The following is a 72,089-nucleotide window of genomic DNA, read 5'->3' as shown; positions in this document are numbered from 1 at the left end:
CAACAACGGCAGCAGCAACATCGACACCAGAAGCAACAACAACAGCAGCAACGTACACGCGAAGACGTCACCGGAACCGAAAGTGGTAGCTCTCACCGGAACCAGAAATCTCCTCATCTGTATTGAGTCAACCGTGTGTACCATCTCATCTCAACGAAATAACGCAGAGCAAAGACGTCACCGGAACCGGAAGTGGTAGCCCTCACCAGAAACGGAAATTTCAACTGTGTGCACCGTCTCATTTTAAACCAGTCACGGTCCTTTAATTAGCGTCCCTAAATTACGGGTCAAGTTTTTCATTCTGACCTTGGGAGGGAGATCCTATTGACTATCTCTCCGAAGACACACCCTTCTTAGAATTCTCTCACTGTAATATCACAACAGAAACTACAACAACAGCAACAGAAATAGCAGCAGTAGCAGCAGCAGCCACAAAACAACAACAGCAGCAGCAACAGCAACTCCAGCAGCAGCAACAAGAAACAACAGCAAAAAAGATAACAGCAACGCACACGCAAAGAAGTCACCGGAACCGGAAGTGGTAGCTCTCACTGGAACCGGAGAAGTCACTCAGGTTAGAGACAGTTAAGTTAAGGTACAAGGTTAGAGGTGTTTAAGTTAGGGTATAGGTGCCACGTATGCTGCCCACTGCTCCTGGCTGTGCCCCCGGAGGAAGGACAAGCCAGGATGGGTCAAAAGCAGAGGAGCCATTTCACCGGCCACCATCAAGCATGTGCATGTGTGTGTGTGTGCAAGCATGTGTTGTGGAGTGTCGTGTGACAATTAAAGACTGTTTCTTTCTTTCTTCTTTCTGTTTCTAGGTCATCAGGAGATAGGGATATGTACAGTTGTGAATCATCTACATAATTATGGTAATTTATTTTGTGTTTCTTTACAATATGTGCCAGTGGAAGTATATAGAGGTTAAACAATAATGGTCCCAGAATCGAACCTTGGGGCACTCCACACACAATATCCACTTTGTTTGGCACAAAATCTCCAATGGACACAAAGAACTGCCTGTCCTGTAGGTAGGTTTTGAACCAATTTAGAATCAGGCCAGATAGGCCAACCCATTTTTGTAATTTCGCTAATAAAATCTGATGGTCAACAGTGTCGAAGGCAGCACTGAGATCCAGGAGCAGAAGAACAGATCGTTTTTTTGCATCAGTGTGTATGTGTAGATCGTTCAGAACATTAATAAGTGCTGTTTCTGTGGTGAGGTCGAAAGCCAAATTGATAGGTGTCTAAAAGGCTGTTTGAGGTTAGATAGTTGTTAAGCTAAAGGTAAACTGTTTTTTCAAGTATTTTGCTGAGGAACGGCAGGTTGGAAATGGCCCTGTAGTTGGCAATAACTGTTGCATTGAGATTGCTCTTCTTCAGGAGTGGTTCAATGACAGCTGTTTTAAATGCTGCAGGGAATATACCTGATTGAAGAGAGCCGTTTAAAATTTCTAATACGTCATGTGCTAGGTAGTTAAAAACAGTTTTAAAAAAAATGTGATAGGGGGGGGTCCAGGCAGTAGGTGGAGGACCTGAGCTGACCAACAATATCGTCCAGTCTTTTTATGTCTAAGGGGACGAAATGAGACATGGCAGCAGTCATATTACTGGGGAACTGAAGGGTAGGTTCATTTCTGGATGTTGAGGCACTAATATTCTGTCTGATGGCTATAATTTTGTTACTGAAGAATGTAGCAAACTACCCCATCTCTGACGGGGTTGTAGATGGTAGATTAATAAGTCGATCAACAGTGAAGAAGAGCACTTTACTATTGTTGAGGTTTTCATTAATGATTTTATAGATGAAAGACTGTCTGGCCTGTTTAATTTCTATATTGTATCGATTGAGTCTATCCTTGTAAATTTCATGATGAACCTGAAGATGGAAAGACCAAGAATCAGATAGATCATACCCTTGTCAATAAGCATTTCAGGAATTCGGTAGAAGATACAAGAGCATACAGGTCTGCAGACATTGGAAGTGACCACTACCTGGTATGCACTACAATTAGGCTAAGACTGAAGATAAAACCTAAAGAGAAGAAAAGCTGCAGAGTCAAGTATGACACAGCAAAGCTGAGGAAGGAAGACATCTTGAAGACATTTGTCATCAGTCTAAGGAACAGGTACGAAGTCCTGGAGGAGGAAGAGCAGGGAGGAGTGGAAGATGAAGAAGTGGAGCTCGACTTCCAAGTAATGGAGAAGGCTTACACGGAAGTGGCTGAGGCAGTCTTGGGCAGACCACGGAAAAGGAGGATTAGTGAAGAATCGTGGAGCCTCGTAGAACAAAGAGATGGCATAAACAAGAAGATGCTGGGCACACGTTCTGAAAGAATCAAAAAACAGCTAAAAGAGAAGTACGCGGATAAGAACAAAGAGGTGAAGAGAAGTATAAAAGCAGACAAAAGGAAATGGATGGAGAACATCGCAAGTGAAGCCGAAAGTGCTGCAAGAAAACAACATATGAAGACACTATACGGACTCACAAAGATACTGTGCAACGAAAGACCCAGACAGAGCACAGCAGTACTGGACAAAGATGGCAACCTCATCAGCGGAAGAGATGCAATAAAGTCGAGATGGACAGACCACTTCAGGGAAGTCTTGAATAGAGCAGAACCAGCAAACCCAATAACCCAAGAGGACGAATGTGAATTCAACGACAGAATTGAAGAAAACATGACAACCGAACCAACACTAGGTGAAGTCAAAGAAGCAATAAAAAGGCTACAGAATGGAAAAGCACCAAGAATCGACAATATCACAGCGGAATTATTAAAAGCGGATATAGAGTTCTCAGCAAAGAAAGTACATCAACTGTTGGGAAAAATATGGAAACATGAGAAGATCCAAACAAACTGGAAGAAAGGGCTTATCATCAAACTAGCAAAGAAAGGAAATCTTAAAGAATGCAAGAACATGAGAGGCATAACCCTACCCTCCGTAGTGGGAAAGGTACTCGGAAGGATCATTATGGATCGCATAAGAAAGGGAATCGACTGCAGGCTGAGAAAGGAGCAAGCAGGTTACAGGACAGGTAGGGGAACAACAGAGCAAGTCTTCATACTGCGAAACATCATTGAACAGGTTAATGAGTGGCAAGCAACACTATTCATGAACTTTGTAGACTTCGAAAGGGCTTTTGACTCTGTACATCACGAAAGCCTGTGGATGATAATGAAGAAATATGGAATCCCAGAGAAGATTGTGAGAATGGTTAAAACGTTTTATGAAGACTTCCAGTGTGCAGTAGAAGACCAAGGAGAAATATGCGGTATGTGGTTCGACATAAAAACCGACGTCAAACAAGGATGCAACATGTCCGGATTCTTGTTCTTGATTGTAATGGATTGGATAATGCGAAGAACAGTTAAAGAGGGAGAGAATGGAATTCGGTGGAAGCAGATGACGTAGCATTACTCTCCTCCACAAAACTGCATATACAGAGTAAAACAACACGAATGGACAAAGAAGCCAGGCGAGTAGGACTCAGGATCAATACACAAAAAACAAAAACAATGAAGATTAACGCAAGAAACCAGGAAAAATTCCAAATAAATGGACAAGATATCGAAGAGGTAGACCAGTTCACCTACTTGGGAGCCACAGTTTGTAAAGAAGGAGGCGGTATGAAGGACCTGAAGAATAGACTAGACTGTCAAAAGCGAGAGGTGCATTCATCAGACATCAGACTCCAGGAAAACCTGGAGCTCCAACAGCATCACAAGAAGAACAAAGCTAAAACTGTACAAGACACTAGTGGTACCAGTATTGCTATACGGATGTGAAACTTGGAAAATGAACAAGAAGATAACAAGGCTGTTGATGTATTCCATAATAGATGCCTATGAAGAATACTCCGAATACATTGCCAAGATCACATCAGTACTGAAAAATTGCTACAAAGAGCTGAAATGAAGCCGCTCAGTGACAAAGTGAAGCTGCAAAGATGGAAGATGATTGGACACATACTACGGCAGGACCACAACAACGACTGCAACATAGCAATGACCTCGGCACCAGAAGGGAAAAGAAGAAAAGGAAGACCAATGACCACCTGGAGGCGTACCGTTGAGAAGGAGAGAGGGGAAGGAGGATGGAGATCATGGGCAGAGGCGAGGACTGCAGCAGCCGATTATGAGAGGTGGAAGAGCTCTGTGAAGGCCTTATGTGCCACAAGGCACGAAGTGGATAGGTAACAGGTAACAGGCAAAAGAAGCATTTAAATACTAAAGTGCTATTTAAGTACAGTGTTTCTGTGCAGTTATGTAGGCAAAAGAGGTGAATTATGTGCAACAGTGTAAGGTTATCAATACAGGTTTGTCAGGAGTATTGGGGGATTATGTACAGAGAGTATAAATAGACATTTTATATAAATACTATATATATACATGTAGTATATCTATGTATATTGTGCAGGTTTTGGTCAGGTTATGGAAAATATAAAAAAAAGTTAAGTTAAAAAAAGTATTGTGCAGTTGTGCAGGTAAGCAGGTAACAACAGGTAAGCAGGTAACCATTTAAAAGTCCAGTGCTAGAGGGGGGGTGGGGGTTTATTCAACAGTGCTACAGCCTCTGGAAAGAAACTGTACTTGAGCCTGCTGGTGCGGGAGCGCAGGCTCCTGTATTGCTTGTCAGATGGGAAGCACAGGTTAAACAAAAATAAAAATAAAAAAATGAACTGATTGACTGTGCAAAACATCTCTCTGCCCTCCACCTATGCTGTAGCCATCTTCCAGAGCAGTGCACGCCCGATCATCACCTCAGGCTGGCAACTGGGTGCCCCTGAATGTATACAAAATAAAGTGGGATGAGCCCTGCGGACAGGCCCTCTTTCAGATAACTCTGCTTACCCCAACAGCTGTGAAAGCTCACAGAAAAAAAATAAGAAAAAACGTCTGTTTCTACGTTACCCAATGCAGGTCTGCTTCAGAACCCAACCTATCCATCGCCCCCATCCAACGAGAGAGACAGCGGAGGACATAACTCATAGAATCTACATCCGAAGTTGAGTAAACCCCCCCCCCCTTCACCAGTTCTGATACATCTGAATGACAACAGCAATCCGAGAACAAATCTGAATAAATTATACCATCCTGTCCATTAATTGGACTGGCAATTGCCCACGAGTTGCTATAGTACAGCGCACTTCAGTAATTCAGCAGATCTGGACACTCTCTTGACTATGCGTGCTGAACCACAGAACACCTGCCGTAAACGTACTGTCCAACGGTTCGAGGACGCCCCTGGTGTCTACATAGATGCCTTCAGAGTTCCAAGGGGGTCCCCACATTAATTTAAGGCGCAAAACCCAATTTCAGGTGGATTTGCATCTATACTTTGTCCCTGGTGAACAATTGACGAAAATATCTAATGGGTGAGCTAACTTAGTGGCAAAATCGTTTGGCCCTTGACATGATCCTCGCCGAACGGCAAGGAGTATGTGCTATATTTGGTGTGCAATGTTGTACGTTTATTGCTAACAATATGGCCCCAGATGAAAACTTCACTGTTGCATTGGCCAAACTTAAAAACCTTAGGAAAGAGCTAAAGGACAATGCCGGATGTGTATTTCATATTGTTATGCATTTCTGCATTTCATTTTTTTTTTTTTATTCTGCGTTTTTTTTTAAGCTTCTTTTTTATTCAGTACCTTATGTGAAGATGTTCAATCTCCAAAGGGGGAGTGTGATGGTGAGAATGGTTGAACATCTGGACTCACAAAGATAAAGATAAGGTCTTATCACAAGGGGCTCCTCTCGCTATGCAAATGTACCCACCCTTAAGAATAAACTACTGATCTTGATATTGTACAACTCTGTACTTTTTCACTCATTCTGTGTGCCGTCCTTCCAGTAGTTTTTCACTCGGAGGGGCTATGAAGTTAAGACAGAACCGCGTCTTTTGGCTCATACCTTGGTTTCAGACCAGGGTGCACCATTGCTGTACCTGTTGTAATAAATCTATGCAAGTACAAAACGAGCTTTACTGACTTTGTCTGTTCTTTCCTTACATTACATTACATTTAGTCATTTAGCAGACGCTTTTATCCAAAGCGACTTACAATTGTTCAAAGACCGACGGACGCAGCCATCAGGAGCAATTAGGGGTTAAGTGTCTTGCTCAAGGACACTACAGCATGCTAGCAGGAGGAGCCTGGGATCGAACCAGCAACCTTTGGATCACTAGACCACCAGCTCTACCTCCTGAGCTACCATCCCCCCAATCTCCTTAGTCGTATAGACAGTACATTACAGGCCGTCAAGGCCCTGTAGGTGTAACGGGTGTGGTTAGGACCCAATTGCAGCACAAAGACAGGCAGGGATATTTGGTAATGTCTTTTATTTGTAGAGCAGACGGAAGACGGGCAGGGGGCAGGCAGGATACGTCATCAGGTACTAGTACTCATCGGAGACCCCGTCCATCTCCTCGTCCTCCGCTAACTGGGCCACGTGATCCTTATCAGAGTATCGGAGGCCCCGTACTCCAGGGCCTGGGAGTGGCGACGGTTGGCGGCAGAGGCGTTGTGGCCAGCGGCTCGGAGGAGGGCATCTCGGGCCCGGGTCCAGGTCCTGCGGCAGCGGCGAATGAAGGCCTGGACGGACGGGCAGGAAGCCTCCCTCTCAAGGGCCGGGAACAGAGGCGGTTGGAAGCCGTAGGCGCACTGGAAGGGGAAAAGGCCTGTGGCCCTACTGGTCAGGGTGTTGTGGGCATATTCCACCCACAAAAGCTGCTCGGACCAGGACGACGGGTGTTGTGAAGTCATGCAGCGAAGGGCCGTCTCCATCTCCTGGTTCTTCCGCTCCGTTTGGCCGTTGGACTGGGGGTGGTACCCTGAGGACAGGCTGATAGTGGCCCCCAGGAGCGCACAGAACTCCCTCCAGAAGACAGAGGCGAACTGGGGACCCCGGTTGGATACAACATCTACCGGGATGCCATGGAGGCGGACGACATGGTACAATAATAGTTCGGCAGTGCCCTTGGCAGACGGGAGCTTCGGTAGAGGCATGAAGTGAGCCGTCTTGCTAAACCGGTCGACTACGGTCAGGATGGTAGTGTTGCCGCTAGACGGTGGCAGACCGGTGACGAAGTCCATGGAGATGTGAGACCAGGGGTGATGAGGAACCGGCAGTGGGTGTAGGAGACCGGCAGGAGCAAGAAGGGAGGGTTTGTGCTGGTTACAGGTGGGGCAGGCATTGACGAACCCTCGGACATCCTCACCCAGGCAGGGCCACCAGACGCTGGACTTCCTTCGTCCGCTGGATCCCCGGGTGGCAGGTGAGTCGGGAGTTGTAGGCCCACTGGAGAACCTCTGACCGGAGGTCAGGCAGGACGAACAGACAGTCGGGCGGACATGCGCTGGGTCCAGGTTGGTCCTGTGCGGCGGCTCTGACCTTCTCTTCCACCTCCCAGGTGAGCGTGGCAACTAGACAGGAGGACGGTAGAATGGTGTCAGGGTCAGCAGCATCTTCCTCCTCCTCCTGGAACTGCCGGGACAGGGCATCAGGTTTGACATTGCGTGACCCCGGCCGATAGGAGAGGGAGAAATTGAACCTGGTTAGGAAGAGCGCCCAACGAGCCTGATGGGAGTTCAGTCTCCTGGCGGACTGGATATACTCCAGGTTCTTGTGGTCAGTCCACACCAGGAATAGCAGCTGGGTTCCCTCTAGCCAGTGTCACCACTCCTCCAGGGCCAATTTGACGGCGAGAAGCTCCCTATTCCCGATGTTGTAGTTCCTCTCGGTCGGGGTCAAACGCCTGGAGAAGAAGGCGCAGGGATGAAGCTTCTGGTCGGAGGCGGTTCTCTGGGACAGAACAGCTCCGACTCCCACGTCGGAGGCGTCCACTTCAACCACTAACTGCCGTTCGGGATCAGGCAATACCAGAATGGGGGCTGAAGTGAACCGTGCCTTCAGGGCCAGGAAGGCGTCGTTGGTGGCGGCGGACCACAGAAATGACACCTTGGAGGAGGTTAGGGCTGTGAGGGGGGCAGCCACCGTGCTGTAGCCTCGGATGAACCTCCGATAGAAGTTGGCAAAGCCGAGGAAGCGCTGGAGTTGTTTGCGGGTGTCCGGGGCGGGCCACGTGGTGACGGCGGAGACCTTGGTGGAGTCCATCTGGATGGTCCCCCAAACTACGACGTACCCCAGGAAGGAGACGGACGGGACATGATACTCACACTTCTCCGCCTTCACAAAGAGTGAGTTCTCCAGAAGGCGCTGCAGGACCGTCTGGACGTGGTGGACGTGCTCAGCTTGGGATCGGGAGAAGATCAGGATGTCGTCGAGGTACACGAAGACGAACTTGTTGAGCATGTCCCTGAGCACGTCATTGACCAGGGCCTGGAAGATGGCGGGGGCGTTGATGAGACCAAAGGGCATCACCAGGTATTCGTAGTGACCGGAGGGAGTGTTGAACGCTGTCTTCCAGTCGTCCCCCTCTTGAACCCGGACCAGATGGTAGGTGTTGCGTAGGTCGAGCTTGGTAAACACCGTGGCCCCCTCCAGGAGTTCGAAGGCTGATGAGATGAGGGGCAGGAGATAGCAGTTCTTGACCGTAATGTCGTTGAGTGCGCGATAGTCAATAGGGGCGAAGCAACTTGTCCTTCTTCTCCACGAAGAAGAAGCCAGCCCCCGCCAGGGATGAGGAGGGACGGATGATGCCCGCCGCCAGGGCCTCGTTAATATAGGTGTCCATGGCCTCTCTCTCCGGGGCGGACAGGGAGTACAGGCGGCCTCTGGGGGGGGTGGAGCCGGGCTGGAGGTCGATGGCTATATCCTATGGCCTGTGCGGGGGAAGGGATGTCGCCTTGGCCTTGCTGAAGACCTCCCTGAAGTTGAGGTACTCGGCGGGGACCCCCAACATGTCGAGTGCGGAGCAGGGGCTGGTGGGTGGCTGAGGTGCGGCGGATTGGTTCAGGCAGACCTGATGGCACGCAGGACTCCATCCCAGAATAGAGCCTGTGGTCCAGTCGAGGTGTGGGTTGTGATGCCGGAGCCAGGGGAACCCCAGGAGGAGAGGGTGACGAGGTGAGTGCAGGATGCAGAACTGTATCGTCTTTGGTGGTTGCCGGACAGGAGTATACGGATGGGCACCGTCTGATGGGTGACTGTCCCCAGGAGGCGGCCATCCAGGCCAGTGGCAGGAACCAGAGAAGGCAGGAGAACTCGACCAACACCCAGCTGCCGTGCTAAGTTATCGTTGATGATGTTAACATCGGAACCAGAGTCAATAAGTATGGCGAGGGAATGTGAGCATTGGGGCAGCAGCAGCCGAGCCTGACACAGGGGACGTAGGTTGGAGGAGGGTTTGGAGGTGTGGCTCACCAGGACCTCTTCCCTCACTGGTGAGCCCAGCCTTTTACCGGACACCCGGAGATGTAGTGTCCAGCTAGACCGCAGTAGAGACAAAGGTTTGAGCTGCTGGACCTGGGCGGCTAGCGTGGCGAGCCCTTGCTCCCGGTTAGCCACTGCTAGCCGAGCGTCTGCTGAGGTGGAGGCTAGGACAGCCTCCTGGTGTTGGAGCTGTGACTCCACCCTTCCCAGGCGTGCCAGCAACTCTGGGTTGTGTGCTGGGTCCATTGTTGGCCAGATTATACTGTAACGGGTGTGGTTAGGACCCAATTGCAGCACAAAGACAGGCAGGGATATTTGGTAATGTCTTTTATTTGTAGAGCAGACCGAAGACAGCCAGGGGGCACGCAGGATACGTCGTCGGGGACAGGCAGGTTTGATAACGAGGAGTGCAGACAGAAGACAGGCGGGGGGGACAGGAGCGAGGCAGAGTCGGTAGCGGGGAATCAGTCGAGAGAATGCTGGAAAGTCTGGTGCAAGCATCGAAGACAATCTGGCAATGGGTGACTGGTGAGAGAGGCATATATAGTGGTTAGATTGCAGATCTGGAACAGCTGTGTGCGCAGGTGAATGGAGTTGGGCTAATGGGACAGGTAAGGAGAGGGAGGGGAATGTAGAAGAAGGCGGAGATCATGACAGGGCCAATACTCTGTTAAAGATTGTGGAGCTGTCAAAAAACCCTTGTGGCAGCCTCGTGTATGTGTAATGGGAGTCCTGATAGGTAAAGGCAAACACATACTGTGAATCAGAATGTACTGGCACACTGAAAAAAGCTGAGCATAAATCATGAATCAAATCACAGTGTACCATTTGGTGCCAGGTGGAATGTTAGAGAGTAGCATATGAGGGTCAGGGACAACTGCCGGTTCTGCATTAACAATGGAGTTAATGGCCCTGAGACCATGTTCCAAATGATCATCATGAGAGTGTGGTTTCTTAATCGGGAAGATTGGAGTGCTGCAGGGGCTCAAGGTTTTCCTCAGAACCCCCGCTGGCTCCAGTCCTGCAATTGTGGGACTGATCCCTTCAATGGCGAGTTGTTTGAGAGGATATTGTTTTAGGTGAGATAGCCTGGCTCCTTTTTTTTTTTTTATGTGTACAGGCTCTGCTGATTTTACATATCCTATACCTGTCTTATGTTTTGACTTCCTGTGGTACTTAGTTCAGTAAGATCTCATGCTCTGAGGCCATGAGCTGTTTGGCTGGAATGTACCTGTTCAGCAGAACGCTGTCTGCCTTTCCTTTGTCATAAACTTGCCCTGATATCCTGATGTATTGATTGTTGGGAGAGACATGGATTTACCTATTGCCATTTGGCTTCCAGTGGTACACCTGTAGTGCTATTTTGACCAGTGGGCCTAATTCATGAATCTCATGAATCACTGCAATCACTCATGTGATGTGGGTTGTAGGGTTCTGGACTTGAAACCACTCACAGCCCATGGACTGTATACATGATGTTAGCTTTGAGAGGGCACAGGATGTCTCTTCCCAGCAGATTGATAGTAGTAGTAGATTGGTAGTGTTGGCCGAGTATAGTAAGGGTGCAATTATAGTGCGTCCGGTGATCAGCATTCGGACCGGCTGTGTTAGGCGTATCACTTGTGTTTTCCCAGAGAAGCCTATTGTTCTGACTAACGAACTGGAGAGGGGGAGACTGGAGCCATTTTCCCCAATGCATGAGTATGTCGCACCTGTGTCTACCATAAAGGCGTGTCCCTTTTCTTGTATTTGAACTGGTATAGTGGGTTTGTCCTGTGGTTGTAATGAGATAACTGGTGACATCACTTCCCCCTCTGGCTTTTCTGGGTACCCCTAGTATTGCCAATGGGACACACCCCCAACACCCTCCTGGTTGTTGGGGGTGTGTCCCATCCCTCTTCTTTTCTCCCTCATTAACTGCCATACCATACCTAGGACAGGAAGCGGCCACGTGCATAATTGCTGTTCGACAGTGGCTGTTGCTGCTGTTTCTGTTGTTGCTGCGGTTGATGTTGCTGCTGTTTCTGTTGTTTCTGCTGCTGTTGTTGCAGCTGCTGCTGTTGCTGTTGTTGTTTCTGTCGTTGCTGCTGCTGTTGTTGTTTTTTCAGTTGTTGCTGCTGTTGTTGCTACTGCTGTTGTTGTTGTTGCTGTTGCTGTTGTTGATGCTGCTGCTGTTGTTTCTGCTATTTCTGTTGTTGCTGCTGCTGTTGTTGCTGTTGTTTCTGTTGTTGCTGCTGTTTCTGTTGTTGTTTCTGTTGTTGCTGCTATTGTTGCTGCTGGTGTTGTTGCTGGTGTTGTTGTTGTTTCTGTTGTTGCTGCTGAGTAGTAATTGATCTTGGTCCTGGAGAGATCCTCCTTGTAGGACAGAACATGGTCTTCAAAGGCCAGATGGTGGACAGTGAGGCCAGTTCGCTTGTAGAGCCGCTCCAACCGGCGACTGGTGGCCTTCATAATGCAGAGGTCGGTGGTGAACCAGGGGGCGGGGCGGGTATAGCATACAGTCCGGGATTTAAGGGGGGCCAGAGAGTTCAGGATACTGGATAGAGCAGTGTTATAGTGGGCGACTAGGCTGTCTGGCAAGGTGTCAGTGGGGGCCAGGGCCAGGAGGGTCGCAAGCATGTCAGATAGAGTTGGTGCACCCACTGACCTAATATTCCTGAAGGTGATAGAACGACCAGGGCGCTGCATGGGCAGGGATGGTGAAGAGGATGGCGTGATGGTCCAATACTGCCAGGTCCAGGCACTGCAGATGGGAGGGAGGGATACTGGTAGAGCAGACTAGGTCCAAAGTGTGATCTTACATTCAAAAAGATGTTAGCAACAACAGATATTTCTGTTGTTGTTGCTGCTGTTGTTGTTTCTGTTGTTGCCTCTGCTGTTGGTGCTGTTGTTGCTGCTGTTATAGTTGTTTTTGTTGTTGTTGCTGCTGCTTTTGTTGTTGATTCTGTTGTTTCATTTGTTGCTGCTGTTGTTTTCGCTGCTGTTTCTGTTGTTTCTGTTGTTGCTGCTGTAGTTGTTTCTCCAGTTTCTGCTGTTGCTGCTGTTTCTGTTGTTTCTGTTGTTTCTGTTGTTGTTGCTGTTTCTACTGTTGTTTCTGTTGTTGCTGCTCTTGCTGCTGTTTCTGTTGTTTCTGTTGAGTTAGGGTTAGGGGTGAAAATCTGAAATCTCTTGGGAATGTGATTGTAATTTTTGTGAAGTTAGTGCCATCTCATGGTGACACACTGCAATTGAATAAATGGGTGTGTTTACAGTCTAAATAAAACGCGCTCTGTCAGGACACATGAGAAGGAGGGGGAATTTTAGCCAATTGGCAGCCGGCCAGGAACCGCCTGGTGTTTGGTTGGAAGCTGGTAGCAATTTGGCTGTCAACCGACTGGAAGAGCCCTCTTCAAGTGGCTCCTAGATCCTCCTAGGTTTAGATCTGCATGCCTACTATTTATTGAATTGCCTGGAGGGAAACCTAATTGTGGTGCAAAGACAGCTGTCGAGATAGCTGCTGGGCCCTCCTCAGAATACAGGAAAAAGATAAGCCACCATTAAAATAGACCAATGGAGATAGCTGCCAGGGAAAAAGATAAGCCATACAGTCAGCCACCATTAAAATAGACTAATGACCTAAGAATGAAGAATAGGAGCTCTGTTGAAAATACTAGTGGTGGGAAATTAAGAAACAGGATCCCTCAGAGGCAGATCCTGAAAGGGGAGTCCCAAGAATAGGCGTGTACAAAGGTATAAAAGTGTGTGACATGGTTGAATAGATCAGTTTTTCTGCAGAATTACTCGGCCTCTTGTTATTCTGTAATAAATAGTACATTTGTATACTCCACACCACAACATAATTGGCATCATGAACAGGATTGGAAAGAAGGGTCCAAAGACCTGCAGAGCTAGGGGAGGGCACGTTCCGGAGCGCACAAAAGAGCGAGCGGCCGCTCCAAAAAAAGGTAAGCAATGTTATTACCGTTTAGCTAGAAGTATTGTGTAGTTCGTCCCAACCAACCTTGGGGCTGAGCAGTTAGTAGAACTGTCCAAAATAAAGAACAAATGATTAAATTATTGTCTTATAGCAGCAGAGATGGTTGAGTTGCTGAATATTAAAATGTGATCTGTTTTGTGAAAAAGCTTACGCATGTGTTCGAAAAGCCTGTGGATGACGCTTTATGGATACAAATTAGAGGAAACATACTGTAAAGGACTGAATAAGACAGGTCTCTAAGATACCTCCTCAGAGAAGTGTCTCTTGAGAGTCTGAATGGTGAGAGTAAGTTGTCCTTCTGAAAAAAACACTGATATGGAAAAGAACAAATAACCAGCTGATACTCAAGTCTGAATACAATAACTTTACAAAAATAGTTTGTGACACAGAGATGGAAGGAGAGGTACAAGAAATTAAGGTAGCAGAAAAATTACAAATGCAGAAGCAACAAGGAAAAAGGAAGAAGGAAGAAGCAGGAAATGTTGAGAGAAGAAATGGAGCAGGTAAGAACAGATATGGTCCAAGCATGACACAGATGTGGAATTGGTAAAGTTCGCGAATCCAGTTCATGTAAGGGTAAAGCCAAAGACAAAACCGCCCTGGAGACTACAATATTACATAAAGCCAGAAGCAGAGGCAGTTATAGAAACAACAATAGAAGGGTTGAAAATGGCAGGAGTACTAAAAGAGACACAGAGCTGTTGCAATACTCCTTTGCTCCCAGTTCTTACGGCAGACAAACAGAAGTGAAGGCTGGTACATGATCTTAGGGCAGTGAATGAGATTGTAGAAGACCAACAGGCGGAGGTCCCAAATCCACATATGCTGTTGACAAATATCCCATCTGATGCCAAATATTTCACAGTGATAGATCTTTGTGGAGCATTAGTTAGTGTGCTATTGGCACAAGAAAGCCAACTTTTGTTTGCATTCACATACAAAGGGAAGCAGTACACATACGCGAATGCCCCAAGTATTCAAACACTCACCTTGATTCAATATGTCAAGGATTTGCTTGTGTGTTCAGCAACATTAGAACAGTGTCATAAGGATTCCATGATGATTCTAAAGAAACTGGCCAAAGGAGGGCACAAAGTTTCCCAAAAGAAATTGCAGTACTGTCAACCAGAGGTAGAATAGCTATGGCACACAATAGCTCATTACACAAAAACAATAGCCCCAAGCCATTTGGAAGGAATTAGTAAAGCCCCGAAACCACAGATGGAGAAACAAATGATGACGTTTCTAGGAATGATAGGATTCAGTTCAGATTGGATTGAAGACTATGCGCTTAAAACAGCCCCACTGAGAGAGTTCATGAGGAAGGCAGGTCAGACAGAGATGAAAGCTCAGTTAATATGGAATAGTGATGCAAAGGCAGCCTTTGAAAACATTAAGCAGGAAATGCAAGGCACTAGTGCTTTAGCAAATCCCGATTACGCTAAAGATTTTTACCTTTATGTTGCAAACTGGGACAGAGGCTACGTTTCAGCTATACTGATGCAGTAGACACGCAGTGGATGTTGCAAACAGCCAATAGCCTACTATAGTGCAAAATAGGATGGAGTAGTCAGGGGCTACCCTCCATGTTACCACAGAACGGTGGCTACCCAATATGCTTGTGACAAATCTTCAACGATCATGATGGGATACCCTGTAACAATTTTCACCCATGACAAGGTGACAGAAATTATAGAATAAGGAAGGTTTGTGTTGACCAATTCCAGGCTACTGGAATACCTAGCGCAAATGACATATCGTGACATCACAATAAAAAGATGTTCCACTGTTCCCTCGTGGCTATGAAGGAACACCATTTGAGTGTGTGGTGATGTGAAGCTGTGGGATTCTGGAGTCTTTATCCTGGATGTGGGCACCCGGCTAGCAGAGGGTTTTAGCCCCAGGCAGGGTGATGTGTCAAACCATGGAGGAGCCGACAATGAGCATGTATGGAGGCAGTTCCAAGGCACAGCAGCAGCAGCCGAGCCAGGAGAGCATCGTCCTCCCGGAGGCGGCGCAGGCAGGCGGTCCAAGTCAGTGGCCATGGGGTGGCCCTGATGGACTCAGATCCTGCTGCGGGAGCCAAGGCGGCGCTCTGCAGTGTTGAAAACAGCAGGGTCTGCGGTAGCGGAGGAGCCACCAACTGACTCGGGAGAGGAGGCCCCGTCAGACGATGGATAGTCTTGACTCGGTGGCCGTCTTGGTGCCCTTGATGCCACGGTGGACTGTGAGCCCTCCCCCAAAGGGCCCCCAATTTTCGCATATCCCTGACATCAACTGTTGGCTCCAAGCCAACATCTGTTCTCCAACCGGAGAGTCTCCGGCATAGAGCGGTGCAAAGAGTGCACGAAACACTGGCCACAGCTCACCGCCAGGGTCCAAGGCTCTGGGGTGGAGAGGGTCCAGGACTTTGGCCATTGCTCCTCTATCACAGCCGGCAGGGCGTCAGATGGATCCAACTCACCCACAGTGAGAATGGATCTGGGCCATAGGAGAGTGGAATTTAAGTCTGGTCCGATCACAGCGGAGGACACGGAGCAGGAGATGTGCTTAGCCTGAGCACTAGTGACAGAGGTCAGACGCATAAACTGTTCATCCTCACACAGGCTGTGGATAAGACCGACTTCTCTTGAGCGCTGAGTGTGTCGATCAGCACAAACAGTTCCCACAATCCGTGGAGGTAGGCATGGATGCTGGCATAGTTAGTTGTATGCTAAGCTAATAAGCTAACTAGCGTTAAGCCAAGCGCTAGCACAGCACTAGCCGAGCACTAGCCAAGCCAAAGTCCACGTTCCAAAATCCGAAAACAGTTCGGGCAAGGGTCAAAGCCAGGAAATAGTGGGGATATCACAGTGCAACCAATCCGAAATCCGTAATTCAAAATCAGGTAATGTTGGGAAACGATTCAATGAAGTAAGGCACATGCAAAGACGTCACTGAAACCGGAAGTGGTATCTCACTGGGATCGGGCGGAGGGATTCTGATTCGCTGATTCGTCCTTAACCAGGAAGTAATATAGGGTTTGTTGTCCCCGCAGTGAAGGACGGTGGTGTGCTTACGGGACATTGTGCGGACCGGGCATGAGGAGCATGCTGCCCAATGCGTCGGACCCATCACAGCAGAGCGCATCTAAGCGCTGAACGAATGATTTAAGTTGGGCACCCCGGACCACAGGAAAAAGATAAGCCATGGGTAAAAGGACCATTGGGAAAGGGGAAATGGGCCATGGGGAAAGCTGCTGGGGAAAAAGAGCCATGCCTTGCCTTGGCAGGCAAGGGATGGCTTGGGGCGGAGGGTTCCCAAGGACTTGCCCCTTCGCCCCTCGATGTTCATGGTGCCTGATACGAATGCGAGTAGGACCCGAGTTGAGACCGAAACAGCAGGCCAAGGTAGGAGGAAGACATAAGGAAGGTACACACTAAACCTTTTTGTTTCATGTCTTGTTTTCATCTACAATTTCCACACATTTATCAGCCTCGGGTCCAGTGGACCTGGACACCACGTACGTAATATAAAATTTGTGTAGAGGGGTGCACAGTATGCACTCAATGAAAATGTGTTCTCTTACATGTTCTTCACACAAAATACGCCAGGCCAGTGAGTCTCAGGTTGAAAAAATAAATGATGAATTGTCTGTGCCTCAATCATATCTGCTGGGAATTCCTAATGGGTTAGGACAGCTCTTGTCCTCTGCTAAATATTGATGGAGATATGGGTAGTTTCCTAGATTAAAGGATAGGTTCACTATTTTTCAACTCAGGCCTTATGAAAATGTTGGTTCCCATCATTTATAACCTTGCTGAGTGTTTTGCTGTTGAGGAACATACCGCTCTGCTGCAGCTTTAAAAGCCAGTAGGAAGTGACGCAACTTCCTGCGGATACACAGGAAGGAGAAATGAGGGAGAAAACTCTGATACTCTACGGTTTGCAACCGTTTTTTTTGGTGTAACAGATGAAGACTGACTGTTGTGAGCTTCCAGTTTTTGAAAATAAGTTTTAACATGTATTCGTTAAGGCTTAAATGTTTGTCCCATTGACTGCATTTAAGCACGGTGCAAAACTACAGCAGAGTGGTAAGTTTGTCAATTGTAAATCATTCAGTGAGGTGTTCCTATGAACAGTTATAAAAGATCTGAACCAACATTGTAATAATTAATCCTGGTTAAAAATAGGTTCAAAGATGATTAAATGATTTTGCCCCTATATCTAATGGTTGGACCAGTATTTGGAAAGTGTATCCTACTCTGATACACTTCATATGGGCCTTGATGCATGGAAAAACACAGAAGCTTTTACATCACATACAAAACATTAATGAAGTACAATGCACATGAAGATACTTTTATTGAAATTCAACAGATCTCAACTATGGAAAACCATTTTGACTCTCAAAGAAATTCTCTCTCACAAATCTCTTAAAAAAATTAACAATTCATATTGCCTAAGATTGCAGGAATGGAAACTTTCCTCCACGAGATGCTGTGGTTCATGGCCAGGTGCAGCACTTGCAGCTGTCATCAAAGACTGAGCCAACTCCACAATTTCTCAGATAGGTGATGCCACCTGCGCACATGTAGAAGGTGCTCCTGTCCTCGGGGTTGGCATAAATTCCATCAGGCTTGCCTTTGCAGAAGCCACGGCCTGGGATGGGGATGGTGGGTTTCGTAGATGGAGCAGTCGTGGTTACACTAGGTTTGGAGGTTGTGCCGGTTGTCGGTTTTGGTTTGACCGTTGTGACAACTGGTTTGGAGGTGGTGGTAGTTGGACGTGGAGGCTGAACTAAATGATGGAAGAAAAAAGAAAAGTGACTTGTCTCAAGGTGGGAGCATTCATGTTTGAACTGCTGTGTATTGCAGGTCAAAAAGGAATATTATTAACCAGCTATACTTACCACCATTGATGAGTTTGCGGAGATGGTACAGCAGAGGGTGACTTCCCTGTCCACAGAACTCTCCCTTGAAGTCATCCAGATCCAGGGCCCACACAAAGGCACCGCCAAAATCATTTTCCTTCATGTATTGGACCTGTAAAAAGATAGAGATAGAGATAGAGATAGAGAGATTAAAATTCTAACTCACCTACAGACGGTCATATTACCAAAAGGGCAAACTATCATTGATTAAACTCCAAAGATATGTGGCGGGGTGATGTGATGCCCACCTTGATCTCATAACTCTCCCTGGTATCGAATCCCACCCACTCATTGTTCTTTGAGGCATAGGGAACCTTCTGGTCGTCGATCCACTGAATTGTGGTGCCCTTCAGGAAAGTGCAGATCTAACCAAATAAAGAAAGAAATCCAATGTCATAACATAACTCCAGTGTCAACATTCAAGCCATTTCATAATCTGGACTTTTCCATTGCAACATTTCCAATATATCTATTATCAAATGCATTTGATCAGTTAAAATTGACTCATAGCCTTTCACCTCATAGTAGGACCAGAAACCAGCTTCACGTGTGAAAGGACCGGCAGCAGCTGCACCACTGGCAGGAGCTCCAACACCGGTGTTTGATGATGTCAGACGGAAGGTACGGCCATAAGCAGCGAAACCCATCCTCAGCTTTTCCACTGGGGTGCCATTGTCCCTCCAGTACTTCATAGCATAGTCCTTGCATGAGATTCGTAAAGAGATAAAGGGAGGAAATATGGGTTAACTGGACATTTTGGTGAGGAAAGACTCGTAAGGGTCTTGATTCTGAAGTCCCATAATGCCACCTTACAGTGTTGAAGTAGATAAGGTCGCCCTTGTCCTGGGAGCCACGGAACAATGGGCTATTGTGTCCGGTGAAGCGCTCCCAAGTGCCATGGAAGTCATAGGTCATCACATTGATGAAGTCAAGATAGCTGGGAACAGGAGAGGTTAACTTTATGTAAACCACCCAGTTTTCCTCTTGTAAGAATCAAAACTCTGTCAAAATGTAAGCAATTGCATAGGGCATACTTGGCAATCTGAGAAATCTCATATCCGGCATCGATGGTTCCCTTTCCTGCAGACACGGCAGCAGTCAGCATGAGCTGGGTGTTTCCAGTGGCTGCAGCCTCAGCTGCATAGGCAGCCACAAGCTCCTGTAAATGAGACAGAAGGTTTTAGCCAGATAGCACTGTAGAGGAAGCCTTGCTGAAAATTTCACAAACCCACCTTGCAGAGCAGAGTGAACCTCTTCTTGTCCTCTGGGGGGCTTCCACGAGATCCAGGGTACTCCCAGTCAAGGTCCAGACCATCAAAGCCGTAAGTCCTCAAGAACTTGATGGACGACTGGATGAACTTCTTACGGTTGGCTTCATTGGACACCATAATGGAAAACCTGGGGAGAGAATTTGGCTTACCGAAGGGTTGCACTATGAATATTAAAACATATAAAATACAAAAATGACTCCTTTATCTGTTCTTACATATGAATTCATCTGCTCTTCACCATTTCACTTCTTCAAGGTATCACCAGTAGTACCAATTCTTTCAGAATAAGCCAAAGAAAATACTCACTGTGTCGAACCAAAATTCCACCCTCCAACAGCCAGCAGAGTCTTTAGTTCAGGGTTTCTTTAAAATGAAAGATAAAGAACTATAATAATCATGTACCTCAAAACATTTTAAGAGCCTATATTTGGTGGACAACAAAACTCTAGTTTATCAAAAGTGCTTACTTGGACTTCAGACCATTAAAAGACTTGTAGAGGACCTCATCGTTCCATTCGTAAGTTACCAGCTCATTCTTGTTGTTAATGATGGAAAAGGCGTAAATAAGATGGGTACAGAGGAAAGGGTCCACGTTTTGGGGCATGTACTTTCCGGTGCCTGGCCTGTATTGGGACCAGTTGGTAAAGTAGCACACCATCTGCGAGGCGGTTACTGTGGATGGATGAGAGCAGGTCTAGCATCAGTGGTGTCGATATGTTCATAGGTTTTATATGTTTGTTATTTGTTATGTGCTTTTATATATTTTCACCCAGACTTACCCAGTTGACACATTAACAGGCAGACGCCTAAGGAGACAAAATAGAGATTGAGCAGAAATAGAGATGAAACAGAAATAATTATGAAAGTATTTTCTTAAGACAGCATCGGTGGACAGCTGATGGGTATTTACCTGCTAGGACAGTAAATTTCGTCATGTTGATCTCAAGCTCAAACTCTGTTATCCTATTCCTAGACACAAAAAGGAAAACATGATTGGTCCAAAATGTAGTTAATGTTATCGAAAATTGAATTACGATAAGTTGTTTTTATTATCTAAGTGGTACTGTTCTGGTCCTGCTCCTGTTTATCAAAGTTAGAGTGATCCTGTTGCAACATTACTATGGCAAAGTTTTTCAGTAACCATTAGAAAGTCAAAGTTGTACCAGTAATATATAGGATAAATCTATCCCTTAAATAAGATAAATACTGTATATTCTCATAGATTGATGTATCTTAACTTTATCAACTAGTACCTCCAAAACATCGAGAGTGCAGTTCCAAAAGGCTTTCATTTCAAAAATGTAAAATGTCTTACTTATGGGAGAATTTTGATTACTCCAGCTTAGTCAAAAGCTACATTTGTCAAAGGGAAGCAGTTGTTTTAGCCAAGAACCACCATTATTATAATGCAATAGGTGATTTTATCCATATTTTTGCCATTTTTAGGACATTACTCTTAGCTAATCCAGCTAGAAATCAACATCCATGAACAAAACAGTGACAAAAGCTTAACTTGTGAAGGCTTAGAGTATCCATGTTCCCATGCTTACCGTGAGGCCTCTAGCTGCAGATGGGTGCTGCAATGCGGTAGAACAGTGATGCTCCCTGCTTTTTAAATACCATGTATCAAGGTCTAACATGGGTGTGGGGAGTAGGATATCAGTCCACACATACCATCAAAGGGACGTGGTCTGTAATGAGACATATAGGACAAGAGCTGATTAGATTAGAAGTGGTTTGACCCTTAAAAAATAAAATGATGCAATATAAACATACTGTATAAAGTAAAGCAGGATGTCTGACATAGAACGCTACAGTGCTGCAAAAATGGCAGAACCACGTTTGAGATGCGGTCCATGGATGGAAGCCTAACAAAAAAAATGACAATTAAAATTCTTAATGTGAATGAATACCATAGTCAACAGAAATACGGAAGCTATTTCAAGATCCTTAAAAAATACTTTAAGGCATTGAAATATATTTGTACCATAAAGGTTAAAACTGACCGCACTTTCGATAATTATTCAGGGTTTTTTTTTTCGATTAAAGTAAGATAACACTTTATTGATCCCTGGGGTAAATTCAGGTGTTACAGCAACAGAAATTGACAGAACAGTGCACATAAAAAAGGTTAAGTATGAAATTAAAATCAAAGTACTCATATAAAGAGATTAACAGGTAGCAGCATTTGTACATTGTTATATAGGTAGGTGGTGGGTACCTTTGTTAAATAAGTATATAGCACATAGTGCATAGTAATTATATACAACTTGACTTTTTTTAAATTCTGATTATTATTTGGCAAATACATGCGTACAGTAGAATTAAGTAATAATGTAGTTGTATGTGTTAGCAGGGCTAATTTCAACTGTTTCATCTTGTATAGTTCAATGAAATCTTAAAGCAACATTTACTAGAAAATTAACAATCCTCACATTCAATGAATCTATTGATCTCTAATCTCTATGATGCAAAGACAATAATAAAGCAGACTGAAATATGTGTTATTATATAACATGGTTATTATAACCATGTTATATAATAACACATATTTATACAAATGGTCTCACCTTCATACATTGACCATTGGCCAGTGAAAGCATCTTATCTTTCAATTGATAACTAATAGTTACGCAACAGCATTGCCTGTATGTTCAGCCTTTGCATTAATTTAAGTCTGAAAGAGGTTTATCGCTCTAAATAGCTTTAAATTAATATATAAGAACTATTTTCTAAGTCATTGTTAAAATATCCCTGTTCTGATTATGCAAGCAAAATTACAATTACAATTACAGCAGGGCCATTGATTACAAGTTTATGAAAGATGAGGATCATAAGAAAACCAAAATTGAATTTATTACAGAGACAGGTGATTCAAATATTATCTAAAGATAATGCATAATCAAAGATTTTTCTAAACTAATGCCCTTTGACTTTACACAATCTGGTCCTTGCCTTTTTTCTTTTGATAATTAATGGAAGACTGCTTAAATCACTCAAAACACCTTTTGTGAATGTTGAATTGAATGTTGATATAAAAGTATTATAATATCATTTTTATAAATATATAAAAATATGTTTTTCATAAATACTGGTTTTATGGCTTAAAATGGTAATATTTATTTAGGTTTGTGTGACCTTTGAGACCTCTATTAATACTAAATATTCACCATGGTATTTTTCTCATTTATACACATAATAGGGCTATAATTTTGCTCTTGAAAGATTTGCTGAGACACAAATGCCTCCAAATATAATCATGAAAGATAGATGTTTTTTTTTATATGAAGAAGGGGCTTGTTCCAGCCTGCCTATCTACATTGTGTTGTAATGTAAATTTCAATTCAGTCAAACGATGAAGTTAAGAACACCGTGAGCAATCTCAGCTCTGAATAGTGTAATAATCTGTGAGTACCATAATAGGAACTTATTAATCAAAAATCAAGAATCAAGAATCATTTTACATGCAAGCAGGGAGTGGTGACAGGAGAAATTTAGCCTCTGCATTTCTACCATCCCAGCTGTCCGTCCTCCAGGGGCAGCCAGTAGCAGTGGGCAGCCTTCACTACGTCAGTGCCTGGGAACCAATTCCAGGTGCTGGATCCATATTCCAGGTGCTGGATCCATGTTGTGGTCAGGGACAAGACAGATAAGCGTTCTGCGTGTTTTTAATTGGGGTCCTTTTTTTGTTGGAGGAGACTCATGTGAGCACAGGGAGAACATACAACTACCCACAGAAGTTTTAAAATTCCAATGTGATAGACCCTGTGATAAACATCTTTAAAAGTGTAAGTTTTACGATTTGAATCATGATTTTGGGAGAACAACTGTTGGGTGTGATCCCACAGAAATTATCGTTCTGTTTATTGACATTTTTTTTTACTCAAATATATACTAGAATTCTATGGATCAACACTGAAATATTAGAAAAACAAAATGAATCATTTAAACATGGAAGAGATATTAGATTTGTAAAAATAGAAATAAAAAATAGAAAAATTGAATATATTAGCAGATGGAGATATATACGATATATATATACGATATATATTCCATTCCTAAGGAATAGAAAGAGGAGAAAAGGAGTGAGAGGTGAAGACTTGGGCAGTGGTTGGTTTCAAAAGACAACCGAATGATGGGTAGATGTGACGGGTATATGTATGTAAAGTTGGTTGGTAGTAGGTGTGGTTGGGGCATGGTCTCTGCTCCAGAACCTCGGTTAATTCTAACTAAATGTAATATTAGCAGATAGAGACATTCGCAAACAAGTCAAATCGCCCAGGCCACTATTAGAGGACGTGATCACCAGGCACCAACCATGATCTGTAGCCTTTCTTTATTTATAAGTGCATGTGAATTCTAGTTCTGTGTATATATTGAAAAGTATATTTTATATTTTGAAAATAAGAATGAATTCTCATGACGTCCCAGAAAAATACATGTGATAAGCCTAATAATAGAGCACTTTGGACAAAGACTTGCAAAAGGCACCAATACAAATTAGGTGATCATTGGAAATTGTGCAACAAGAATACTGCAACCCTTGGACAGTTTTCTGCGTAAATGGAGTTGTCAGTGATAGGGATGAAGAATATCACACCGCTATTTATTCCAGTTTTAAGATAAATACTTTTTCGTAATAAATATTTAGCATACATAGTAGTTTCAAATTTTAGTTTTGTTATCAAATATAACACAATGAAGTCAAAAATACAATCACCATTACAAATAATACAATTACATTTGTCTTTTTATTTCTATTTTCACAGCATAAGCAGATCGTAAATGTGACTGAGGGGATTTTTTTCATGTCAGTGAGCTGATGCTGTCCTGTTGTGACTCAGGGAAGGGGCACGCTGGACTGGACTGAAGGCCAAAGTTCCCAGGTTGCAGGTCTATGCAGGCTCTTTCAGGGCCAGTCGCAGCACTTGCAGGAGTCCATGTAGATGAGTCCAGGCTGGCACTTGTGCAGGTAGGTGTTCCCTAAGAAGCACTGGAAGTAGGTGGTCTTGTCGGCGACGTTCTCATACAGGCCATCAGGACGCCCGGCGCAGAAAGAGGTCACAGGGTCCCTGGTGGTGGTGGGGCTCGGCGTGGTGGTGGGCTTAGGGGCGAAGCCTACGAGAGTTGGGATGAAACAGATATTACAACAGAATATACGAGCGGCGTTGCAAGGAAGAGGAGCCATCACATTTGGCAATTTCAGTGTCGTTTCTATGGCTTCCTTTAGGGGGCGCTATTGGCCGGGAATTTGTTCAACGTTACTGTTTGTTCCTTTAATTATCAGTTGTCTGTTATCTGAATGAAATAACATAACGGCATCATCCATGAACAGTTTTGTGAGTTAATTTACCCATTGCATTTCTGAGGTGGTTGACAAGGGGGTACGGTCCATTCGAGCAAAATGAGCCACTGAAGTCGTCCATGTCCAGGGTCCACACGTGAGCGCCACCCAGGGAAAATCTGTTCATCCACTCCACCTGCAACGCAACATGGTGTGGGGTGTTGTGTGGACGGGAAGGGAAGGGAGTCAGTAAAACGTTTTTTGTTTTCAGAAATGAATCATCACACATTGATAACCGATTTTGCAGTCTGAACTAATGACAATGTTTAGAAAATCTCATGGTATGAAGGCTGACATATTTGGTAGGTTTGGAACTTGATTATCCTAAGTTGGAGCTTTGATATTGTGAATAGACAAATGACTAGGTAATGACTAGGCGCTGGCATTACCTTAGCAGAGAAGCTCCTTTTGTCATCATAGCCCACCCAGGCATTGCTCTGCGTGGCGTATGGCACCTCCTGCTCAGCGATCCACTCCACGTCAGCGCTGTTGGTGAACGTGCAGACCTTGCAAAACAAAATAAATATATTTATTCACATAGCGAGTATAGTATATCATGCAGCCTTTGGATAGAGGTAATTAATTGCAGCATATTTTCTGTGTTATATACTGGGAAAATGTCTGAAATTACTTACAACAGCATTGTGCCACAATTAAGCTATAACTGAGCAATTAAGTGCTCAGTTATATAATGAAAACAGTAGGTCATTTAAAAAAAGATGTATTAAATGACATTTAACAGTTTGCTGTGATCCATAAATTAGAAAAGTCTAGTAATAGTAACCCCTGTGTCTTACCTGGTTAAAAAAATATTAAAAATATTACAATATGTAATGATATTATATTACCATAGTTATATTAGTGTTATAATAATAACCATAGGTATGATAAATAATTATATATCTAGAATCAATAATTACAATTATATACAGTTACTGGTATATTACTTGGCTAATTGAGTTAAATCCTCAAAGTATTGAAATGGCATAAATAAATAAACTGTATAAATAAATACTGTTACTGGTATGTTATTGGATTAATGCAATTAATTGCAACTAATATTAATATTCAATATTTTTACAATTTCCCCGTTTATCACACAGAATACTGCGTAAATAGTAACCTGAAGGCTAATTTCAATTTATTAGCCAAATTGTCATACCTCGTAGTAGGACCAGAAGCCGGCAGTGCGTGTGTAAGGGCCGGTGCCGGCGGGGCCATCGGCTGGGGCTCCCAGGCCATTGGTGGAGCTGCTGAGGTGGTAGGTGCGGCCATATGTGGGGAAGCCCAGGAGCAGCTTGCCAGGATTGGCTCCCAGAGCCAGCCAGTGGGTAATGGAGGAGTTCTGCAGAAACATTTTCCCGGTTTATTGTTAGGTTTTCTGTTTCTTTTTCTTAGGTTATATTAGTTGATTTTCTAGATTTAGCTGTATTGTATTATTTTTAGGTCATTTTTATTTTTGTTTATGTTGGGGTTTAGTAAATTTGAGGTTTATTGTATATTGCCAAAATTTGCTAGCTTTAGGTTCTTGCATATTGCCATTATCTATCTATCTATCTATCTTTCTATCTATCTTTCTATCTTTCTATCTATCTATCTATCTATCCATCTATCTATCTATCTATCTATCTATCTATCTATCTATCTATCTATCTATCTATCTATCTATCTGTTTGTGTTGATGTACGGTGAGTTTCTCACAATGTTGTTGTTAAATTGTGAGCCAGAGTCCACGCTGCTGCGGTACAGGGGGCTGTTGTGTCCCGTTTCCGCCTCCCAGTGTCCATGGAAGTCATAGGTCATCACGTTCATGAAGTCTAAGTGGCTGTTGATGTCAACCAGTGGTCAATTGGGTTGGTTGGAAAAGGTACGCACACATTCATTGGGTACTTTCGGACAAAGAGAGCACAACACGTCCAGCCCCAAGAAGTATTCTTCCATTACTCATAGTGATCAGTGCGGCCAACTTAATCAAACAAACAAACGACGACAAAAAATTAAAATAATAACAATAAATGGAACTCACTCTGAAATGTTACGGACTTCGTAGCTGCTGTCGACTGTGGGAACGAGAGAGGCGACATTTGCTGTCAGGAGCAACTGGGTCTGCCTGGTGTCTCTGGCCTCGTTTACAAAGGCCTTATCCATCTCCTGTGCGAAAAAAAAATTATCCCAAAAAAGTTATGAGAGTTGAGATTTAACTTTTTTTCCCAACACAACATATTTTTGCATCAGAATGATACATTTGAATGAATTGATTGTGCAATTTTTAGTTCCCTCTGGAAAAAAATGTCTTTATGTGACATGGTAGCGATTATGCTTTTCTTTTAGAACTAAACTGAACACAGCACCACACACTGTAGTTCTACAAGTGCTCTTCTGCTATTCTGACAAAAAAAAGCAAAGAAAACAAAAACGGATTTACTGAATGCACTTTCTTTTTACTGCTTAAGGCCAAAGGATGTTGTGGTTTTTATAGGAATGGAATCAAATCGCACTTTCAATAATGGGGTAAGATTTGTCCTTTTTAGACTAAACCACACAACGACGAATGGGGCCACCTGGTGTTAAGAAAACATAGTAAAGAGAAAATGCTGACCATGACAAACTCAGTGAATCTCCTCTTGTCTGTTGCTGGACTGCCATTCTGTCCGGGAAACTGCCAGTCCAGGTTCACGCCGTCAAAGTTATGCGTGCGCAGGAAGCTGATGGTCGACCTGATGAACGCAATGCGGCTCTCTGGACTGGCGACGATTGCAATGAATCTGGTGGGTTGCAAATAAACACAAAATTGGGTGAACTCTTGATTCTGATTGATTAAGGTACTTAACTCTTGGGTACCAATACGAATGTGAGATCACTGATTTTGAATAACTTAGTGAGTTGGTCCTTTGTTTCAAGGACTATACCAGTGTCAAATTGAGTTTTAGCCCTAGTCTGCACACACATTGCCTGACTATTGCCTGACAATGGCTCACATTTGTAAAAAAAATTTAATTCTGCCTCTATTTACGGGTTTTGGAAATCATTTTTTAATTTCTATTTGAAAAGGTGGACGCGCTATTGCTCTAATATAGTGTGTGCAGGGGATGGGAAAAAAAGTATTTAAGTGGGTGATGCTTAGTCTTTTGGTATCCCTGCCATCATGCTGAGGCTGGAGCCAGACACACACACCTCAAGCCCTGCAGCGAATGTTCTCCTTGCTAACAGAAAATAATAACTGAGGATAAAATGAATGTGACAAAGGGTGAAGGCATTGGCATAATTCCTATTGAATGTGACTGATTGACACTTTGCATCCTTCTTAAATAAATAATTTTGACCGAGAAATCATTTAGACATGATTCTTGTGAGAATGTCTCATGCAGACATATCAGACGTAATAAATAGCCTATAATTGTCCAACTTACGGGCTGAATCCATTGACTGTGCCTCCGACAGACAGCAAAGTCCTGAGCGCTGGATTACTAGAGAGAGGGAGAGAAAGAGCTCAGTCCTGATCACCTAAACCGGGGTGGTAAACCCATCACTCTACGATCCAAATAAAACATGCCACTGCACATGTGGATGTGTGTGTGGTGTATGCAAACATTCATGTTACACACACACACACACACACACACACACACACGTTGCGTTCAACAACTGTAAAAGCTTTACTTTTCAATTTACTTGTCAGGTATGTGACTCATTCTCGCTGAAGTGTATGTTTGTGAGCGATCGGCTCACATATTAGGGAACAGTGATAATGTATGCTTCCATGGTAGGCTCAAAGACTACCAACATTTGGGTAAAGAGGAACTATCAATCAATCAGATTCTGAATTAACTTGATTTAACAAGCTTCGACCCAAATGGACTCACACATTCTTGAGGTTGTTGAGGCTCTTGTACTGCTGCTCATCATTCCACTCGGTGGGTGTGATTTGGTGGAAGTTGTTGATGGTGGCCAGGGAGTAGATCACATGGGTGCACAGGAACGGGTCGATATTGTGGGACATGAATTTCCCGGTGCTGGGCCTGTATTGGGCCCAGTTGGTCATGTGGCAAACCAGCTTTGTGGAGGAGACTGAGACAGTGTTTGGGAAATTGTTTAGTAAGATACTGAAGATTTTTTTTTTTTCAACCAGGGCCTTTTTAAAAAAAAATTTGGGTTCCCATCATTTATAATGTCAGGGTTCGCCCGGGTCCTTCCGGCATCGGCCACTAGATGCCGCCAGAACTGCCTCATCAATGCTGCTTTGTTTCACCTGTTTCTGTTTCTGATTACCCAGCCTCCTTATGTCATATGTTTCACCTGTGTCTCGATTTGTCTTTCCTATTTATACCCTGTCTTTTGTGTCCTTCCGTGCTCAGCCTTGAGTTTTTCTAGACTCCTGACAAAGCTCTCGTTTCCAAGCCCACGAAATTCTTACTTGTCTTTTGTCCGTTTTTTTGTTTTGGGTTAGGGTTAGGGCATACCACGCGACAGCGAGGCTGAGCCTGCTGTCGCGTGGTATGCTGAGTGGACCCGGGTGCGGAGAACGAGGCAGAGGCAGAGATGAGGTGGCAAAAATAAAGGTTTACTTGTAGCAAGCACACAAAAGACAGGGTATAAATATGAAAGACAAAACGAGACACAGCTGAAACATATGACATAATGAGGCTGGGTAATCAGAAACAGGTGAAACAAAACAGCATTGATGAGGCAGTACTGGCGGCATCTAGTGGCCGATGCCGGAAGGACCCGGGTGAACCCTGACATATAACTGTTTATATCACAACCTGCATCTATAACTGTTCATATCACAACCTAATGAACACTTTACTTGTGAGAAACTGCTCTGCTGCAGTGCTTCTCACTGTGCTTGAATGGAGTCGAATGGAGCAAACATTTAAACCTTAAAAAATGTTAAATCTCCTTCTCTGTGCATTTTAATCAGGATTTTCTGGGATTTATTGACTCTCTTTTGCACTTTCACAAACAACTGTTTAGGCTACATCCAAGCAAACGTTGAGAAACTAGAAACAGTAAACTAGAAACAGTAAGTTTCCTACTGGAAACCAACTGTAGCCAATATAACGCTTTGGATGTACTGCAGCAATTGCCAAATAATTTTTTATGAAATGTGATATTACTTCTTAAACATGTTGAAAAATGAACTAAGAAACACATGCCCATAATGAGGGGGGACTCCGTGTTTGATAAAAAATAAATGTTGCTCCAAATTTTTGCCTCAATGGACTGCATTTTAGCACAGTGACAACTTCACGCAGATTGATAAGTTTCTCAATAGAAAAGGGTTAATAGATAATGAACCTATCTTTTAAAAGCGGAAATAAGCTTTATTTGGAAAAGTAAAACAGGAAATGCTTACCGATATGGACAGTCAACAGAATCCCCAGAGCTATTAAAAAAACAAAATATAAATACATAAATACAATGCACTGACTATAAAACATGCTTTTTTGGGGTATTGCTTTTAGAACATAGAAATCTGAATTTATGGAAGGACCACACGTGTATTTTTTGCAATTCATGTTTTCATTTTTCTCTCGGAATATATGTCATGTATTGTAAAAGCGGTATAATTGGTATGTTCTGCAATATATGGCAAATATATCAGTGCCTAATTGACACAAATAATGAAACAAACTAAAATGTCAATATTATAGAACTCCATAACATATTTCTGCTGCATAGGGTTCAGTTGATCTGATACAAAAAACTACATGACAGCCAAAAATCAAGGAAATTAATTTGTAATGCGTGAGTGAGTGAGTGAATGTGTGGGTGAGTGAGCGAGTGTGACATTCACCAGCGGAGAGAATCAGTCTGGCCATTGTATTCAGCAGGTCCAGAAGATATACACAAGAAACCTTTTGGAAGACCAAAAAACAACACGCCTAAGATTCAATAACTGAAGTAAAGTTCCTAGTCTGCTGCATGTTTTTTTTTTTTTTTATCCTACTCAGACATTTTTTATCTAGTATTTCTCATTCACAAACAATGAACAAGTTCTAAGTTAAAGTCTACCCACTGAAAAATATGTTATTTTGAAAAAAAGTACAAGAAATCGATGACATTACCTTTTGTACAGAATGGGCGAGAGGGAGCGCTTGGAGGGTTGGCGTTGGTCAGGCTGGATTTATACTATCCTTATTAGTGACTTATGAACGGTGACAAAGTGCAATTGATAGGTAATCAGGCAGCTGATAACCCTAAAAGTCATGATCATAACTTCCCGTAAGAGAGAACAATAGTGGTTACTGTGTAATTTTTTTAATTTTCTGTCAAGGCAGGAACGATCATGCAATGGCTATATCGGCCAAGTAATTTCCACGACATTATCTTGTAGTTGTCTATTAATTCCTGTGTCCGCTTAATCAGCAACACATTCAAAAGAAAAAGCGATTGGAGCTGTAACCAAGTGCACACAAGTTTCATGAAAACAATTGCAAAGTGTTTATTGAATCATATTTACAAGTGAAGGATATCCCCCCACACCACCCCATATCCTCAAAAACTTCACGCAGTCCCACCTTCTCGTTTACCTACCGACGAACCAATCTTTAAAATCCGCCCCATTCCGATTTGTCACCTAGACATGTTTTTTGTTTGTTATGTTTTTGTTATAATAATGTCGGCGGACTTTTTGGTCTGCGGATGAATGTACTAAAAATATTGATTGAGAGAGGAAAAATAATAACAGTAATAATTATAACAAGTCACAGGTACACGTTGTTTACCTGTGACTTGTTGTAATTATTACTGTTATTATTTTTCTGTGTGCAGTGATTTACAGTTAAAACCTGGATGAAAATATGCACAAAACATATTCTTAAGGGTTTGGATCCTGGGTTTACCGAGATCGACAAGGGAAGTGTCGTACTATCAGACACAGTATATTGCTCTTTTTAAACCTGCTAGAGCCTTGTCCTGTCCAAACTCCATATCATTTTTGAAGGAAAGAATGCAAAATGCCTAACATGTGAATGTTCCACTGCGGGGCTACTCAAGTGGCGGCCATGAAGGTCGAGCCAGTGAACTGTAGTTAGATACATTTCAGAAATATCTGTCGCATTCAACGTGCCGACAACTAAAAACAATATCACTGTGCAGAAGCAGCGTGCATTTAAGAATATAAAACCTGAGAGAATATGATCTAGAAATGTGTGAGTTAATTTTAATCTATTTTTATAACTTGATGTTCTACTGTCGAGTCAAAACAAAACAAAACAAACAAGTGAAGGTTTATACTGAACAAGTCTGGCCTTGTGGGGTTTCTCTGTTAAGGTGATAATCCATGAGATTGTATGCGTCAGTTGGATTGCACTACAATTACCAGAATTCCATTCAAAATTCAAAGGTAAACCCTTTATCCTCGTACGCCCTCATCTGATCAATTGATTCTGGGTCACTTGAGGTGGTGGGGATACTTTCTCATTCTTGAAAACCTTGCGGCATTCTAACAGACCCCACCACTAACAATGGAGACGATGGAGAGAGGAGCACATGCATAACGCAAATATGTTGAAGGGCTGTTTCCTTAAGAAAAAGTAATCCTAAAAAGCTTCAAAATGGGCTTGTTTTTAAAAACAAAATAATCTCACGGATTACCACTATAATTTACATTGCTCGTATCGGATTTCCTGGCAGAACTTTAGTTTTCATCAGTTCTTATCTATGGAAAATAGTTAGATTTCAATCTGGCTACTGAGTGATCCCAGAGAAAAAACATTTTTGGTTTCACCGAGAACACTCCGGACCAAGGGTATTTTGAGAACCACTAACTCCAAATATGAATTAAGAATCACAAAGAACCATATGGGGAACACAAAGAAGGCGGTTCATTGCGCAGCCTTTTGAACCAGTCAAGAACCATTCAGTACGTAGCAGATACTTCTATGTGTTCTATAACTCTTTGATCTCCAAAATAAATATTTTTTTCAGTTCTAAAATCAAAGATTAAACAATCAACCAAAACAACTTTTGGTAATCTTAGGCTGATTAAGGATGAATCTTTCTCACTTTTTTTTTTTTTTTCCTTCCCTAATTTGGCAAAAATGAACATGCTGCAACTTTGACAATTTGCTGCTCTGTAGGAAAGGATAACTATGACAAAGCTACGGTGTTTGCTTTCATTAGCGCACGTATTCAGCAGAATAGTAACTACAGTGAGCCAAGCAGCGTCAATAAAAGGCGATACTGCAAATTATACAGCCCGTTGATAAAGATGAAAATGACCCGCTGATGACCCACTGATAACTTTGGTGACTAACTCCTAAAACCATGGAAGGTATTCATTCCTTCTCTCCTTCTTCTCGCTCTCTCTGCAATACTTCCACAAAAAAAATGTACATTTCTTTTGAGCATCGGTGTCTGAATTATGTACAACAATGCAGGCACAAAAATGTCATCTAAGAACTTTTAAATACATATTTCATTAAATTCAAGTTAAATAATTACAAAATAATAACAATCAAAATATGTAAACATTCATCCGGACTGGAGATGTTATTCATGTAGTTTACACTTACAGCAGGAAGCAAAAAAACCCAAAACACAATCTAAAAAAAAAGAGACAAACCACCCACGCACAAATAATACTGACTGAAGTGCAACCTTACAAATACAAAAGTCACATGATTCCACATATAGAAATCACATGGCATTTCACATGCCACCACATGAAATTCATGTGAAAATATGTGTTTTTTTAAGCAAATTCTACGTGATGTCATGTGATTCTCATATAAAAAGCACATGTGAAACGTACATGTATCACATGTGAATTCCATATATAGCATATGGTGCACTGTCAAACCCTTGCTCACGTGATGCACAGGAAATCATGTCACTGTTTGGAAGTGAGGACAAACTTCAGTGTGTGAGTTGTTAACTCAACACGGCACATGTACAAGCGTACGCGCAAAACTTAGATTCCAGCAAAGTTTCACCTTTCACTTTTATCGAACTGGAGAGAAGCGTCGGTCACAAAAGGTAATGGTCTCTGTAAGGCAATGGTTTCTACTGACACCGATATGTTTAAAAACACAAAAAACAATCAGATAGTCCACCCTCCCTCCACCACCACCACCACCACCACCACCACACACATTTAAAAAAAGCCCCTCTTTGATTTCTTCATAGAAAAAATAATAATTATCAATGGAATCGCTATTAACACACACACACACACACACACACACACACACACACACACACACACACACACACACACACACACACACACACACACACATACACACCTGTTCTCATCCTCTTCCAGTTGGAGGTGAATGAAAATCGCCACACACACACACACACACACACACACACACACACACACACACACACCTCGCCCACTCCTCAGTGCGAAAAATAAAAATAAAAGACCTAGCACACTGTTTTTTTTTTGCTTTCTTTAAAATAACGTCCAACATTAGAATACAGATCACTGGCCCCGCCAGGCAATGAGAGCGAGGAAAACTGTGGCGGTGAGGAGGAGGCGGGAGGAGCTCGCTGAGCAGGCGCTGTTCTGGACCATCATGCCAGTTCCTGGGAGGGAGTGATAGAGAGGGAGAGAGAGAGAAAGAGAGAGAGAGGTGTTGAATCTCCTTACTGTCTGTAATTAAGAAAACAACTGACTGCGTCTGCCCCCGTTTCAGCCAGTGAATTCTGTTGAATATATCAATATTTTGTCTCCATGATATACAGTTATATCAATTACTTCCAAATTTGATTCCTTAATTTTCAAAAAAATTGAATTAGAAATAAGATTTATAGGTTTATTGTTATTATTTTATTTTGATTGTATATTGCTATTCTTTTGTGCCACTTTTTTTTTAATTTTCTGTTTTTATTGCTTATGATGATTGCCTACTCATATTCATTCTGATGTGTGCTGCTGTGACGTTGCTATAAACCTCTTAATAAACCTCTTGAATCTTGAATGTAACACTGGATGAATAGGAAGTACCTATCTAATCTAAAATGATCTCAAATGAAATAATTTGTTATATACTGTATATTATAAAAACAACATTATATATTTGAATATATCTTGGTTCCGTAGTGGGGTAAAAAGGTCAAAGTTCAAATTGTTTGAACTTTGAGTGGTATCTGCGCCGCATGGAGAAGGGTGCTGCCACTCAACAGTAGCTCATCCAGTGCTGCAGGATTACAGACGCTTTATTGAATGTCAGGCTCGCCATTTTTTGACCTAGGCCTATATTGTTGGTTCCCAGCATTTCTAATTGTTAATCTCACACAACGATTTACTGTCGAGAAAATCTGCTCTGCTGCACCTTCTCACTGTGCTTGAATACAGTCCAATGAGGCAAGCATTTCAGCCTTAAAATAAATAACACGTCAAATCTCCTATTCGAAAAATGATAAAACTCATGTTATAATGACACATGTCTCGTGTCAGTACATTTTTTGGACGTGTTTCCGATAATAGTAATATCACTATTTATTTAAAATATCCAAAGCATAGCATTGGCTACAGTAGGTTGCTAGGAGTAAGCGGTGAACTTCCTGTTTATAGTCTTTTACATTAGTGCGGATACAGCCAAAAGTGCTGATTTGGAGGAAAGCTTGATGTAATGCATGGTTTGCAACCAATTATTTCCAGTATAACATATAAAAAAAACACGAACATGAAAAAAAGGCTTATACATCTGCTCCATTGGAATGAATGCTGATATGGCCAGAACAGACTGATGGACTGAACGGTGGCCAGGACTGGTCCTTTACAGGCACGGCCTTACATTCCTAATGAGTTGAGGCCCCACATCTCCCACCTGAGTCACGATGGCCTGAGGACACGATGACCTCATGCGCGGCTCCGTCACCCCCTTCCCCCCAGGAGCGGATCTCCAGCACCACGTAGCCATTGTCTTTGGGCAGCGGTAGGGTCACTGACGTCTTTCCCTTATCCAGGACCTTTAATGCCGTCTGGCCTTCGTGTTTGTACAGGACCTGTCAGCAGATAGGCGCAGCGTGTTAGTGCAGTGTCAGGTCAGCCGGTCAGCTGCAATAAAAAGCACATCTGTTCATCGATTTCTGCAAGTATTTCTCATCATGAATGGCTGAAATCCTTGATTACAAAATTGTTTTCTAATGCTCGACTATTCTGAATTGAAATAGACTCAAAAAGATATTAGAACTGATTGTGCACGTAAAAAATTATATTTAAAATGAACACCGAACTAAAATGGCTAAAAAGTCACAGTTTCCTCTTAAAGGTGCAGTGTGCACAATTTAGTGTCATCTAACGGTAAGTTTGCAGATCGCAACCAACTGAATCGAAGCTGCAATATGGCAGCTCTCTCCCTCTCGCGAAAAACACGCAAGGCCCTCTCTAGAGCCAGTGTTTGGTTTGTGCGTTATGGGCGACTGTAGAAGAAACATGACAGTGCGATATGGTGGCCTCTGTGAAGCGTACCCAGCGCCCGTGTAGATAAAAACAGCTCATTCTAAAGTAACGAAAACACAATGATTCTTATTTTCATAGGATTATAAACAAATTAAAACATACTTATGAATATTATATTTCATTTCTGCCAAGTCTGTCCCATAAATTCTACACATTGCACCATTAACTCCATGACTATTCTCACATTTATGTTTTAAAATTTTTAAATCACCGCCGATCATAATTTGATGATAGAACATGTTTTGCTAGACCGGTCACTAAGATAAAGCTGTGACCTCAAAAATTATCTTTAATTTATAAGTTTACATTTGATTGCTATTTTTGTTATGGTCATTAAAGGTACTAAAAGGGGATTTTTGACAGCTAAGCAGATTCATAATGAAACAAGAGTTACTGCAGGTTTGTAACTATGTGGATGTGTGTATCCTGTATGCAAACATGCATGTTGCACACACACACACACACACACACACACACACACACACACACACACACACACACACACACACACACACACACACACACACAAACACTCACTTTGTAACCCAGAACAGTGGACTCGTTGTGCATGGCCTTCACATGGTCCCACCTCAACGTTACCCAGGATCCGTCTTTTTTCCAGGTCACGTTGCCCGGGGGACGGTTCGGTGCTGAACCACAAATGAAATGTTAGTTTGCATGCGTAAAATGCAGGAAGAAAAATGCAGCAAAGATGAGGCAGTGCAGTTTTAAATCGTGAGATTGCTCCGTTTCTGTACTTGTAATTATGGATGGACCGATACAGATTTTAGTTGAAAGATATCGAGTATCAGAGATCAAAGAAAATTATTCCAAGAGCCCTAAATAAGGGAAAGTGATTTTTTTGACACATAAGAAACATGTTCGATGTCTCTAATGGAGGAAAATATATTGACCCTAAATGGTCAAAATATACAATGTTTAGTGAAAGTAATAGATTGGATCAACTTTAGGATTCAGAACAGATTGACCGTGTCGTGGTCTAGATGCAGCAAGGACAGCCTGAAAGTGGAAAAAAGTATATTTTTTCAAACAGGAAGTATAGTTTTAGTATCGCTACCCATTTGTAATTATTTGTGTGTGCATTATTGGTACTTCATATTTATTTTATGGACTTATTTAAAGTACAGAATTTTCATTCAAAGTACTAATCGATACAAAGTAATTTAAAGTACTAATCGAAAAATACATGAAAAATATATTTTTATTTTGAAGCACATCTCAAGTATAACACACTAAGAACAACTTAAGTGATTTCAATTCAACACAATTTTAGTATATACATTTTGTAAGCATATTCTCAGTTAACACACAGTTCAAAATTTAATCTGGGAAGAATAGCGCCTTGGTTGGATAAACGCCTTGCATTACTGCAACGGTGATCCATTTTGCATGTGATACATTGAGTATTTTGATAGGAGTCAACTGGGGTTTCAGCGCTACTCTGGCTTTGCTCCAGGGAAGGGAGTGAAACCACCCCCGCTGAAATGGAGACAGAAGCGACGGAAACTAACCCTTGTGGATTTTTTTTGTAAGTGAGTGTGCATTACAATAACAGGATAGAACAGATAGAAGCTTACAAAATGCACAGGGATAACATTTAAATGAGGATTTATAAACTAGGGGAATCATAAATACATTTTCACGTGTGCGAATCCTCTGCGTCTGGACACGGATGCGAACACAGCTCTCCGTGCACCCTGATCACTGCGCCCTGTTCCTCCAAATAAAACAACTACAAACAGAGTGTTTTCAGTTGCTTCATTTGGAGGAATGGGGACCGGGCATAGAGGAATGGGGCACGAGCAGGTATGGGTATCTGATACTTTAACAGTACTCTTTTCGGTTCTTTTTTTAATTTTTAAGAGAAATACTAAAACAAATTAAGAGCAGAATTAATGCTGCTTTATTGTCTGCACATTAAGCATGGAAAGGGGGCGATCGGGGCACAATGTGCTTTCACTCAGAGCAGAGTCTCCTCGTGCGCGTGAGAGCCAGACGGAGGGAGCTGGCCCCGCCCCCCTTGCACATATCTCCATTGTGGTGATGGAGAGAGAGAGGAGAGATGCCTCTTCTGATAATAGCGAAAATGCTTCTTCGCCGAATATCTTAATCCTATTGCAAGTTATAAATGTGTTATATAGCCTAAAATAGAAAATCCATTTTATTAATTTCTCCAATACTGTTACGCGTAACGGTAACGTTGGACCTTATCGTTACTGCGTTTTTTAACCCGTTTAATACCGTCTGTTGTTACCGAACACGCTCATTCCACGTTCCTCTGTGTGCCCCCCCATGGAATAGCCAGTTTTGCATTGATCAGCTAAATACGATTCGACAAACAGAATTCTGAGTCTGGTTCAGTCCTAAACTACTTCCTCTTTAGTGACACGTTAATTACCGACTCTCAAAAAAGAGTTGAACCTCACATCACTACTAATAGTTCTTACTTTCATTGTGAAACTTGAGCTGATGAACAGAGAGGTGGTATTCTGTCTGGAACTGATCAATTAGTACAGCCTTGCAATTTTGATCTGGCAACACAAGAGCTCGTTTTTCATTATTTATGTATTTTAAGTGAAATTTATATCCTTTTCTCAATACACTTGGCGAGCTCTGGACCACTGTGTTTTCCACTACTCTAAGTGTACTATTTGAAAGTACGTACGTGGCCTCCTCGTGGTGATGGTGGCGCGTGGCGAAAATGGCCCTGTGCCGGCGCTGTTGTAGGCCAGGACAGCCACGTGGTAGCGGGTGCTGGGCCTGAGCCCCGCGACCCGCGCCGTGGTCCAAAGTCCCGCCGTCCGAATCCGGTCCGCCGCCGCTTCCCGTTCGTGCTGCCGCCAGTACCGGATCTGTAGACGCAGATTGGCATTTTCTCACTGTACATTCATGCTTGAGTTTAAAAGAAAGAAACCACATTTTCTGTCTTGTCGATGTTGGGGGTTGAATTGGAGACGCTCTGACCTCGTATCCCCTGAGGATACCGTTGGCGTTGAGCTGCTGAACAGGCTCCCATGACACCTGGATCTCAAAAGCAGTCAGTGCTGTGGCGTTGATACTGGCTGGCGCAACTGTGGGTTCTGTCAGGGAATAGATATCAACATCAGGGGCAGGTTGGAGGCAAAAGGTTTTTACTGGGGGCAGGTACAGTGTTTCACAAGTACAAAGAACATACAAAGACCCATTATATGTCAATAAAACTAAAACAATACAGACTAAAATATACAATTTGACACTTATTTAACTGAAGGTCACTCTTAGACTTTCTGTACTAGGGGAATTTTGCCCTCTAGTGGCCAGAGAAAACACTAAAATATGCAACAAAAAAATAAGATCCCCTGGAATTGAGCACCCTGTACAGACAAACACCCCAAAACCTGAATCTTTTGTCTCACCTTCCTCTGCAGAGTGTACTACAGCCATCTGGCTAAAGGGACCCTCTCCCTTCCGGTTGTAGGCCTTGATCTTCACCTCGAAGGGGCAGTAGGGGGACAGGTCCAGGTTGGAGTACACGTAGCGGGAGGACTCCACATAGGGGATGGGCACCACTGTCCAGTCGGGAGTGTCCTTCTTTCTGAACGCCAGGATGTAGCCGAAGCCATCCCCATTTTGGTACTCTCTGGCCATGGGCTGGTGGAGTCAAAGATGGTTATTCAAAGAACACACACCACTCTCTATCCCATGAGTCTACAACTGTGAATCTTCTTTTATCTTTGGGTTCTGGAAGGTTGCCTGATGAAATACATAAGCATCATAAATGAATGATTCAAATTTCATCTCAGACTGCATTAACAAAATAGTTGTTGGACCTCAGCATAAAAGAATACAGCTACGTTTGATAAATTTAGATCTGTGCCAAGAGGAAGTGGCCAGGTGAAGTGGCCAGGGGAAGTGGCAAGTTTCCGAGTGATTCGTCTTTCTGCTATCAGCCGTCTTCGGTGGAGCTCAGAAATAAAATGTAAGGTGAACTTTGATCAGGGGACGAAAGCTTCCTGGGAAAAATGGAAAATCCCTTTGCCTTGTCAATGGGCAAGTAAACTGCTTGGCTGTACATTTTGAGATACACACACACACACACACACACACACACACACACACACACACACACTGTTCCAGACTACATACTCACCGTCCAAGTAATGATGAGCTCATTGCGGTCCCCGCCGCCTCCCCCAAGTCCACTGGGGGCCACTGTGGGAGCTGGGTGAAAAAAACATGTTGCAGCATTACTGGCTGAAATTAATTTGTCGATTAGATCAACATGGACAAAAACAGCAGCGCTTGAGGCATTAAACGACCTCCTTTCAGCTTATGGAGCCAAAGTTCTAATTATAACAACTGGGCAAACTTTGGGCAAATGCATTAATAAGTAGACCCCCCACGCTGTATTTTTTACGCCTCTCATTTTATTCATCGGCAGTAATCCCCATATATTCTGCTTAGAAACACAGAGTACTTCTGGCTACAGGGTACGTCAATTCACTATTTCCCCATGTGTGTCGGGTGAATGTGCGACCGACCATCGCGTTTGTCCTCGCACCTGCTTGCTGCGTCCGGATGACAGGCGAGGGCATGCTGGGCTCCCCGCTGCCCAGGATGTTGCTGGCAATCACCTGAAACTCATAGTCCATCCAGGGCAAGAGGCCGGTCACACGGGCCGACTCCGCATTGCCCTCGATGGCTTTAGGCTCTGATCAACAAGCAAGACAGTATAATGACGTGATGAGGTGAGGGGCAGTAGCAAAGTTATTTAAGGCGACAGCTCAGGAATTTCTCAGACACACACACACACACACACACACACACACACACACACACACACACACACACACACACACATACACACACACACACACACACACACACACACACCTGTTCTCATCCTTTTCCAGTCGGAGGTGAGTGAAGATCGCCCCATGATGATATATTTCCCAATGGGGCTGTGGTTGTCGTAGCCGCGACTCCACCTGAGCTCCACCGATGTCTCAGCCACATTCTTCACCACCAAACCCCCAGGGGGACCGGGCGGGCCTTTGAATTGGCACAACAATACACATGGCCGCCATTCTACACCAAGATTCTGCATCAAGCTTGAATGGATGGATGGGGGAAGGTTCGGAGTGCCGTAGTTTTTTACCTCTGACCACCAGCCTGGCCGAGGACGAGGCGCTGTCCACCACTGTCTGGGCGGTGCACGTATACAGCCCAGCCTGGCTTAGCTGCCCATTGACGATCAACAGGTCACCAATGGTCTCCTTCTGGAGAGGGAGCAGACGGAGCAGAGAAACAGCGACATTTAGACAGAGTGGAAATCGAAAGGAGAAGACAGCAAATGGAGATGGAGACCAGAAAAAATTATAAAGTAGTTGTGGAACGTGACAAGTTCGGCAGGTCGCATTAAAGGATCAAGGGCAGTGGGCAGAACAGAATGTATTAATTACATTTAACTCTGCCCAACTCTGCCTAAAAGCTTACCCAATCAAACAGTAGAAAATGACCGTTACTTTCTGGGCTCAGGTTTCTAGAAGCCAATTGAACCTTAAAACTTAAGCTATCTTGTGACATTGTGTATTCGTTCTCTCACTGGCTCAGCCACCAAACAGTCTAACTTGCCCAATGTTACAACCTGACCACTTGTGTTTGGTATATGGATGGAACAAGACAAAAATTTTATTAAAAACAGGTGATTAAGAACTTAAGATTTGTTCAAAATGAGTCCAGCTTGCCCTGGAGGACCCAACCCTTCCACCCACCCCATCCGACTACACCACTCACCCCCTCCACACGGTGGTAGGGCCCGGCCAAATCCTCCAGGTCCAGTGGGACCCCGTTGAGAGCCCAGGTGAAGGTTAGGTCCATGGTTGGATCATGGGAGGCGTGGCACTGCAGCGTGACGTTGTCCCCCTGGTTGATGTCGGCATTGGAAGGGGCCAGCGTTATCTTGGTCGCATCTGTGCAAAGAGCAACAAAGCTTAACTGAGATAGCGGTTTGTTTGGTATTACTTCGTGTGTGGATCACATTTCTAAGGATTTATGTAAGCTTTGTGTTCTGTCGGGGGCAGATTGTGTACCTCGAACAGACAGATGCCCCGTGCTGTTGGCTTTGCCCAAGTAGTTTTCCGCAAAGCAGGTGTATTTTCCTTCATCGGCCCTGCTGATATTGTGGATCAACAGGACACCATCTGGAGTGACCGTCACCCTGGAATTGAATCAGAAGACTCCCTGTAGTATCAAGGATTACCCTGAGAATCACAATGTTTTTGAACAAGGTTTTGGTCTTGTATTGTACCTTCCTGCTGGACACGATAGCATACATGATATCACACCTGCTGTTGTTTCACAATTGATTCATTCTCTTTTTGTTACATCTCATCCACTGTAGGTAGATGTATAAATTAAATACATTTTATATAGATTTTCCAAAACAAACTTCTACAAATGTCCTTGCACAATTGTGAAACAGACAAAAAATGGAAAACTCTAAATAGTAGTAAAGTAGTTTAGTAAAGCAGTAGTAAACGAAATAGTACTAAATAGTACTAAAGAACAATAGAAAAACGAATAAAAGAAAAGCAAATCAATATAAGAAGGCCGATAGCAATTCCCTATCTCTACTGTCTCAGTATGGAAGATCAGATTAAAAAAATAGGCCATAAACAACAGCATAAAAATGTACAAATAAAGCAGCCTCAAGATTTTACTATTTCATGTTTTGATGTGATATTTGTGTCAATATCACACATAATTCATATCAATAACACATCCACTATTCATAGACACATAAAAAAACTTTTTATTTATATGTCACACCAAAACCTTGAAATCTTATAAAATAGACAGATAGATCTGTTTGATATATTTATTCAACAAAGAGTTGCTTTTGATCTCCCATCCGTGCAATAATAATCAGGGATTTATATTTTTGAAATCTTTCAACAGTTTCCACGGGTTAACAAAATGACTTTGAAAAGTTTCCCTTTTCATAAACTAGGTCTGTAATGTTATCTACAGTCAGTGAGTCTAGGTTTTGTTAGCTAGCGCTCCATGCTAGAAAGGGAAACCATTTGTGACCCAGTGGGGATTTTAGGTACATTTGCTGCCGTTTGCCATTTTTTTTCCACGTCATTTCAGAGTGGAATCAGAGCTTCAAAACAACTGTCACTTGTGCGAATCAAGCAAATATTTCTAAAGCTATGGCTTGTTAATGACGAGGGTGCGGCAAACTGTGTTTCTGAGATAATCGCCCTCAAAGTTTTCCCACACTTGGCTTCATTCAGCCAGCTCCCAGAATGCAAATGGTTGGAGGACCAACAAAGCCGCATGGCTACTTGCTTGGCACATGGCTACTAAGGTTCCTCGTCCAGTGCTTTAACCATCTGTTTACGGAAGTGATGTTCGCTTTTCTTCTTCGTTGGTACACGTCACCTACACAACAATGTATCGAGGTGTGTATAAAACACGTAAGATTTCCGATTTATAAATCCAACTCGGCTTTGAAATTTCGTTGAGAGATAAAAATAAAAAAAACACAAAGGAACACAAACCTGGAAAAATCCAATTTTCCTTTTAGAAAGTTTTTTTCAACTTATTTGGCGGCATGTGTGCGATTTTAGAAATGCATGACAATGCAGGTTTTGCTGTGGTGGGTCACATTTACTCTCATAATGCATTTTTTAAATCACTTTGTTGGAAATTGCCCACGGTGTTTATGATTGTATAGTCTACAGCAGTGGTTGTCACAGTGGGCATATCTGTCAACGCTCCTGTTTTCTCCGGGATTCTTTCGTATTCTGTATATCTCTCCCGCTGTCCTCCCGCCCTCTGTTGCGCGATCAGAGCAATTCTCTGCTCCGCTGTGTGATCAGAGCGATCTCTGCTCCGCAATCAGAGCGATTCTCCGCTGCACAATCAGAGCGATCTCCACTGCGCAATCAGAGCGATCTCCCTCCGCGATCAGAACAATTCTCCACTCCAAGATCAGAGCGATCTACGCTCCACTATCAGAGCTATTCTCCGCTGCACAATCAGAGCGATCTTCACTGCGCAATCAGAGCGATCTCCCTCCGCGATCAGAAAAATTCTCCACTCCATGATCAGAGCGATCTCCACTCCACGATCGGAGCGATTCTCCGCTGCGCGATCAGAGCGATCTCTGCTGATCTCTTCTGATAGGAGCGATTCTCCACTCTGCAATCAGAGAAATTCTCCACTCCGTGATCTGAGTGCTTCTCCACTCCGCGATCAGAGTGATTCTCCACTCCATTGGCGATCAGAGCGATTCTCAAGATTCAAGATTCAAGATTCAAGATTTTTATTTGTCACATACATATACATACTTCCATACATATATGCAGTGAAATGTAATGCAACGCACCCGGTGATAGCACACAATATGTCCTAGGAAAAAATTAAAAATAAAATAAAATAAAAAGTAGAAAATTCCTTTCTAATAGACCGACTAACTGACTCCTAAAACGTAATACAGTAAGTGGAATACTTATAGAATAAGATTAAAAAAGAAAGAATAAAATACAATAAAAATAAAATTGAAATAAAATGGAATAGATAGAAGGAATATGCCTATGTATATACAGATATGTGCATTTAAAGTGGCATGTGAATTAAAGTGGCATGTGAATGTGAATAGAGGGAGTAGTGTTTGGGATAATACAGCACAGTATACAACAGTACGACGCAGCAATACGGCATCACGAACAACCCTGAACAGTGATACAGTATGCGGTACAGTATGCTACATACAGTACAGTAGGTAGTGGAGCCTAGTGTATGGCTCAGTTAGGACCCCTGGTGAGGTCAGCGTTGACAGTTCTTATGGCTTGCGGGAAAAAACTCTGTCTCAGTCTCTCTGTTCTCGCTGCGTGACTGCGGAGGCGCTTGCCTGACCGCAGCAGCTGAAACAGTCCGTTGTTGGGGTGATGAGGATCCTTCATGATCCTACGGGCTCTGCTACTACATCTCCTGGTGTATAACTCCTGCATGGGGGGGGGGGGGGGTAGTTCCAGTGGTACGTTCAGCTGAACGCACCACCCTCTGCAGGGCCTGCCTGTCCTGAGCAGTACAGTTCCCAAACCAGGCAGTGATGTTGCCTGTCAGGATGCTCTCCACTGCTCCAGAGTAGAAGGACTTGAGGATCCTCACCGAGACCATGAATTTCCTCAGCTGCCTGAGGTGGTAGAGACGCTGCCTCGCCTTTCTCACCAGAGTGTCTGTGTGAACAGTCCATGTTAAGTCCTCTGTGATGTGGACTCCCAGATATCTGAAGTTGCTCACCCTATCAACAGAAGTCCCATTAATCCACAAGCGCGCGTGCGTCCTCGATTGTGATCCACGCCTAAAGTCCACAATCAGCTCCTTGGTTTTGCTGACGTTCAGGTGTAGGCTGTTGTCCTGGCACCAGAGTGACAGGTCAGCCACCTCCTCGCGGTAGGCCTTCTCATCGCAGTCGGTGATCAGGCCCACGACCACGGTGTCGACAGCAAACTTGATGATGGTGTTGGAGCTGGACCTGGCCACACAGTCATGTGTGTACAGGGAGTACAGTAGGGGGCTGAGGACGCAGCCCTGGGGGGATCCTGTGTTCAGGGTGAGGGAGCTTGACATGTACTTCCCCACCTTGACCACCTGGGGGCGGCCTGTGAGGAAGTCCAGGATCCAGGTGCACAGCGGACCATTCAATCTGAGCTCCATCAGCTTGACAGCCAGTCTGGTGGGAACTATGGTTTTGAAAGCTGAACTATAATCAATGAACAGCATTCTCACATAGGCCCCCTTCTGGCCATCCAGGTGTGTGAGCGTGGTGTGCAGTACCTGGGAGACCGCGTCATCCGTGGATCTGTTCTGCCGGTACGCGAACTGCAACGGGTCCAAGGTGTGGGGGAGGGAGGCGCAGATGTAATCCTTAATCAGCCTCTCGAAACACTTCATGACCACCCAGGTGAGGGCCACCGGACGGTAGTCATTCAGGCAGGTTGGAGAGGCGATCTTCGGGACAGGAACGACGGTGGACCTCTTGAAACAGGACGGGACCACTGATTCAGCCAGGGAGATGTTGAATATTGTGGTGAACACCGGAGCTAGCTGGTTAGCACAGGTCTTCAGTACTCGCCCAGATATGCCATCTGGGCCCGCAGCTTTCCTGGTGTTCACCCGCATCAAAGCCCTCCTGACCTCGTGCACGGACACTGAGAGTGCGCGCTCGTCCCCAGCGGTGTAACTCCAATTAGCCGGCGAGCTAGCGGTGTTGCTGCCAGACTCGAACCGCGCATAAAAGGAGTTCAGTTGGTTGGCCAGGGAGGCGTCCACACTCGTGGCTGGGGAGGAGCTGCTCTTGTAGTTAGTTATTGTTCGCAGCCCCTCCCACAAGCGTCTTGTGTCCCCCCGCTCCATCTGTAGCTCCACAGTCTCTCTGTACGTACGTTTGGCGTCCCTAACCGCCCTCCGCAGATTGTACGACGCCGCTTTGTAATTGTCCATATTACCAGATACAAGACCGTCGTTGTAAGCGGCCGTGCGAGCATTCAGAGCGCAGCGGATGGATTTATCAACCCATGGTTTCTGGTTTGGAAATATCCGAACTTTCACCGTGGGAACAATTTCATCCGCTAGCGTAGCCACAAAACTTACTACAGCCTCCATAAACTCGCTGACGTCATTTGAACTTGTTTGGAACATGTCCCAGTCTACGTCAGTCAGAGCGTCCTGAAGCGCAGCCTCTGATTGGTCCGTCCACCGCTTCACTTCCCTCGTCATCACCAGATCCCGTGCGATCAGAGGCCTGTAAACAGGAAGCAGCGAGATCGCGGCGTGATCTGATTTCCCGAAAGCAGGGAGCGAGACGGGCTTGTATCCATTCTTGTAAGGAGTGTAACAATGGTCCAGAGTTCTGTCTCCCCTGGTGGCACACGTGATGTGTTGGTGGAAATTCCGCAGAACTTTTTTAAGGTTGGCCCTGTTAAAGTCCCCGGTCACCACCACAGCCGCGTCGGGATGTCTGTTCTGAAATCCGCACAACACATCGTACAGAACCGACAGAGCTGCGTCGGTGTCCGCTTGCGGTGGGATATAAACGGCTGTAATGATGACCGTGCTGAATTCCCGGGGGAGATAAAATGGACGGCATAGTATGGTCAGCTGTTCCAGGTTCGGTGAGCAGGAGTGGGAGAGGAATTTGGTGTTGTTGGCGTTACACCAGCGGTTGTTTACCATTAGGCAGACGCCTCCACCTTTGGATTTCCCCGACTCTCCCGTTCTGTCGCCGCGGAACACGGAGAAGGCCTCGGCTGGACGTATGGCTTCATCCGGCACCAGTGGGTTCAGCCATGTTTCCGTCAGGCAGAGGACGCAACAGTTCCTCGTGTCTCGCTGGAATTGAATCCTCGCTCGAAGTTCATCCATCTTGTTCTCCAGGGACTGGACGTTAGCAAGAAGGATGCTTGGCAGAGGTGGACGGTAAGGTTGCGTCCTCATTCTGACCCGAATGCCGCCTCGTTTACCTCGGTGCTTCCTCCGTGGGCCCGCTCGTGGAACAGCGACTCCATTTTTGTTGTAGTTGTTGTTGCGAGTGTTCCCGCGTAGGATTTCCGCCGGCCACTCTGCTCCCACGGATAAAAAGTCCCAAAGTTGTTCGTTTAGGGAATTTTTTATATCCATGAGTGCATCGCGGTCGTATGAGTTAATTGTTGATGTTTTTCTGGTGAACATTGTGATAAAAAAAGGAAAAAAATACTAAAGAGTAAGAAAGTAACCGGAGCGCCGGCGCAGGCGACCGCTAGGGGCGGTGCCACTATCGCCCCGATTCTGCTGCGGGATCAGAGTGATTCTCTGCTCCGATGGCGATCAGAACGCATCTCCACTCCACGATCAGAACGATTCTCCGCTCCATGATCAGAGCAATTCTCCACGACGAGATGGAAGTGCTTCTCGACAACGCAATGAGAGGGATTCTCCATTGGACGATCAGAGCAATTCTCCGCTCCACTGTGAGATCAGAGCAATCTCCGATGTGCAATCAGAGCGATTCTCCGCTGCGCAATCTGAGCGCGGTCTGCTGCATGGTCAGACCGATCTCCACTGATCACGTGACCAGTTGTAGTTCCAGTTTTCCTGGACCTAATTAACTTTTTATCAATACATGTTGTTGTCCAATGTTTATGTTTTTGTGTAAATGTTGTTTGTTTCTATGTTTATTTGTCACAACCGTGGTGATTCTCCCCCTCTTGGAGTATGTAATCAGTTGTTTATAGACCCAAACATGATAAATAGTTCTCCAAAGAGGTGGGTTGGTGGTGGTTCTCAATAACCAAAAACTGTGCTTGTCATTCTACAGGTCATCTACAGGACAGAGTTATTGCAGCACTTCTTGATGATTTATGAGTTAATAAAGAGTTACACTGCAGGTTGAGAACTTGAACTCCACATGCAGACTAACTCTGTCCTAGATGCAATGGCATACAACTACTCTGTGTTGTATGCCCAGCATGCTGACAGCACAGGTAAAAAAAAAAAAAAGACCACTGTTCTTGCATACATGCATTACGATAGCGCGGAATTCCAATATGAGGTATAAGACACTTGTTTTGTATTTAATGGCTTGTATTCCATTCACATATTGTGCTCACCTGCTGCTGTTGATCAGCAGCTCGGTGCCGCGGCTCCAAAACAGGGTGGGTTTGGGGGCGGCACGGGGTCGACACTCCATCCTCACCTGGCCTCCTCTGGCAGCGGGGACCAACTTACGCACAGGGTTCAGCCGGAAGTCTGGGGCCTGAACTGGAGGACGGAATGGGACACAGCGGGAGAGGAAAGGGAAAGGTTGTCAAGGAAGACACAAACAGAGAATGACCACCCCCAATAGAGGCAACGATTTGGACCAGTGAGACCATTCAAAGGGGGTGAAACCTCGTTTTAAGCCTTGGGGCTCAGCTACCTTGGACCCTGAGCTCAGCGTTTGAGTAGATGGTGCCGTGTTTGTTCTCGGCCACACACTGGTACATCCCAGAATCCTCCAGGGCCAGGTTGTTGATCTTAAGGCGGCCACCGTTCACCACCACCCGGTCCTGAGGCCAGAGAGAGAGAGACAGAGAGAGACAGAGAGAGAGAGAGAGGTGGGGGGGGGCATAATTTGATGAATCCAGATCCTTCTAAATGGGCCAGTGGGTAACAGAAATGTATAATTAGTACATGCCTCTGACGTCCACCAATATCAATTGCAATGCCACATACGCCATTTTCAGATGAATATGACAAAGCTCTTCAGTGATGAGGTCAATTACGTTGTTCTGAATTAAACATTAACTTTAAATCAAATTGATTTGTGGAGGAAATTCTTCACTCCTTCTTCACTCAGGATCAAGGTGTTTTTAGTTTATTTCGTACACGTCTGAATAGAGACAAACCATGTTACAGAGAGTGACAGCAACTCTCTAGTTTGAATTTAATTCTCTCTAACTTCAGTAGAAACACACGTCACAATGTTTTCTGGGATTACTAACTGGAAATTAACACAATCATGAACAAATACGGTTCAATATGTGATAGAACAGATGGATATACAAAAAAATTCTATATATGATTTACAAAACTAGGAATAAATTCATGCATCGTAATTCTTACTTCCAATAAATGTAACTCAGTAATACTTATTCTTACGAAACAATAGTAATAAAAAAAAATGATAAGATAATGGTAAGAAAAGTAATGTTGGGATATTAATATATTAGGCCTTTCTAAGGACCCTGGGGCCAAAAGTTTAGAAATGATAAAATATAAGTTTCACAAAGATTATTTAATTACGTTCTTTAATTAAGTTACATTATTCAATAATAATCGTATTTGACACGATTGTATTATTTATTAAAGATTTTCTCTTCATTGAAGAAAATATAATAATTACCTTTCAAGATTCAAGCGCAGACTTTAGGAACATTTAGTGACTTTGGACATTTTTTTGCATTATTTGGAAGTGAACAATCAATGCTTCCAAACAAGGTCTCACTTGTGCAAATCAAGCAAATATTTCTAAAGCTATGACTTGTTAATAACAAGGGTGTGGCAAACTGTGATCCTGAGATAGTCACCTTCAAAGTTTTCCCCACACTTGGCTTCATTCAGCCAGCTCCGAAGATGCAAATAAGTTGGTGGACCAACATAGCCGCATGGCCACTTGACACCTTGCTGAATGGGGACGTGACACCCTGCTGAATGGGGTGAATCTCTGCATTGTTCTTGTGTTTTGAGGGAATGCTGAACAGCGTCATCGACACCGAACATCTTTTGTTTTTAAAAAAGCTTTTATTTAACAGTAAGAATATACATGTTTTATAAAAGTGGAATTACTTAGAGGTTTAAAATTGCGGACAACACAAAAAAATGTAGAGTCTATCAATAATATGAGTCTCTGTATATGAGCCTTGGTGTGTCATTTAATATATAAATGTCTGTATGCCAAAAACCTTCAAAGTTCTTAGAGTTATTATGTGGGCTAACCCCACCCTACACAACTACACTCTGAGAGCCTGTTTGGGGCTGCCTCTTGTCATTTTCTTTTCGCCCCTGCCTGCATTTGCAGGTAAACTGGAGAAGCTCATCTATTGCTTTTTGTTCATAATCTGCATCACCGACTTCAACGGACTTCATCACGTCATCAAATTAATCCATTGTAACAACAACGGGCGTATCGTCGGTCTCCTTTGGTGTCTCTTGAAAATATTCAGTTTCATCGTCATATTCAGGTTGAAATCCGCTGTTTGAAATGTTCTCCAAGTCTGGGATAACGCGGTATCAGATCCAGCATCGATGTCTGACTAGAACTGACTATCATCGCAGAAAATTAAGTCCAGTATGCACTGCTTACACTGACTTGGATTGACTCAGATTAAGGTCTGCGATATGATTTAGATCTTCCACCACCTGCTTCTCGTAATCCATAACAACACAGAGATTACGTTTTCACAGACAAGTGAAACCGAAGGTTCCTCGGATCCTCAGCTTGTTTATGGAAGTGACGTCAGCTTGACTTCTTCAATGGTATACGTTGGTACACACCCCCTACACAATAATGTCTGTGTGTGTGTGTAAAAGTAGTACACTGTGATTGTGTACATACTTGAATCGTCCACATACTAATTAAGTCCACAACACATTACACTTTTCCTACCTGCGTGCTAAGGGGCTGGCCGTTGCGGAGCCAGTGGATGGAGGGCCGCGGCTTCCCAGCAGCCATGCAGCTCCAATGCAGCTCAGAGCTGATCTCCACCTCAGAGTCGCTCATTACCTGCAGCCACTCAGGCTGAGCTGTGAGACGGAGAGGGAGAAAGAAGAGGCAGAAATCAGGAGGTTTGAAGTTCTAGCATTCATAATAAAGACGTGATGAGATGCAGGTTTGAGCTTTGCTGAAATAAGCTATATAATATAATATACACTCACTGAGGACTTTATTAGAAACACCTGTACACCTACTTATTCATGCAATTATCTAATCAGCCAATCGTGTGGCAACATTGCAATGCATAAAATCATGCAGATGCAGGTCAGCAGCTTCAGTTAATGTTCGCATCAACCATCAGAATGGGGAAAAAATGTGATCTCAGTGTTTTCGACTGTAACATTGTTTGCCCCAGAAGGGCTGGTATTTTTGTAACTGCTGATCTCCTGGGATTTTCACACACAAAAGTCTCTTAGAGTTTATTCAGAGTGGTACGAAAGACAAAAAACATCCACTGAGCGCCCGTTCTGTGGAGAGGTCAACGGAGAATGGCCAGACTGGTTCTAGATGACGGATATGCTGCGGTGATTCAGATAATCACTCTGTACAATTATTGTGAGCAGAAAAACATCTCAGAATGCACATCATGTCGAACCTTGAGGTGGTTGGGCTATAACAGCAGAAGAACACATTAGGTTCCACTTCTGTCAGCAAAGAACAGAAAGCTGAGGCTACAGTGGGCACAGGTTCTGGACAAAACTGGACAGTTGAAGACTGAAAAAACATAGCCTGGTCTGATGAACCTCGATTTCTGCTGAGGCATAGAAATGGTAGGATCAAAATTTGGCGCCAACAACATGAATCCATGGACCCAACCTGCCTTGTGTCAGCAAGTGTAATGGTGGTGTAATGGTGTGGGGGAATTCTTTCTTGGCACCGTTTGGGCCTGTTAATACCAATCAATCATCAAATTGAATCACCTTGAATGCCACAGCCTATTTGATTATTGTTGCTGACCATGTGCATCCCTTCATGGCCACAATTTACCCATATTCTTATGGCTACTTCCAGCATGATAATGCACCATGTCACAAAGCAAAAGTTGTCTCAAACTGGTTTCATGAACAGGACAATAAGTTCAATGTTCTCCCAGTCACAACACCTTTGGGATGTGATAGAATTTCAGATTTGCAGCATGAACGTGCAGCTGATCAATTTGCAGGAATTGCGTGACGCAATCATGTTAACATGGACCAGAAAATTTCAACACCGTGTGGGATCCATGCCAAGAAGAATTAAGGCAGTTTTGAGAGCAAGGGGAGGCCCTTCCCAGTATTAGAACAGTGTTCCTAATAAAGTCCTCAGTGAGTGTGTGTGTGTATATATATACGGTACACATAACCAGATCAAGTATTTGTTCTTACCTTGAGTAACCCTATTTTACAGTAGGTGACTTTATACTTTTACTACACAACAATCCATAGTAAAAAATAATACAATTTAGCGGTAACATCACAAGTATACTATGTACCTTCACAATTTCCATAAAAGCAATGCAATAGATTTTTTAACTCAACGTTCTTGACTGCTAACGAAGTGGCCAAAACTAGAAAATCAACACATTTGTATTGGATGCATTAAGGATAGAATTCTCTTTGCTCCCAAATACAAAGTACTCTTACTTTGGTTATTTGAGTACATTTAATATCTATTCTGCTGACAGTCTGAAATGGGTGCACGGGTAGGTTTCAAATAGTTTAAATTGAACTTTAACCTCTGATCTGTGATTTTATTATGTCTTTAGCTTTTAATTTCTATTCTTTTATTCTTCTTTGCTTTCATATATTGTCATTTATGCCCTACATAAAAAGCACTTTGTCCTTGTATATGAAATCTGCTTTACAAAAACATTCACTACAGCCTCAGATGTTTTTAAGACCCCATCCTGCATTTTGACTGCATACCAAAATGGCACACATTGAGCTCTGGGGTTCCCGGGGAGGTAGTGTCTTTGGGTCCTGGCGGCTTGCCCCTGGTGCTGGGTGGTTTCCGGCCCTCTGCGACCTGGGCCTGTGGCTGCTAAGAGCGCCAGGTGCTTTGCAGGGCCTCTTGGTGGCTGCTCGCCGCGTGGATGTGGGTTGCAGTGTGGGAGGCAGCAGTCAGCCTTACTCCCACTGCGCAGCTTCTCTGTGACGGATATGGGGCGCCTCTGTGGAGGCGCCCCATATCTTGCTGTCTGTGCGCTCAGTTCACCCCAGGTGGGTTGATGCTTGGGGTGGCCGCACCAGGCAAACTGGGCTACATGGGTGAGGGCTTGGGACTTGTGGCCGGATCGGGCATTTCGCTGGGATATGGGAGTGGATTGGTTCGCTGGTATGGTGAGATGGTGGGCTTCACCTTTGTATGGGGCGTTGGTGGGCACCGGCTTGCTCGGGGGGCTGGTGTTCCTGGCGGCATGTTGATCTGTCAGCCGCAAAGACCAGCTCAGGACCTGTGGTCCGTGCCTGGCACACATGGCTCAGGTTCTGCGCTTGCAAGTGAGTCACATGCCTGCACATGGGAGTGGGTTGTATTTATGGGTTGTATGTAGTTCTGACCCCATACACAAGAACCAATTAAGTTATTAAGCTTCAAGTACCTCCACATCACGGAGGATTTAACATGGACTTTACATCCAGACACTCTGGTGAGAAAGGCGAGGCAGTGTCTTTACCACCTCAAGCAGCTAAAGAAATTCAGGTTATCGGTGAGGATCCTCAAGTCCTTCTACTCTGGAGCAGTGGAAAGCATTCTTATAGCCAACACCACTGCCTGGTTTGGGAACTGTACTGATCAGGACAGGCGAGCCCTGCAGAGGGCCACTCTGCCACCACTGGAACTACCCTCCCCTCCCTGCAGGACTTATACCAGGAGGTGTAGTAACAGAGCCTGCAGGATCATGAAGGATCCTCACCACCCCAACAATGGACTGTTGCAGCTACTGCAGTCGGGCAAGCGCCTCTGCAGTCACACAGCGAGAACAGAGAGACTGAGACAGAGTTTCTTCCCGCAAGCCATAAGAACTGTCAATGCTGAACTCACCAGTGGTCCTAACAAAAAGCACTGAGACACTGACATAGGCCCCACTGCCTTACTGTACAGTATGTGGCATACTCTACTGCATAGTGTATCACTGTTCTGGGTTACTGCATACTGCACTGTATTGCTGTTCTGTTCAGTGTAACTGTATTGATGTCGTATTGTTGTATACTGTACTGTATATCTCCATACCCACTTTATTCACTTTACTGCACATACAGTATCTGTATATACAAATAGCCTATAAAATCCCATAAACATAAGTCTATTCCCTTCTATTTTGTACCCCCACTTTATATTATCTTTTTGAGTCATATTATTCTATTCACTAACTGCATAATGTTTTAGGAATCAGTTTCAGTTAGTTATCTCGGTAGGAATTAGGTTAGCTATTATGTTTGTTTGAGCAACTATTGTGCATAATCTCTGGGTGCGTTGCAAAGACATTTCACTGCATATATGTATGAAAGTATGTATATGTATGTAACAAATAAAGCTCTTGAATCTTGAATCTTAATTAGGACAAGTCCCGTGCATTCACCAGTGGACACATCACACACACACACACGCACACGCACACGCACACGCACACGCACACACACACACACAAATACACACACACGCATACACACACACGCATACACAGGTGGACTCATCATAGGCAAAACACTCTCCTGATTGCATCCTTCTCCCTTTCTCTGCTTTACTGCCATAGCTATCACAGGAAGAGGCCATGTGATGTAATTGCTGTTCCAATTTTCGTCTACTAAATTAATCATGTTTTGTCAAATACATGTCTGATGTTTCTATAATTATTCTTTGTCAAGTACATATTGTTGTTTGTCTCTATGTTCATCTGTCTTACCCGTGGTCATTGTCCCTCCCCCTATTGGAGAAGTAATGATGATTTTTATTTTTATAGATCAAAACATAGCAGGATCATCCTCCAAAGAGAGGGATTGGTGGCGGTCTTGTATTACACACAAACTGTGCTCTTGTCATCCCACAGGTTGCAGTTCTCATTAATAAAAAGTGGCATCGCAGGTTAAGATTTTGAACTCCACTTGCAGATTAACTCTGTCTTGGATGCAATGACATACAGTACAAAGACCCTGCGTTGTATGCCATGTCTGCTGACAGCACAGGTGAAGAAAAAAAAAAAAGACAGCCTCTTGCGAATTATCCGTTACCTTGCACATTGATGCGGCCCTGGTAGGTCTCGCTGCCTTCCGAATTGTACGCCTCGCACTCGTACGCGCCTTCATCATCAAAAGAGAGCTCTGGCAGGGTGAGCATGGGGCCCTCGGCACTGGCCCCCGCCTTGGACGGCAACAAGCCATCTACCTTCCTCCATCGAAGCTTAGGGACCGGACTGGGTGGAGTGACAAATACAGAATTAGTGTGGGACCCAAACATCACAACAATTAAAGACCGTGAAGTCAGAGCATTAACATTGCATGCTCAACAGGGTCTTTCAACCACCAAATAAATAATATAAACTAGCGGTTGTGTTGCAAGATCAAAATTGTAAGGCTACACTTATCCATCTTATTAACCATTTCCAGTCAGAATATGAGCTCTGTGTTCATCAGAACAAGCTCAGATTTTACACTGAACTATTAGCAGTGATGAAAGGTTCAACTCTTTTTGGAGATTCGGTCATTGACGAGTCAATCAGTATAGTGTGATGTTAAATGAGTCATTCAATTTTCGTCTTTGTTCGACTTTGTTGATTCTATCCAAATTATTTATTATGATGGAATGCAAATTCTAAACTTTTTTTTTTTGCCTTGGTCTTTAATTTATGCCTCAGTTATTATTTTCAGTTTGTCTAACATTAGCTTGCTCACTCACTCATTCTTTTGCCCCAGTGACTCCCGACTTGTGTCACTATCAATACAAAGACCATAATAATAATATAATGCCAGTGTTTATAATAATAAGCACAGTTTGTGCCATTTTTAGTTACATGATGGTATGCCGTGGGTGCATTGTGGAAAAAAAGTGCTGTGGCAGGGAAAAGGTTGGGCTTAACACTGGCTTAACCACCTAAAATATCTCAATAACACAACCAAACAAATGTCAGTGTATATTTTAGTTTGCTGAATCCGGAGGCTTACTTTCCATAGGCGAAGCACTCTAGCTGGGTAGTGTGTCCAGCCAAGGCGTAGGTCTCTGCCGGGAAGCGCACTTTGATGGTTGGAGCCGATTTCCGAGGATTGGCTATAGTGGGACAACAGCATTAGGTTTCCAGGCTGATATATACTTCAGATAGTCCATTTAATATTATAAGAGTATAAATAATGTGTTCTTGTTTTTTTTTTTTTTTTTACAATACCTTTTTACAATTTATTGTGAAGCATTCACCAGTAAAATAATCACTATTTTTAGTATTTTTTTTCTTCTAGTTTTAGGAAATCTGGTACTACACACAGTCACACTCAATACTCTTGCAATACCGTCAGCATGCACGGTGAGCCCGTTGGCCTTGCTGAAAGTGCTCTTGGTGCTGATGTCCATGTTGATGGTGGTGAAGCAGAAGTAGCTGCCTGTGTCGTTAGGCTCAGACTTGGCCAGGTACAGATTGCCCGTCACCTGGGAGACGAATGACCTGCCATTGTCCGCCTTGACGAAGTTGGGGAACTCGTTGAGGAACCAGCGGTAGGACAGCGCTTCGAGGAGGAAGAGGAAGAGGAAGAGGGAGGGGTCAAATGTTATTTAGAGTGCATTTTCCTTAGCAATGGTTTCAACGCACACACACAACGCAAAGAATGAATATGTTCAAACTGAACACATAAAAACAAACACACACTACTTTGTATGTGTTTCAGTTTGTCAGATGTTACCATTAAACTGTGGATAATCGAGGACAAGGTGGAGTACGATCAGTTATATCGGATTTATGGTAGGAATTCCTGTCTGGATTGGCCGCCTCATCAAGTCAAACTACTAGAGCTACTAAACTACAAATTAATAAAATTAATTAACACATTTAACAATTTAACACGTTATTATTCTATATATATAATGAAAAAAATACAAATAAAGAAAGGAATGTAATAAAAAAGGAGAAAATGTATACTAGTAGGAAAATAGCTCCACCTGGCCCCAACAAAGTGTAATTTAAGGGATTTTGTGAACAGCATCTATAAAATAGCCCCAAAGATGATGGAGATTAAATTGGATCATGCCCACTGCTATGCAGGAAAGATCATTACATGTTAAAAATTTCTCTATGAAAGCTTTTAAGCTTTGAAGATCGTATCAACCGTGATTAAATCAGCGCTGCTGGCAGAACTGTATATGATACAGTAGATTCGATTTGTGGTGTTGTAATGTGCCATTAAAGCGGTTAAGAGTGAATCATTAGAAGTCAACCTTATGTTTCTGCACCACCATTAAATCCTTATCACACTTTTTTAACCAGTCGGGATTGATTTTCTTTGCACGGACCTATTACATTTTGTGTGGTTTTACATATTTCTCCTGTCAGATTTTTCAATACATACCAACTATCAGTCACTTAATCTAGCTTTCTGCCCTTTTTTTATAATTCAAGTACAAGTTCAAGAGTTATTTATTTAAATCCTCCTAAATGAAACTCATCTTAATTTACCTCCAGCTCAAACCTCACAGAAGTCAACAGAAGTCCTGGCATGTCACCCATAGGTGGAATAGTAGACCTTCAATATCTCAATATATCAATATCTATGTTCAATAGCAATATCTGCTGTTTTGAAATGTAACACCCCTGTGTGGATTACCTAGATGGTTTGGGCCAGGGTATACTGTATGTGATCCACCACATACTTTAGGGTCATTTGGCAGCTTTGGACTTTTTTTCCCCCGTATCATTTAAAAGAGTAGAATCAAAGCTTCCAAACAAGGTGTCACTTGTGCAAATCAAGCAAATATTTTTAAAGCTATGACTTGTTAATGACAAGGGTGTGGCAAACTGTGTAACTGAGATAATCACCTTGAAAGTTTCGCCGAGACTTGGCTTCATTCACCTAGCTCCCAGAATGCGAATGGGGTGGCCAAAGCCGCATGGCTACTTAATATACTGCAGATTGGGCCAATAACTGCTTTGTTCTTGTGTTTTGAGGGAATGTTGAACGTATTTTTGTTTTGAAAAAAGCTTTTATTTAACAGTAAGAATATACATGTGGAATTTATTTCCGGTGGTTCTTGAAAATATTCTGTTTCATAGTCACATTCGGGTTGAAATCCACTGTTTGAAATGTTCTACAAGTCAGGAGTAATATCAGATTCAGCGTCGCTGTTGGAGAACTGACTATCATCGCGGAAAATGAAGTCCAGTGCATGCTGCTTAAACTGACTTGGATCTATCACACTGGTTAGATTAAGGTCCGCGAAATGATTTAGATCTTCCTCCACCCACTTCTCCTAATCACCTGGAGTTTTCAGAGACAAGTGAAACGGGAGCCTCGTGTTGTTTATGGAAGTGACGGTGAAGTCAGTGACACGCCCCCTCCACAACGTTGTCTCCGTGTGTGTATAAAACACGTAATATTTAAAGGCTGAACTCTATCAAAACGATATCACATTGTTACTTCACATCACATGGAATATTGATGATGATCTTCACCTTGATGGTCGCATTAAAGGAATCGATCGATCTGCGTCGTTCAGCGCTGCTCAGCGTCTCGGTATGTGAACTGCTTTTCTCCATGTAATCTAACGGGAATATGTGACCCACCATGTACTTTAGGGTCTTTTGGCGGCTTTTAAAAGTGGAGAATCAGAGCTTCCAAACAAGGTGTCACTTGGGCAAATCAAGCAAATATTTTTAAAGCTATGACTTGTTAAGGACAAGGGTGTGGCAAACTGTGATTCTGAGATAATTTATTTGGCTGCTCCTGGCCATTTTAGAAATGTGCGAGATGACGAGTTTTGCTGTGGTGAGACACATATTTTCAAGAACTACCGGAGGAGACCGACGATTCCATTGCTGTTACAACAGAATAAGTTGATGACCTGATGAAATCTTTTGAGGTTGGTGACAGATTTCAGATTTTCTGAGACTCATTATATTGAGAGACTCAACATTTTGTTGTGTTGTCCGTACTTTTAAACTCCAAAATAATTCCACCTTTATAAAACATGTTGTGGTTGATGGGGTGGCTTGAGCAGCCACACCTGATGCTCGCGGCGTGCTCAGGGACCTCCGGCACAGAGACACAGAAAACGGGGGGTTGATAACACCAGTTTATTGTAGAGATGGGGCTAGGTGGATTTAGCCAGGAGCAGATGGAACATGTCATGACACAGGGCTCCCATTTTGACTGAGTGTGTGGACGGGGTTTTTAAACCTGATGCTCGTTAGCCCAACCTACGAGCATCGGGTGTGGCTGCTCAAGCCACCCAATCGCTGACCTGGAATATGGATGAATGATTTTCACTTGGACGGTCGCTTTAAAGGAAACCATCGATCAGCCCTGTTCTGCATTTCGGTAAGTGAACAGCGTTTCCCCATGTAATCTAACGGGAATATTTAACTCCACGGTTTAACATTTTTCTACCATTTATAAATCAAACTCGGTTTTGAAAATACGTTGAGAGATAACAAAAAACACAAAGGAACACAAATCTGGAAAAATCGAATTTTCCTTCAAGAATGTTTTTTTCAACATATTTGGCTGCTCTTAGCAATTTTAGAATTGCGCGAGATGGCGGCTTTTTCTGTGGTGGGTCACATATTGACTAATTGACTAATCTAACTGATGATTGACAGCACGGCATACCTGGATAGTGGGGAGGGGGCTGGCAGGCCAGAAAAGCCCCGACGCCCTCGTACGCAGTCTGCGGGCTGCGGCTGTCTGGGGGGAAGTCGTGGAGGTCTGTAGAAAATACAGAACAATGCCAAAAGTAAATAAAAAATGACCAGTGCTGTGCCATATCAAGCTTCTAATTAAATTAACCCGGACAAGTCAGCTGGTTTTTGGGATTATGATACGGCCCCTGGAAAAGGTCACTCACAGCCGAATTTGAAGTTGGCGGCTCGGCTGACGATGGCCCCGCAACGGTTGACGGCCAGGCACTGGTAGGACCCCGCGTCTCGAACGGCCTCTGGGCTGCTTATCACCAGGTTGCCGGCCACCAGTGTGTAGCGGGGGTCCATGCCCAGTGGTACCTCTGTGCCGTTCACACGCCACCTGCAGGAGAAAGGGCATAGACGGTCGTGTCATTTTGGGAAACTTTTTGTCAATCCTTCTCCCCTTAACAAACTCAGGAGACTGAAGACCTTCTGGACCGGTTATTGTCCTTCAGTTTTACAGCTTGGCTCTCTCAACAACCTCAAAGCTGTAGAGGATTGGTTGACAGTGATATTGCAGAACAGTAAATAATAGGAAACGGCCATCAAGGAGCTTTATGAGGCGAGAAAGCATATTGAATCCCAAATATAATCACTTTTTATTGAATCCAAGACCAAATTCAGATCAGGGAATAAATGATGAATGCCATGGCCATGGAAACTGATTAATATTAACTAATAATACTTACTAACTTACTAGTCATGAAGGCCCGTGAAAGGCTGAACCCAATAAAGCCCAGTTAGCTCTTGGTGTGTTTCAGACACAGATTATACTGCATACAGAGTGTACAGAGTATACTGTCTACTCTATACTACTAGATGTTTTTCTGTTACTGTCAGATGTTGGTCTGTTAGAAAAGCTTTCTAATCGTAATAGCTAATTTGCAATAAACGTCCAGATGGAAGACATGGATTAAGTTAAAAAAAATAAAAAAAGTTTTTATGGGACATTTTTGTGTTACGCTCTGTACTATTGTTACTGTACAACCTGATCATTAATAACAGCAACTGAAAACAAAGGTAAAGTCAAATTAAATGTTTTCCGCTGTAGATGGATCAACCTCAAGTGACAGTCAAGGAACCAATCACAAATTATATCATATTTAGGCCCCGCCCCCATAGCCAGTTCTAAAGTGCCGAGCATCAGGTGTCAAGCGAGGGTGGTGGAAAAAACGTCATTGATGTCCGAGGCCTGCGTTCATGTGTGTGTGTGTGTGTGTGTGTGTGTGTGTGTGTGTGTGTGTGTGGTGTATGCATATGTGGTTTAATAGAACATACATACTCAACTACCCGCCAGCGTTAATAGCATATTTGGAATTGTGAGGACACATTTAATGTCTTCATAATCCCAAAGAGCTATGAGTGTGTGTGTGTGTGTGTGTGTGTGTGTGTGTGTGTGTGTGTGTGTGTGTGTGTGTGTGTGTGTGTGTGTGTGTGTGTGTGTGTGTGTGTGTGTGTGTGTGAGTGTGTGCCTGTGAAGTGGGGTACTACTCACCTGTACGTCGCAGCTGGGCTGGCGCGGGCTCGACAGCTGAGCGTGATCTTGCCTTCACTGAGGCCTTCTGGGTAAACCAAACTCCCTGGTTGTTCTTCAAACACGGGTCCACTGTCATGGCCTGCCACACACACCTCTCCACCTGACAACGGTAAAAACAACAGCCAATCAAAACCGGCTTCTCACACTTAGGGCGTGGCTCCTGGCGGGGGTTGATATATTTTTCCATTGAGGGGAACGGGTAGAGTAGATCAAATTAAATAACAGACAGTATAATCAGTCCTGAAATGATGTATTGTTGTTGTATTTTGCAATAACAGACCTTTAGAATTCAGTGAAGTAAGACAAAGTAGGCTGAGATAATAATGAAATACTTGCCAGGAAAGGTGATTTTACTGTCTCTTTCTTGGCCTCTTGAGCCAAAACTGACCAAAACTGGGCTTGATTCTCACATTCCTAGCTTACTGAGTCATCAAATGTCTTTGATGATTACTAGCAGAAACAAAGATGTCTTTTATCAGGGGAAATTCCACCCTGGGCTCTTTCCCTTACAAGTGAAGTGTTAGGGGTAGAGGCATATGTCATTTTGACATTCTTCTTATTTTCATGGCATTGTACACAAGAGGGCGGACCAAAAGACGGATTCACCGGAGAAAAGAATCAAGAACAATACAATAGATTGATAAAGAAACACTGCTTTCAGAATTTGAATTTTTTTTAAATATGAAATATTGTAGGCTGGCTAGAAATTAAGACTAATAAACTAAAACTTACAACTAATAATATTTTTGAATGTAGTCTGTCAACTTTAACATTTTGGGGAAAATACTTCAAAGAGATGTCATCTTAGCAGTCTCTGTGAGTGCACGATTATTCAGCTACCTTTGAAATTGAAAATACATCTTTAAATGGATTAAATGTATTTATGTCTTACTTAGAACAAGTACCTAATACTGGTGGTTTCTTAACGTGAAATTCAAAGAAACACTCTGAAAGACATTTGTGAAAGAAAGACATTTCATATATCTTATTGAAAGAAAACAACTATGAAACCATTTCATAAAATTCCTTTTATTGTGCTAAGAAATTTTACTGTTATTTTAGCATGATTCAATTATTTTTTTCTCACTATTTTATTTGACGGAAGGAGTGGTACGAAGACAGGGAGGTTTTATGTTATTTGAAGTACTTAAATGTTTTATGGTTTTTTTTATTCATTATTGTGGCATATCGAACATAATTATGTACAATGAACAATGGATAGCCTAATAGACTTTAACCTAATCCTGTTCTGATCCTCAGTACCTGAAAATCAATTTAAATATGCTCCGAAGTCAACAATAGCATATGAATAATGTCTAACCTCAATTAAAATAAATTAACAAATAAATAAATAAACTGATTCCAAAAACAAAGAAACACATTTTCGCAAATCCTTTTCGACTTTGGCAAATACTGACTGTTGCTCTCAAGCGCAATACAACCAAAACATTCGTTCCAAGGCCACAGAAACATTTTCCAGTTGAATAGCGGAGTCAAACTAGCTGAATTATACTTCTACAGACAATTTGTAGGCCAGTCCAGACTGTACGTTCTCAAACACCGGCAGGGCTGTTAATTTGAAAGAGCAGCCTCCATCAATCATGGATGGGATCGGTGCATTATGGCGTTTAAATGCATCCCTTCCGCCTGGCTAAAATAACAATCATGAAACTTTAATTACGGCCCTAAGCAGCCCCCTTGATATGCCGAGCACACTGACTTCACAAACACACACACGCACGCACGCACGCACGCACACACACACACACACACACACACACACACACACACACACAGACAATAGACCCAACGCCAACCCAAACACAGTGTGTTGGCTATAAGTGATGACACACATGGACATGACACATGTACGATGGACATGGATTTGTGGAGGGCTTACCCACGACCAGTTTGAGAGCCGGCGAGCTCAGCGCCAGCAGCAGTAACAGCAAGCCTTCCATCCTTCTAAGGAAAACCGAGGAGGTTCGGAGTTCAGTTCAGACCTGGAGGGGAAGCAAGCTGGGATTCAACACCGTTCTGTCGTACGTGACTTGGGAGAAATCGGAAGGAGAAAAATAAAATATGTTACCGTACCGACTGTACCTATTGCACCTAATGAAAAACATTCTCATCATACAGCAAACAGAATCATTCTTACAATGTGTTGGTTAGAAGAAGAAGGGATACAGTAGTGTGGGTAGCAAGGAGGGTGAATTTAAAAAGACGGATACGGAGAGGAAAACAAGTCAGCTAGAGAGAAATGGAGGGAGACATGAGGTCCGTCACAAGGCTTTACCATTTAATGGAGTGGGAGAGCGGAGAGCAGGGCGTCATATCAATTTGCACTAAAAGAGCATCTGTCGTAAGTGAATGCATGGGCTGCCGTAGCATTCAGGACGGAGCTCATCAGGAAAAGTGCTAAGGTACTCCAACCAGAGTTTCCGTTAGAAAAAATTGGTGCCGGTCAACATGTCCTGCAAGATTTCAATGTCCCGGACAAATGGGAGAGATTCCGGTCTTATCTGTGTTTATTGAGCTTAAAAACATTTGATAGGCGGGCTATATAAAGAATGAATTCATGAAGGTATGTCGATTTAAAATACTGTGACGCTCAACGGTGTTAACCAGACGGACGCAATGAAGGAGAAGCAGACCGTGTCATTGTGGGAAGCTGAACAGTCTTTATTCACTGCCGTGAGGTGTACAACTAACCCCGGGGGTTGAGGTGTCCAGTGAGAACTTTTGGCCGTGTCCCGTCTCCTCTACCCAATGACCACTTCTTCGTTTCCGTTTTCCACCCCAGCCCCCTCGACCCTACCAATTACCGACTGTCCTGGACAGCTCCCCACCAATCAAATGAAGCCCAGAACACAACACCCCCCCCAGCAGCCAGGAGCAGTGGGCAGCATACAACGACGCACCTGGTTCATCGCTGGTCAGACGATGATGTTGTGCATGTTTTCTGGTGGGGGTCCCTACTGACGTTACATTGAGGAAACCCCATGTGAGCACAGGGAGAACATGCAAACTCCACACAGAAAGGACCCTAATTGGGAGATAACACACCGGAGCGCAGTGCCGAGGGCGCCCCAGGCGGGAATTGAACCCAGGACCTTCTTGCTGTGAGGCAGCAGTGCAATGCATTATTATTATATATTATTATATAATATAATAATATATAGATTTTTTTTATTGAATATTCAGTCCTGCCAGTTAACGCCATTTTAAAAATAAATAAATAAATATTACAAATATTATTACTTGAAATCAAATAATTTCAGTTTAAGAACAATAAGTTACAAGTGCAGCTGCATTTATTAACATTTCACTTAAATAAAATTTTGATCAAATCAAAAACAATAAATATGACAAGTTGGTCTAAATAGATAACAAAGGTGGTGTTTGTGGTGTTAACGTCTCGTCGACATATTTTACACAATGGCTAATTACTGTCTGCTTTTCCCTCTCCTCCGGCGTTTCACTGTGTGTACAAGGGAGAGTGCGCCTTTGACCAGAATGTCCAGTAATTCTAAAAATGTGATGATGAAAGTCGGAAATAAACTCGACCCTCACCGATGGAATGTGTAGTGTAGAGGTTCCCAACCACTGTGACCCGACCATGTCGGGACTGTGAGTAACTTAAAAGTAGTCTAATAAGTAATGTATTGTTTATTGTAAGCTTTTAACTATTTAGGTGTGTTGTTTTTTTGTTTTGCATTTTTGTTATTATTTCTAACTTTTAAAAACCAAATAAAAGTAACTTATTGAAAAAATTGTTTTTCTGTACAAATCAAGACCCGATAGTCGAACAATGGCCTAGCCGTCAGTGCTGAAATAAATACATATGTTTAAATTGAAAAGCGAATAGAATCGTGACCTTAAAATCAAAAGTCAAACTGAATTGTGGATTTGGTATATTTGATATATTTGAAATATCCATCCATCCATCCATTTTCCTCCACTTATCCAGGGGCCGGGTCGCAGTGGCAGCAGGCTGAGCAAGGAGCTCCAGGCCCCCTTTTCCCTGGCAACGTTTTCCAGTTCCTCCTGGGGGACCCCAAGGCGTTCCCAGACCAGCTGGGATATGTAATGCCTCCAGCCACCCCACGGAGGAAACTCATTTCGGCCGCTTGTATTTGCGATCTCGTTTCGGTCACTACCCAAAGCTCATGACCATAGGTGAGGGTTGGGACGTAGATGGACTGGTAAATTGAGAGCTTTGATTCCGGCTCAGCTCCCTCTTCACCACAACGGCCCGGTACAACACCCGCATCACTGCTGATGCTGCACCGATCCGCCTGTCCATCTCACGCTCCATTTTCCCCTCACTCATGAAAAAGATCCCGAAATACTTAAACTCCTTCACTTGGGGCAGCAACTCGCTCCTGACCCGGAGGGAGCAATCCACCGTTTTCCGGCAGAGAACCATGGCCTCAGACTTGGAGGTGCTGACTCTCATCCCAACCGCTTCACACTCAGCTGCAAACCACCCCAGTGCGTGTTGGAGGTCACGGTCTGATGAAGCCAACAAAACCACATCATCTGCAAAAAGCAGAGATGCAATTCTGAGGTTCCCAAACCGGACACTCTCCTCACCTCGGCTGCGCCTTGAGATCCTGTCCATGAACCACAAACAGAACCACAAACAGAATCGGGGACAAGGGGCAACCTTGGCGGAGTCCAACACCCACTGAGAGCGTGTTTGACTTTATGCCACGAATACAAACACAGCTCTCACTTTGGTTGTACAAAGCCCGGATGGCTCGTACCAACGTCCCCGGTAACCCATACTCCCTCAGTATCCCCCACAGGATCCCCTGAGGGACACGGTCCAAAGCCTCCTCCAGGTCCACAATACACATATAGACTGGATGGGCAAACTCCCACGACCTGCCCGCAACCCTGCAAGGTTAAAGAGCCAGTCCACTGTTCCACATCGAGGACGGAATCCGCATTGCTCCTCCTGAATCAGAGGTTCGACAATCGGCCGGAGCCTCCTTTCCAGCAGCCTGGAGTAAACTTTCCCGGGGAGGCTGAGCATTGTGATCCCCCTATAATTGGCACTCCACAGGTATTGTACCCAACATACACTGAAGAGGCGTGTCAGCCAAGACAGCCTAACAACGGCCAGAGCCTTCAGCTCTCTCAGGGCAAATCTCATCCACCGCCTTGCCACTGAGGAGCTTTTTGACTGACCTCTGCCAGGCATGTGGATGAGACTTCCCCCGAGTCCTCAGACTCTTCCTCTTCCCCTGAGGACGCATTGGTACTGGACGTATTGGACGTATTATTCAGTGATTGCCGAAGCCGCAGCCCTTCTAGCCTGCCAGTACCTGTCTGCTGCCTCGGGAGACCCCTGGGCCAGCCAAGCCCGAAAGGCCTCCGTCTTCAGCTTGATGGCTTCATTCACCGCTGGTGTCCACCAACAGGTTCTTGGGTTACCGCCACGACAGGCACCCACTGCCTTCAGCTCCTAGCAGCCGCCTCTGCCATGGAGGTTTTGAACATGACCCACTCAGATTCCTTGTCCCCAACCTCCCCCCGGGATGTGTGAAAAATTCTTCCGGAGGTGGGAGTTGAAGACCTCGCGGACAGGGGCATCCACCAGGTTCATCCACCACCCAGTTCACCCTCACTACACATTTGGGTTTACCAGGTCTGTCTGGCAGCCTCCCCCGCCAGATGATCCAACTCACCACCAGGTGGTGATCAGTTGACAGCTCTGCTCCTCTCTTCACCCGAGTGCCCAAGACATACGGCCGCAGATCTGGTGACACGACCACAAAGTCGATCATCAATCTTTGACCTAAGGTGGTCTGGTACCACATACACTTATGAGCCACCCTATGCTCGAACATGGTGTTCGTTACGGCCAATCCATAACTAGCACACAAGTCCAATAACAAAGCATCACTCGGATTCAGATCAGGCAGGCTGTTCCTCCCAATCACCCCCTTCCAGGTTTCTCCATCGTTGCCCATGTGAGCGTTGAACTCTCCCAGTGGAACTATAGAGTCCCTAGACGGAGCCCATTCCAGGACGCCATCCAGAGACTCCAAGAAGGCCGAATTCTCTGAACTGGTGTTCGGTGCGTAAGCACAGACAACATTTAGAGCTTTCCCTTTAGCAACTTGTAGTTGCATAGAGGCGACCCTGTTGTTCAATGGGGAGAACTCCAACACAGCGGCACTCAGCTGGGGGGCTCGTGAGTTTCCCCACACCTGCCCGCCGACTCTCACCCTGGGCGACTCCGGAGGAGGAGAGAGTCCAGCCCCTCTCCAGGAGTTTGGTTGGTACTGCTCCACCTCCCACACCAGCTCCGGCTCCTTCCCCGCCAGATAGGTGACATTCCACATCCCTAGAACTAGTCTACGATGCTGAGGATCAGCAGGCCCAGGCCCCCGCCTTTGCCCGCCGCCCGGCTGGCATTGCACCTGACACCAACGCCTATCCCTGAGGTGGTGGGCCCACAGGGTGGCGGTTCCATGGCGTTTCTTTGGGCTGTGCTCGGCCGAGCCCCATGGGTCAAGGCCCGGCCACCAGACACTCGTCGGCGAGCTCCTCTTCCAGGTCTGGCTCCAGGAGGGGGCCACGGTTTCCCTATTCTGGGCGAGGTACCCTATTGCCTTTGTTGTTGTTTTATTAGGGTCCTTCGAATCGCTCTTTGTCTGGTCCAACTCTGCCTTGGAAGACCCTACCAGGGGCTAATGCCCCCAACAACACGGCTATCGGGGTCACAGGGACACACAAACCCCTCCACCGCGGTAAGGTGGCGAATCTCGGGGGGCTATTTATATATATATATATATATATATATATATATATATATATATATATATATATATATAAATATAGATATAAACGGTAGCTGCAGATCCTTTAAGTCTTGTAAGTTGCAAGATGAGGCCCCCATGGATAAGGCTTATTGTTCCAGCACATCCCAAAGATGCTGGATCAGATCGGTCAACCCTAACCCCGGCCATCCACATAATATAAAAGAAAATGTGATTAATCAGGCTACACCTCCTTCTTCCATTGCTCCATGGTCCAGTTCTAGCACTCATTTGTCCATTGTAGGCGCTTTTGGCAGTGGACAGGGGTCAGCATGGGCACTCTGACCGGTTTTCGGCTATGCAGCCCCATACGCAGCAAGCTGTGATGCACTGTGTGTTCTGACACCTTTCTATCATAGCAGCATTAACTTTTTCAGCAATTTGTGCTACAGTAGCTCTTCTGTGGGATCGGACCAGATAAGCTAAACTTCACTCCCCACACCCATGAGCCTTTGGCACTCATGACCCTGCCACCGGTTGTCCTTCCTTGGACCACTTTTGGTAACCACTGCATACCTTGACCACCCCACAAGATGGAGATGCTTTAACCTAGTCATCTAGCCATCAAAATTTGGCCCATGTCAGAGTCGCTCAGATCCTTACACTTGCCCATTTTCTCAGCTTCTAACACATGAACTTCAAGAACTGACTGTTCACTTGCTGCTGCTCATATATCCCACCCCTTGACAGATGCCTTTAGAACAAGATAAGCAATGTTATTCACTTCACCTGTGTCAGTGGTTTTAATGTTGTGGCTGATCGGTGTATATACATGAGGCATGGTGGCACGGTGGCTCAGTGATTAACACTGTTGCTTCACAACTTTGCTCTGTCGTTTCTGTGTTCGAGTTTGCATTTTCTCCCTGTGTTTGCATGGGTTTCCTCCCACCATCAAAACACATGGATTTTAGGGGTTTAAACTCCCGTCAGTGCCCCTGACCAAGGAACTGGCAAAAGAGCTGAAGATCGTCCTTGGGCGATGCACTGCGGCTGCCCAATGCTCCTCAGAATTGGATGGGTTAAATGCAGAAGACACATTTTGTTGTATCTTACTTGTACAATAAAGATATATTCTATTCTATTCTGCTATATACGTAAAGATATATATATATATATATATATATATATATATATATATATATATATATATATATATATATACATTGTCTCAATCTATATATTTACATTGTATGTGTTGACATATATGAAACCTGAAAACAACTTGTGCGACACACACACACACACACACACACACACACACACACACACACATACACACACACACACACACACACACACACGCACATCGGTACATGCATGAACGCAGGCCTCGGCCTGGCTCATGCATGTATTACATGTGAATTCCATATATAGCATATGGTGCACTGTCAAACCCTTTCTCACGTGATGCACAGGAAATCAAGTCACTGTTTGGAAGTGAGGACAAACTTCAGTGCTTGAGTTGTTAACTCACCATGGCACATGTACAAGCGTACGCGCAAAACTTAGATTCCAGCAAAGTTTCACCTTTCACTTTTATCGAACTGGAGAGAAGCATCGGTCACAAAAGGTAATGGTCTCTGTAAGGCAATGGTTTCTACTGACACTGATATGTTTAAAAAAACAAAAAACAATCAGATAATCCACCCTCCCTCCACCATCACCACCACCACACACATTAAAAAAAAGCCCCTCTTTGATTTCTTCATAGAAAAAATAATAATATTTATCAATGGAATCGCTATTAACACACACACACACACACACACACACACACACACACACACACACACACACACACACACACACACACACACACACACACACACACACACACACCTGTTCTCATCCTCTTCCAGTCGGAGGTGAATGAAAATCGCCACACACACACACAAACACACACACACACACACACACACACACACACACACACACACACATACTCACACATAGACATACACAAATACACACACACAAATGTAGGCATGCACACATGGATCTCGCAGTTTACTAGGTCCACTATGCTCAGACAGCAGAAGTGCCGCTGACCTGGTTTAGTCCAGGAGTCGCAACAGGTCGTCACACTCTGTCTGAACTAAAGGGTTTCAATAATATAGTGAGGGTTAAAATGCAGGACAGCACTGCATTATGAACACAGAGGCACTTAGAGAGAGAAAGCCGCCACCCGCCTTCTACCTCAACCGGTGCGGAGCAGTACCCACACCGGACCTCCTGTCAAGCCTTGCTGATAAACCCCTAGTTTTAATGATACCTTTTTCCGGCATCGTGGGCCACGTGATGCGGGTAATCAAGCTAATTTTGGATGAACCACAAAACCCTGCGTTCGAACAAGCACCCAGGACTTTCCAAAGCTGCTGACTCCAACCACCCACCCACAATCATGCTGAGGATCCCAGCTGAACAACCATCGCTACTTCTCGCCGTCCCAAGCCAAATAGTACATGAACAGGGATCTGCAATATTTTATATTATATTGTTTATATTTTTTCCACAGAGTGTCCACCAACGGCCAGTAACCAAGAACATGAATATTGTGAAATGGGTGCTCATAATTTTATGATTTCTCATTAATGCACCTGAAGTAACCTTAACTGTGGCCTGTGTGTGTAAGTTTGTTTAAATAACTTGGATTGATTAAGGAATAGGCCAGGCCCATACTCACTCCCCAACAGCTCATGACCATTGATTGACCAAGATTGACTGGTGAATTGAAAGCCTTGCCTGCCGACTCAGCTCTCTCTTAACCACAATAAACGGTACTTTGCCTCCGTCATTCTCCGTCATTTTCAACAGGGTGGGCTGCTCTCGGGTCAGCTGCTCTCTCTCCACACAGAAGGGACAAACAACCATTTGCTGGGCAAGAACCATGGCCTCAGATTTGGAGGCGCTGACTCTCTTCCCCGCTGCGTTGCACTCATCCAACTCAGCTACGCCTATATATCCTGTCAATGAACGGAATAGGAGATGAGGCTTACCCTTACAGGAGCCCAACACTCAGAAGGATATGACGAGGATACAAACACAACTGTGGTTGTACAAATGCAATGGCGCCAAGTAAGCAATGGCCCAGGTACCCCAGACCTCCTGCAATGCCTCCCACAGAACACCTTGTCGTTCTTGTATGTATGGTGTACAAAATATTCATATGATATCATACGTTTCTAGAGTTTCACAAAGATTTCACGTCCTGCGCTTAAAATGTTCTAATTAGCTGCCACATTGCCAGAAATCTCTGCAATGTGGGGTGTGAAAACATGGCCGTTGGTCTGATTGTCCG

At 43.9% G+C, this 72,089-nt stretch overlaps 3 protein-coding genes across 3 annotated transcripts; all 3 read right to left on the bottom strand.

The window, feature by feature from the left end:
• Nucleotides 1-17,800: 17,800 nt before the first annotated feature.
• On the bottom strand, nucleotides 17,801-20,155 carry LOC307230833 (acidic mammalian chitinase-like; the record flags this gene model as incomplete). Its single annotated transcript, XM_080001283.1, has 9 exons — nucleotides 17,801-18,093; nucleotides 18,206-18,338; nucleotides 18,475-18,591; nucleotides 18,745-18,927; nucleotides 19,040-19,163; nucleotides 19,261-19,385; nucleotides 19,459-19,624; nucleotides 19,804-19,860; nucleotides 19,965-20,155. The coding sequence occupies 9 exons, from the start codon at nucleotides 20,153-20,155 to the stop codon at nucleotides 17,801-17,803; spliced, it is 1,389 nt and encodes a 462-aa protein (XP_079857409.1).
• Nucleotides 20,156-24,406: 4,251 nt separating this feature from the next.
• On the bottom strand, nucleotides 24,407-31,408 carry chia.1 (chitinase, acidic.1; the record flags this gene model as incomplete). The annotated part of the gene is made up of 10 exons (XM_080000415.1): nucleotides 24,407-24,615; nucleotides 24,851-24,977; nucleotides 25,231-25,347; nucleotides 26,004-26,186; nucleotides 26,543-26,666; nucleotides 26,868-26,992; nucleotides 27,441-27,606; nucleotides 28,252-28,308; nucleotides 28,705-28,909; nucleotides 31,363-31,408. The coding sequence occupies 10 exons, from the start codon at nucleotides 31,406-31,408 to the stop codon at nucleotides 24,407-24,409; spliced, it is 1,359 nt and encodes a 452-aa protein (XP_079856541.1).
• Nucleotides 31,409-34,277: 2,869 nt separating this feature from the next.
• On the bottom strand, nucleotides 34,278-63,919 carry cntn2 (contactin 2; the record flags this gene model as incomplete). Its single annotated transcript, XM_080000414.1, has 22 exons — nucleotides 34,278-34,381; nucleotides 35,629-35,806; nucleotides 36,801-36,913; nucleotides 38,950-39,136; nucleotides 39,249-39,364; nucleotides 39,680-39,914; nucleotides 40,414-40,484; nucleotides 40,825-40,974; nucleotides 41,157-41,315; nucleotides 41,422-41,542; nucleotides 42,060-42,235; nucleotides 42,356-42,483; nucleotides 48,923-49,073; nucleotides 49,231-49,360; nucleotides 51,460-51,596; nucleotides 55,776-55,957; nucleotides 56,706-56,808; nucleotides 57,045-57,257; nucleotides 60,351-60,446; nucleotides 60,586-60,761; nucleotides 61,917-62,058; nucleotides 63,859-63,919. The coding sequence occupies 22 exons, from the start codon at nucleotides 63,917-63,919 to the stop codon at nucleotides 34,278-34,280; spliced, it is 3,129 nt and encodes a 1,042-aa protein (XP_079856540.1).
• Between the last annotated feature and the right edge of the window lie 8,170 nt (nucleotides 63,920-72,089).

This window comes from Zeus faber (genome assembly GCF_960531495.2).
Source record: "Zeus faber genome assembly, chromosome: 5".
Classification (NCBI taxonomy): domain Eukaryota; kingdom Metazoa; phylum Chordata; class Actinopteri; order Zeiformes; family Zeidae; genus Zeus; species Zeus faber.
The sequence above is the reverse complement of the archived record's forward strand: the minus strand, read 5'-3'. Positions and strand labels throughout refer to the sequence as shown.